Source organism: Eurytemora carolleeae, unplaced genomic scaffold (genome assembly GCF_000591075.1).
Source record: "Eurytemora carolleeae unplaced genomic scaffold, Eaff_2.0 scaffold385, whole genome shotgun sequence".
NCBI lineage: Eukaryota > Metazoa > Arthropoda > Copepoda > Calanoida > Temoridae > Eurytemora > Eurytemora carolleeae.
Genome location: NW_019396304.1, coordinates 37,374 through 108,011, shown reverse-complemented (window position 1 = coordinate 108,011; position 70,638 = coordinate 37,374). Strand labels below are relative to the sequence as shown.

General features: G+C 34.2%; 7 protein-coding genes across 11 annotated transcripts; 4 read left to right on the top strand and 3 right to left on the bottom strand.

Annotated features, from left to right (window-relative positions):
* Positions 1-22,214: 22,214 nt before the first annotated feature.
* On the top strand, positions 22,215-28,102 carry LOC111700575 (reticulon-1-A). 2 transcript variants are annotated; one of them, XM_023471540.1, is made up of 7 exons: positions 22,215-22,312; positions 23,727-23,909; positions 24,999-25,056; positions 25,199-25,269; positions 25,630-25,696; positions 27,163-27,333; positions 27,908-28,102. In XM_023471540.1, the coding sequence occupies exons 2-7, from the start codon at positions 23,737-23,739 to the stop codon at positions 27,959-27,961; spliced, it is 594 nt and encodes a 197-aa protein (XP_023327308.1). In that variant the 5' UTR covers positions 22,215-22,312; positions 23,727-23,736; the 3' UTR covers positions 27,962-28,102. The 2 variants fall into 2 exon arrangements, with proteins under 2 accessions (XP_023327308.1, XP_023327309.1); XM_023471541.1 differs by having other exon boundaries at positions 22,278-22,301.
* Positions 28,103-28,817: 715 nt separating this feature from the next.
* LOC111700561 (uncharacterized) lies at positions 28,818-31,834 on the bottom strand. Its single transcript, XM_023471529.1, has 4 exons — positions 31,704-31,834; positions 30,812-30,881; positions 29,965-30,138; positions 28,818-29,023 (listed from the first exon to the last, which is right to left on the bottom strand). The coding sequence occupies exons 1-4, from the start codon at positions 31,802-31,804 to the stop codon at positions 28,850-28,852; spliced, it is 519 nt and encodes a 172-aa protein (XP_023327297.1). The 5' UTR covers positions 31,805-31,834; the 3' UTR covers positions 28,818-28,849.
* A 1,367-nt stretch (positions 31,835-33,201) lies between these two features.
* LOC111700560 (cyclic AMP-responsive element-binding protein 5) lies at positions 33,202-36,707 on the top strand. The gene is made up of 4 exons (XM_023471528.1): positions 33,202-33,943; positions 34,150-34,385; positions 35,937-36,017; positions 36,092-36,707. The coding sequence occupies exons 1-4, from the start codon at positions 33,868-33,870 to the stop codon at positions 36,437-36,439; spliced, it is 741 nt and encodes a 246-aa protein (XP_023327296.1). The 5' UTR covers positions 33,202-33,867; the 3' UTR covers positions 36,440-36,707.
* Positions 36,708-37,564: 857 nt separating this feature from the next.
* On the top strand, positions 37,565-40,712 carry LOC111700573 (transmembrane protein 231). The gene is made up of 4 exons (XM_023471538.1): positions 37,565-37,760; positions 37,810-37,948; positions 39,793-40,021; positions 40,196-40,712. Exons 1-4 carry the CDS (start codon positions 37,698-37,700, stop codon positions 40,659-40,661), a joined length of 897 nt encoding a protein of 298 aa, XP_023327306.1. The 5' UTR covers positions 37,565-37,697; the 3' UTR covers positions 40,662-40,712.
* Positions 40,708-45,752, bottom strand: LOC111700574 (autophagy-related protein 11). The gene is made up of 5 exons (XM_023471539.1): positions 45,563-45,752; positions 44,219-44,331; positions 43,077-43,185; positions 42,013-42,297; positions 40,708-41,690 (listed from the first exon to the last, which is right to left on the bottom strand). The coding sequence occupies exons 1-5, from the start codon at positions 45,674-45,676 to the stop codon at positions 41,604-41,606; spliced, it is 708 nt and encodes a 235-aa protein (XP_023327307.1). The 5' UTR covers positions 45,677-45,752; the 3' UTR covers positions 40,708-41,603.
* Positions 45,753-49,494: 3,742 nt separating this feature from the next.
* On the bottom strand, positions 49,495-60,480 carry LOC111700558 (pyridoxal-dependent decarboxylase domain-containing protein 1). 3 transcript variants are annotated; one of them, XM_023471525.1, is made up of 17 exons: positions 60,274-60,480; positions 59,644-59,905; positions 59,068-59,193; positions 57,348-57,605; positions 56,712-56,859; positions 55,620-55,698; positions 55,170-55,286; positions 54,706-54,815; positions 54,374-54,561; positions 53,541-53,647; positions 52,769-52,848; positions 52,362-52,451; positions 51,949-52,163; positions 51,406-51,597; positions 50,925-51,060; positions 50,079-50,143; positions 49,495-49,618 (listed from the first exon to the last, which is right to left on the bottom strand). In XM_023471525.1, the coding sequence occupies exons 1-16, from the start codon at positions 60,410-60,412 to the stop codon at positions 50,114-50,116; spliced, it is 2,277 nt and encodes a 758-aa protein (XP_023327293.1). In that variant the 5' UTR covers positions 60,413-60,480; the 3' UTR covers positions 49,495-49,618; positions 50,079-50,113. The 3 variants fall into 3 exon arrangements, with proteins under 3 accessions (XP_023327293.1, XP_023327294.1, XP_023327292.1); XM_023471526.1 differs by lacking the exon at positions 49,495-49,618 and adding an exon at positions 49,651-49,851; XM_023471524.1 differs by lacking the exon at positions 49,495-49,618 and having other exon boundaries at positions 49,965-50,143.
* A 3,110-nt stretch (positions 60,481-63,590) lies between these two features.
* LOC111700555 (zinc finger and SCAN domain-containing protein 10) lies at positions 63,591-69,177 on the top strand. 2 transcript variants are annotated; one of them, XR_002765006.1, is made up of 7 exons: positions 63,591-63,692; positions 64,060-64,729; positions 64,800-64,955; positions 65,054-65,533; positions 65,609-65,750; positions 66,283-68,328; positions 68,747-69,177. XR_002765006.1 is itself a non-coding variant. In XM_023471515.1 (6 exons), the coding sequence occupies exons 2-6, from the start codon at positions 64,154-64,156 to the stop codon at positions 66,441-66,443; spliced, it is 1,515 nt and encodes a 504-aa protein (XP_023327283.1). In that variant the 5' UTR covers positions 63,792-63,810; positions 64,060-64,153; the 3' UTR covers positions 66,444-68,160. The 2 variants fall into 2 exon arrangements, 1 of the variants encoding a protein (XP_023327283.1); XM_023471515.1 differs by lacking the exons at positions 63,591-63,692; positions 68,747-69,177 and adding an exon at positions 63,792-63,810 and having other exon boundaries at positions 66,283-68,160.
* Positions 69,178-70,638: the final 1,461 nt, after the last annotated feature.

Sequence of the window (70,638 nt, the reverse complement as noted above, 5' to 3'; positions counted from 1 at the left end):
AAGTACCTGGTTTAATTACAGATTAGATTGCAAGAAATAATCATTTATAGATTCTGGAAAAAAAACATAAAAATACATAGGTAAATAATAATTTCAATCATATACATTGAAAAAGGACAGATAATGTTACCTTTTCTCTTGAAGTTATTGAATTAATGATTGATCTAACCAACATTCATAATCTAAATTCATTTTCGATTTTACAGAACTGCTGTCAAAGAAGATAAATCTTGTTAGTTATCAAATATGATAATCAGTTAGAAATTTGCCAGGTTCAGAATTTTCTCTAGATTTGGAACTGAATTTTTGCCACAAACTCAAATATTCTAATCCCTAAATCTTTGCACCGAGTGGTGTAAACATTTGATATTTCAAACTTGGAATATTTTACCATAAGAATTCAAAGTTTGATATCTACGAGTACTCTATAAACTCAACACAAATAAAATACAGTTCAGAAATTTTTTTTACATTAAATGTTTACAATAGCCTTTAGCCTTGAGAATTGAGAAAGATAAAAATATTCTTTTTAAAACTAACTATAGTATAATAAAATTTCTACAATAACTCTCTTGGTTTTCTTATTCCTGTGATACTGATTTTCGCCATTCTTTCTTTCTTTTCATTCTGCAGGGGGGGGGGGGGGCCCCCTCCTCTCAGGTGCTAGGGGAGGGCGCGCGCCCGGCCGCCCCCCCCTAGTTGCGTCTCTGCTACAGAATAAAGCCTGTATGAGCTATGTTGGGCATTTTTTCTTTCTGGATCAATTTGGACCCGCAAAGCCCTTACGGTCGAAAATAATAATTAGAGCTTTAAATCGAACAAACAGAATTTTTCAATCGATGCAGGTTTATCCTGCTCCTAATCAGATCCATGGTAACCAGGATACACAATATCCTACTCCTAATCAGATCCCAACTGCATGGTATCCAGGATACACAATATTCTATCCTAATCATAACCTAACTCCATCATATCCAGGGTACACAATATGCTGTTCCTAATCGGAACCTAACTCTATCGTATCCAGGATTCACAATATCCTGCTCCTAATCAGATCCTAACAGATATACTGAAATGGTTTTTTTTAGAAAAATATATCCCATGACGCTGAATCCCAGGCTCGGTACTATAGATACTACCATAAAGGGTATTCTACCTAATTATCGACAAGAGCGTATACAGAAATAAATCTAGGGGAGAGGGGCGAAATTTGCGTGAAGAGCAAAAAACTTTGCCCCCACCCTAGGAGCTCCTGGTTGGTATCAATTAGTATTTAAACTAGATATAGCAAAATATTATTTTTGAGAATGAAAAACTCGACTTAAACTTGAAAAATATGAAAAATATGAAAAAAGGACAAAGGACCAGAAAATAATTATGACTTGTAAAAGTTTTTGTTTTGAAAAATAGTAGGAGTACAATTGTAATCTAAACAATAAAGCTCTTCATTCATTCATGTTTGCTATGGCTGGTTGCCAAACGGCTAAATCAAATGGGCTGAATTAAAGGTAACTGCCAAAAAAGTCCTTGGTATATTGGAATCCAAAACACGGGACTTTATTTCCAGTGCCATTTTTTCCGAGGACTTGAGAAAATTCGGATTTTTTTTCCAAAGTTTTTATTTCCAGAAACTTTTTTCCCGGGACTTTCTTACATTCTAATTTAAGTGAGTGACCTCACGGATACCCTTGGGGATGACATAAGCTAAAAAAATTATAAGTTTTTTCGTTTTAATCCGTTTTAATCTTATCCGTTTTAGAGTGATATTTGCTTGCATGTATTCCTATATGTGACTCCCCATAACAGTACCATTTTAACTTATGTTTGATTCATATTATAGGAGATAACGTCGTTATTTAATAATTCCTTCAATGTTTCAGTTGAAATGCGAAAGTATTTTTTTGTAACACTACAATTGAAAATACCTGTTTTCAAAATAAAAAACATTAATATCAAATTCATTCTTGATCTTGGGCAAAGCTTTTAAGGCTATACTGTTGTTAATCGGATATAGGTTTTTTACAAGGAGAATTCTCCTTGGGTTTTTAATATTGGTCACTTGAAATTACACTTGAAGATTTAGTAAAAATTATTAATAGACCTACCTACATTTTGCAACTATTGCAGATATATAATAAGTACTAAAAATAAGAAACTTGATAATGTTGCAGAAGAATGAAATCCTAAAGTTTCCGTGTTTAAGAACGAAAGGCCTATAGCTAAGGTAGAAGTTGATAATATTATCTAAACATAGAAGGTTTTCTTGCATTTAATTGTATAACCCTCTGTATAAAGAGTTACAAGTTCGATTCACAACGTTACAAGGGCGTATCCAGGAGGCGGACTGGGCCTTACTCCAGACTTCGTAGGGGGGGGGGGCGAAGCATTCTGGGGTGCTTCTAAGGGGACTAAAAAATGTTTGTCTCCCCCTAGATTTAAGCGTGTGAACTTAATGTTGTTCATGACAATTCGTTAAAATTGATCGGTTCAAACTTAATAGAGAAGATTTTGGAATAGAAGAGTTACTCCCTTGGCAACAATGAGAGATATGGTCGTTTCCTATGTCTCAAAAAGTGTTGAATTCTGTGAACCACGTTCATTGTCTCTATTGCAATAAATCACTTTTATTGAGAAACAACAAATTAGAAATTATGTAAGTAAAACAAAGGGCAAGTTCCTGTTTGAGCACTCAGTCAACTTCACATATCTCTTGCTTCTCCTTCAATAAGCTTATTGAAATTCACAAATTATTCAAGAATTATTTTGCGAATTTTCCATGAACAAAAAAATATTTAAGAAAGAAAAGTTAAGTGTTTTTACCACATGGCAAAACCGTCGGTGTTATGAACATTATGTCAAATTTTCAATGGGGTTGTGACAGGGTAGGTTTATTGTGCAGTACTTCTTTTGGCAAAGGTTTTTCTGAAATTAAGTGTTTTGAAAATTATGTGTTGTGTACCTACTCTCCGAAGCCACTGGATTTTAAAAAGAACCCCCAGAAATCAATACCTCTCATGTCAACATTTTAAATTCGCACCCTTCAGGGAATGTTCGCGAAAAATGAAAGGGGTATCGGCTTACGGCGAAAAATAAGCCCTTTTGATCGCTACTAATCTTACTTCTATCTGTTGTGTCTGTAAGGAGAAAATTGTTAAACACGACTCATACCGAAGAACGTGGCGTCCATACAAATTCAGAAAGTTGCAACATTGAACTCGGATCGTAAAATAATTGATTTAATTACAAACAAATCATTCAGATATTACAACCAATAATCATCGATAATTTCCGACGCATTCGTATATCGTTGATATTTCATAATATTTTTTATTTTTATGATCTGCTAATTACTTTTTAAAACATTCAGCGCCAGCGAAATATTATTTTGAAAAAAAATCAAATTTTATGAAATATTCACTATATACGAATGCGTCGAAAAATAATGTCTGAAAGATTTGTTTGGAATTAAGTTGAATATTGCAACTTTCTGAATTTGTATGGACTCTACGTTCTTCAGTATAAGCCGTGTTTAACAATTTTCTCCTTATAGACGTTTATTGCAAAGATGCCAATGCCAAATTCACAACGGTAACCTTAAAACCACTAGTTATTCATTAATTTGGAAGATGTGGTGGTTTTTACAGATTTAAGTGTTTTCTGCTGTAGAAGTGCGCATGTGACTCGTGTAGAGAAACCACTATAATAAGTTTACATAATTATAAACATTATACTTAATATCTACTTGATCCTTGATCAGACAATGCGTGTAAGGGTACCGTTGTGAATTTGTGCATGTTGGGTCACTTAAAACTACGCTGACAGACTCTTTAAGATCTTAAAATGCATCTAGTAGTAAATGGTGAGTTTGATCAACTGAAAAGACTAGCTCATCAAGTAGCTGTCTGTTTTTTAAAATTTAATTTCTTTAATTAAGTTATCGTTTGTAAAAGATCTAGACGAAGTGCAAAAATAACTTTGAATACAAGGTGTCTAAAAGCATTAGATTACATGGTCCATAAATAGAAAAATTTAAGTTAGAACCCCCTCTCCCCTCCAGATTTACTTTAATTATTCCCCTTTGAAAAGTATCAGTCCGTTTTTTGTTGTTTACAAATTGATAATTAACAGGCTTTTTTCTTTCTGGGATCTTCCACCTTTTCCACCCTAACCTTAGCTCTTAGTGCGTACTGCAGTACTCTGACCGAGGAAATAGATGGTTTTAGTGGAGAGTGCTTCCGTTACTTGCCCAGCCTTAGTATAATGTGCACTAAATTTTTAATTATCTTAAAATTCTACACTGTTTAAGAAAATAGTGACTTACCCTTAACCCTATTCCTGCTGTGGGGGGGGGGGTATCTAGGTCAGAAATAAAGCAGCTGGCTGAGGCAGGGGACTGTAAAGCTGCTCTGGTCCTGGGTTTAACCTATGAGTTCAGGTTTGTCTGTGAAAAGGCAGAATGTGAGCTAGCAATCCGTCCTCCCTTTGAGTACAGCCGACCTTTCAGTAACAGAAAAGCTGTTAAATATTATACAATTGCCGCTGAACACAACTCTGTTGAAGCATTTGCTGCTCTTGCAAGAATGCACTCTTACCAAGTAGGCCATGACCAGGAAAGAGCAGTTAAAGATTATCTCATGAAGAGCAAAGACCCGTTTAAATCCTGTGGGACTCTACTCTACTCTATGTGCTATAATGAAGAGCTGTACCATATGAAAGAACAGCTCGAGGAAGAGGATGCTGATGAACCTTTGATTCACATACCTGGTATTACAGGTTTGATGTTGTTCCGATTAAACTATGTAACAACCATCAAATATCTAATTCAAGCTTTAAGAATTCCCAAACTGTTCAGGGCCCACTGTCATTTCAAAAAATCAAAATCAGTTTCTGTGATAGTGTGTTCTCCGAACAAGGTGTACAAGATTTACCTCGATCCACCCAGGTCCGTTGAGAATGAAATCTTTATCCAGAAAGCAGATGATCTTGAAGACGAAGACAGAACTGTGGCAAAGATAGATCATGATTATGATGGATGCTAAATTATCATGTGATGCGAAATATTTCAGCCGACTTGACCGGGTTCAGCCAATTTACTTATGTGACCACATGGTTGAGAGTGAAGGAAACACCTGTGTTAAGTGGCTATTAGATGGATCCAGAGTGTTCAGCGGAACAGTTTTCAGTTCAGCAGAGATGAATCATTAACTAGTGTCTACTACAGTGTTATCTTCAGCATGGAGGGGGGAGAAGATTACTGAGATTACTTCCAGAACTAAGGGAAGTTTGAGGTCAAAGCTGCAATCCGTGTTATTTCTCTTCAGCCCATGGATCCATGGATTTACATCCTCTACAGCTTGCCAAGGATCCCAACATATATTGGCCGATAATTAACTACTTTGGGTCTGTGTACTCTGCATTGAAGGAACTCTTAGATGAAGAGATTGTTGACTGCATCTATAAGAACATATCTGAGTTTATAGATATACCTGACATAAGAAATGTAGATAAACTGTTAAAGATAGATAATGTTGTTCCAGAGGAGAAGTTTGTAATCAAGTGCGGGTACTGTCCTTGTGTTCGTCTTGATTGGAAGTATAAATTCAAGCAGTGCTCCAGGTGTATGGTGAGACGGTACTGCAGCTCCAGGTGCCAAAAACAGGACTTGAGTCGACACAAGAAGGAATGTTTTCTCCGACCTGGAGCAAGGAGTACAGACGAGGAGAAGGAGAAGACTGGGAAGATTGCTGGTTGGGTAAAGCCAAAGAAGAAGAAGAAGAAGAAGAAGAGCAAGGGGAAGATGTAGAGAAACCAAAATTCCTCGTTCATCCTAGATCAGAAATTTTATTTGAGTTTGTTTTTGTCTCGGAAACTAATTTTACATTAATCTTTTTTCCGTGTTGGATTTATGTTGCCTTGCCAATGATTGTTCTTGCAGTATAGATAATGCAAATTCTTAATTATACTAAACCTAATAATTTTGGAATCAATTTTATTGTTTATTGTCCAGTGTTCCGATGTCTAGTTATGATTAAAGTCAATAATCATTAATTTCATGTATTTTATTTGTTGCTTTCTTCAGATAAAAAGATAGGATTCTGAACTCTTTGCATCAGACACGGAAAGTGAATATTAGGGTAAATGTTAACAATTACTTTGATCTAAATTTCCTCCCCATTATTAACTCCATGTACTCCTATAAATAACCTGAGCCCTTGTATTAAACTAAGGTTAACTACTAACAAGGTTACCTGAACCTCTTTCTGAACTCGGATAAACTCCAAGCACTCCTGTAAGTAACCTTAACCTTTCTCTGAACTCTAGTTGACTCCTAGTACTCCTTTAGGTAACCTTAACCTTCTTCTGAACTCTAGTTGACTCCTAGTACTCTGATAAACTCCAAGTACTCCTTTAGGTAACCTCAACCTTCTTCTGAACTCAGTTGACTCCTAGCACTCCTTTAGGTAACCTTAACCTTATACTAAACTCTAGTCGACTCCTAGTACTCTTTTAGATAACCTTAACTTTCAACTAAACTCTGATAAACTCCAAGTACTCTGATAAACTCCAAGTACTCCTTTAGACTGAACTCTGGTTATCTCTAAGTACTGCAAATGGTAACCTGAAACCTCCTACACTAATCAAATATCAAGTTTATAGGATTTACCAAATTGTAAAATCTGATAATTTTCTATTTTTCCTTGACCAAATATTGGTTAATTCGCATTGAGCACTAAATCTACCGTGTACATCCAAGAAAAATAAATGCAAGTGTAAAAATTAGCTTGATTTTTAGGTTAAATAGCTTTATGAAATATATGCAAAAAGCACAGTTTTTCCCATGGTCAGATTTAGTGCTAGAACTTTCATAACGTTTGTAAATTATATTGAAATCATGTCATTTCGATCAGCATATATATTTTCATGGGCTTTTGTAAGAAAAGTAGAAACCCATTCAAAGAACAAATTACCAAATATGTTTAATGTTTATCATGATTGTAAGCTAATAAGCTCTAAAGCTCTATCTCAAAATCTAACCATGGGAAAAACTGAAATGTTTTTGCATATATTACTCTATGCGCATTTTTTTTCTTGGATGTTCACATTAGATTTAGTTCTCAATTTGCATTACCTAATATTTGGTCAAGGAAAAACATAAATTGATCAGATTTTTTGTACAATTTGATAAAACTTAAAGACCTAATATTTGCGAAGTGTACTGAACACTTGTTAACTCCCGCCCGTCATANCTATTTTACTAGGATTAGCGTCCATCATCTATTTTACTAGGATTAGCGTCCATCATCTATTTTACTAGGATTAGCGTCCATCATCTATTTTACTAGGATTAGCGTCCATCATCTATTTTACTAGGATTAGCGTCCATCATCTATTTTACTAGGATTAGCGTCCATCATCTATTTTACTAGGATTAGCGTCCATCATCTATTTTACTAGGATTAGCGTCCATCATCTATTTTACTAGGATTAGCGTCCATCATCTATTTTACTAGGATTAGCGTCCATCATCTATTTTACTAGGATTAGCGTCCATCATCTATTTTACTAGGATTAGCGTCCATCATCTATTTTACTAGGATTAGCGTCCATCATCTATTTTACTAGGATTAGCGTCCATCATCTATTTTACTAGGATTAGCGTCCATCATCTATTTTACTAGGATTAGCGTCCATCATCTATTTTACTAGGATTAGCGTCCATCATCTATTTCATTTGGAAACATAGTCGCTTTGAAAATATTGTAAAAGAAAACTTTAAATAAAATTCGCGGATTTTATAAAAAAAAAATTTTAACATCAAATTTTGTTTGAAGCAAGTTTTTAGAACTTTGATCATCCATAAAACATCCCTGGGGTCACGCAAGGTCCCACAAAAAAAATTATTCATAAACCATCCCAAAGGTCACGCGAGGTCCGACATAAAAAAGTGTGACCGTTCTGATATTTGATACAAACAAACAGACAGACAAGCAAAGCATATAATTTAAGGAAATTCTAACTAAAATTAGCCTGCAGCCATAAAACTGAAATATTAAGGCCGGGGCCTCTATCGTTTTAAAAACCCGAAAATTATCGTATAAAAACGATTGTTTTTGCATCTTATTTTTTTCTAGTGTAACTAATTTTCATGTTTGATAAAAGCATGTTTCTGTGAGTTATTTTAGTCTGTACGATGAGGGACGGGATGCAAGGCCACTATGAGCCCCTCATGGCATCCACTCCCTCGTTATGTTATTTTAGCGGAGTTTTAAACGTTGCTTAACTAGTTTATCAAACGTCCTTAGCTCAGTCGTACTAAAAGATATCAAACATTTGTTTTTTATTGTGAAATCTAACTCATCTAACGTATGTTATGAAAGCTCTACATCAGGAAACAAAGCTAAATTAAAAGGAATTGGAGAATACAGAAGAAAGATTGGAAGGAGAAGTGCAAAAAATATTTTTGTCCCCAGGACATGATCAGGTTGTTACGATCGAATGTTGTAGGGGTTTTTGTAGGAGATGTAATCTGGCAGCACATTCATCCGTCCTCGCTTCATTTATTCAGAGAAAAGAGCTGACAAGATTCCAGTTGCCTAAGGGCTTCATAGGCTTGAGAATAGTACAGGAATTCAATAGTAGAATGGATAGGTTAGGTGGGAGTGAAATGGAGTTGAAGATCTAGGTTTAGTTTTGGAAGAACATGAACCAGTGAGAATAATATACAATCCCACTGCTACTTGTTCCTCCAGAACTATTAAGTAGATTATGACAGCCAAAGATTTCAAGATCAACATGCAAGGTTCCAGAATTTATCCGAAGGTTGAATCTACCAAAATTTATACTGATATTGAAAATCTAGGAAGTTACTGGAACCAGTCAAAATATTCCATCTGTACAGGAAATGTAACCACACAATATTTAGACATTTCTGTATAATAAGATTCAGATATCCGAGATGAAGACAAGGTTTTAGTTTTGAAAGAACATGAACCAGTGAGAATTAATACAATCTCACTGCTACTTGTTCCTCCAGAACAATATATTATATAAAGAAAATTTCAGGTTGAATATAATCCATCATGTTTAGCAGTGTCTGCTCTAGTCATGGTATAAAACAGGACTATGGAAGACACCACTGACAGGATAGATATATTTTGTGATAATGTTCAATCTATAAAGATTATGTAACTTTTTTGTCCCCAGGACATGATCAGGTTGTTACGATCGAATGTTGTAGGGGTTTTTGTATTGATCTGCTAGGAGATGTAATCTGGCAGCACATTCATCCGTCCACGCTTCATTTATTCTGAGAAAAGAGCTGACAAGATTTCAGTTGCCTAAGGGCTTCATAGGCTTGAGAATAGTACAGGAATTCAATAGTAGAATGGATAGGTTAGGTGGGAGTGAAATGGAGTTAAAGATCTAGGTTTAGTTTGGGAAGAACATGAACCAGTGAGAATACTATACAATCCCACTGCTACTTGTTCCTCCAGAACTATTAAGTAGATTATGACAGCCAAAGATTTCAGGATCAACATGCAAAGTTCCAGAATTTATCCGAAGGTCGAATTTACCAAAATTTATACTGATATTGAAAATCTAGGAAGTTACTGGAACCAGTCATAATATTCCATCTGTACAGGAAATGTAACCACACAATATTTAGACATTTCTGTATAATAAGATTCAGATATCCAAGATGAAGACAAGGTTCTAGTTTGGGAAGAACATGAACCAGTGAGAGTTAATACAATCACATTGCTACTTGTTTCTCCAGAACTATTCATGTTAATGAATGTTGTAGATCTTGTGATAATGTTCCATCTGTAAAGGATATGTAACTGTGATATTCGTGTACACAATATTTACAGTACATAACCCAGACAGACAAAACTATTAAAAACATGTTGATTCAGATGACCGGAACTTGTTTATCAGGGTTTTTATGCAAACACTGTAGATAATGGTTTAGTTTGGGAAGAACATGAACCAGTGAGAATATAATACAATCCCACTGCTACTTGTTCCTCCAGAACTGCGGTATCAAATTTAGCAGTGTCTGCTCTAGTTATGATTACGGAGGCATATGTATATAGGTTTATGTGATGTTATGTAACTGGGATATTCATTTACACAATATCTACAGTACATAAGTACAAAGATTTAGTTTGGGAAGAACATGAACCAGTGAGAATACAATACAATCCCACTGCTACTTGTTCCTCCAGAACTATGAAGAGGATTCCAGGATTGATGCTGAGGTTGAATCCATCATAATTAGCAGGGTCTGCTCTAGCCATGATATAATACAAGACTATAGTAGACGCCACTAGATAGGATAGACATATTGAGACATTTGTATTTAGAGGTTTATTTGTTAATGTTACATCTGTGAAGGTTATGTAACTGTGATATTTATGTAAACAACATTTACAGTACATAACCCTGCAGACAAAACTATATTCAGAAAGTAGGACTCAGATTTGTAAATTTAGAAAATCAGGACTTACTGATCAGATCCAGTATGATGTAACAGCATTAGTTTGGGAAGAACATGAAACAGTGAGAATATAATATAATCCAACTGCTACTTGTTCCTCCAAAACTATATTAAATGAAGGAAGTTCCAGGATTGATACTAAGATTGAATCCAGCATATTTAGCAGTGTCTGCTCTAGTCATGATATAATACAGAACTATAGTAGACACCACTAGACAGGATAGATATATTGTTAAGACACATGTACAAGGTTTATGTGATAATGTTCCATCCGTGAAGATTATGTAACTGTGATATTCGTGTACACAATATCTACAGTACATAACCCAGACAGATAGAACTATATTTAGAGAGTAGGTATCAGATTTGCGAATCCAATATGATTAGTTGTAGTTAGTTGTATTGTATTAGTTGTAAGATTAGTTTAATCTTTGTTGAGAACTCTTGAATCTTAAAATTTGAGTTGGTTGGTATTATTCCTACAGATTAATGATGAGGTTGAATCCATCATATTTAGCAGTGTCTGCTCTAGTCATGATATAATACAGAACTATGGAAGACACCACTAGACAGGATAAATATATTGTTAAGACGCATGTACACAGGTAGGTTTATTTGATAATTTTCCATCTGTACAGTAACTGTGATATTTATGTACACAATATGTACATAAACCAGAATAAAAACTTAAATTTATATGACCAGAACTAGTGTATCAGGGTTAATGTAAGAGCTGAAGATTAAGGTTTAGTTTGGGAAGAACATGAACCAGTGAGAATACGATACAATCCAACTGCTACTTGTTCCTCCAGAACTATTAAGCAGATTATGACAGCCAAAGATTTCAGGATCAACATGCAAGGTTCCAGAATTTATCCGAAGGTTGAATCTACCATATTTAGCAGTGTCTGCTCTAGTCATGGTAAGATACATAACTATGGTAGACACCACTAGACAGGATAGATATGTATTACAGACATGTTAATAGATTTATTTGACAGTGTCCCACCTGTGATGACGGATGAAGGTTATATTACTGTGATATTCATGTACACAATATCTAGAGTACATAGACCAGAACTATAGTGTATCACGATATGCAAGAGCTGAAGATTAAGGTTTAGTTTTGAAAGTACATGAACCAGTGAGAATATGATACAATCCCACTGCTACTTGTTCCTCCAGAACTATGAAAACTAGTAAATATCATAATTGATGCTGCTAATGAAAAATCTTGATGAATTAAGTTCAAATATATATGATTCCATATAATGTAAGATTTAAATTATACTGATATTACTAATGTTGAGGTTGTTTTAAATCCATCATATTTAGCAGTGTCTGCTCTAGTCATGATAAGATACATGACTATGGTAAACACCACTAGACAGGATAGATGTATGTGTTACAGAATATTTAAGGTGTTGTAATAAAGTTTCATCTGTGAAGGTTATGTAACTGTGATATTCATGTACACAATATCTACAGTACATAACCCAGACAGACAAAACTACTTACTTAGATCTGATAGACAGGATGAACAGTGCTTGTTATCAGGTATCCAAGCTGAAGATATTGGTTTAGTTTGGGAAGATATGATACAATCCCATTGATACTTGTTCCTCCAGAACTATAAAAAATAGATTAAGACACGGGCAACGCCGGGTAATGCTGGTATAGGATAAAGATTATGAGAGTTCCAGGATTGATGAAGTGGTTTAGTCTATGATGCAAGAAACCTATAGACATGGTTTCATCTGTGAAGGTTATGTAACTGTGATATTTGTGTACTCAATATTCACAGTACATAACCCAGACAGACAAAACTAAGAATGTTAAGATTTTCTATCCAACACTATGATTAAGATCAGAAATTGTTGATATCGAAGATGAGAAGTGTTTAGTTTGGGAAGAACATGAACCAGTGAGAATACGATACAATCCCACTGCTGCTTGTTTCTCCAGAACTATGCTTAATAGATTATTATGACACGGGCAACGCCGAGTACTGTTAGTAAAGAATATATGAGATGAGAGTTCAAGGCTTGATAAAGCGGTTAAATCTATGGTACATAGACGTGGTTCCATCTGTGAAGGATATGTAACTGTGATATTTATGTACACAATATTCACAGTACATAACCCAGACAGACAAAACTAAGAATGTTAAGATTTTCTATCCAACACTATGAATAAGATCAGAAATTGTTGATATCAAAGATGAGGATTAAGGTTTAGTTTTGAAAGAACATGAACCAGTGAGAATATAATACAATCCCACTGCGTCTTGTTCCTCCAGAACTAGGAAAATTAAAAGACATTATGATCAGCTCCTAATGAGTTAACAATATAATTACAATATAAAATTAAAAGAGATTATGATCAGCTTCTAATGAGTTAACAATATAATTTAAAAGAGATTTTGATCAGCTTCTAATGAGTTAACAATATACTCACAATATAAAATTAAAAGAGATTATGATCAGCTTCTAATGAGTTAACAATATAATTACAATATAAAATTAAAAGAGATTATGATCAGCTTCTAATGAGTTAACAATATAATCACAATATAAAATTATAAGAGATTATGATCAGCTTCTAATGAGTTAACAATATAATCACAATATAAAATTAAAAGAGACTATGATCAGCTTCTAATGAGTTAACAATATAATCAAAATATAAAATTAAGCATAGAGAATTGAATATTGTACGAATTGTACGAATAAGTGTACAAAGTGAGAAATCAGTTTGAGGAGAACAAAACCCAGTGATAATAAATCTGTTAAATTATCACTGAGATATGTTAATCCTAAACTAATATCTAGTTAAGCAAGTGATATCTCCAAGTTACTGATGGCTCTGACTGATCTTGGAGAACTGAAGATGATCAGGATTTGTTGAAGTTATATACTGGTCCTGCTGGTAAACCAGCTTATAATGCTGCCGGTCAACCGATACATATCAACACTACCCTCCCCCTCTTATTACGGTGGATTCTCGACTCCCCCACCCCCGGGAAAGGGAACAGCAACCAACCCTGGCTGAGAGAACGGTCATTGTTAACTGTAGATCCGGAGCGTAACGGGAAGATGAGGGGAGGGGGGTTGGACGAAGAAAATTCATGATTTACAAAATATTCACGACCTAAAAACCTCACGTAACAGAAAATCTAATTTATAAAAAGTAAATATTTTTTCATCTTTGGTAATGTTTGTTGTCCATTATTTCCCGCACAAAACTCTGGTTCAGCCGTTTCAGTGAGGAATAAACTAAAATATAAACAAACACAAAAACATGATTATTATATAAATTTTTATTGGGTCTATGAATACAATGAGTAGTAAAACAGAAGTAAAATTACAGGGTTTAGCATAGAGTTGAATATTTAATTTTGAGAAAAAGTATATGTGTTAGTATAAGTAGACACATTTTTAAGTGTTTTAATTTTGAGTGAAGTCGGCAGTAGGAGATGTTAAAATAAAAATGTAGAAAATGTACATATATTGCGTATATTAAAACAAAAAAAACATAATTATTGTCACTTTACGTAACACATATATTGGTGAGCAGGCGCGCAACTATACAGTTTGTTAGAGGGGGGCAAGATGGAAAAAAATTTGGCCCCCCCCCCCTAATTTTTTTTGGGGGGGGGGGGAGAAAAATATTTTTTATACTCAAACAAATTAGTACAACTATTCGTATCGAAAAATGTAAAACTAAATGCCTTATTTTTTCTAAAGAAAGGGTTAATTATAATGAAATAACCCCATTTTTATTGAATGAATTAGCTTTGACATTTGTCAATGACTTAAAACATTTAGGAAATGTTCTGCAAAGTGACAATTCAATGACCATAGATTGCAATAAAAAATTCATAAAAATTTAAAAAATTCATTCCCTTAACCAAGAATTTTATTTTAACAGTCCTGATGTTATTTTGAAACTGTGTAATATTTATTGTTGTAGTTTTTATGGATCTAGTATTTGGGACTTGAGTTCCCAATGTGTTTCAAAATTGTATACAGCATGGAACACTGCTGTTAGAATTCTTTTAATGTACCTAGAGATACGCATAGGTACTTGATTGAAAGTATTTCACAATGTTTACATGTAAAAACTATGTTAGCTAGCAGATGTGTGTCTTTCTATGAGACTATTGAAGCAAGTTCTAAGCTTTGCATTAGATTTCTTTCTAATTTATGTAAAAATGACCTTAACACAGTTCTTGGCAGAAATTTATTTTCTATTGCAAATGATTGCTCTGTAAATCCTTCGGATCTTAGTAAAATGTTAGTTAAGAAACAAATGAAATATTTTGATGTCTTATTGACCATGCATGGAAAGTTCCGGTTTTACAAGAACTTTTAAATACAAGAACGAATAATTTATATGTTGAAGGATTTGATGATTACGTAATAACTGAAATGATAAATATGTTATGTAATGAGTAATGATCAATGTCGTCTATTTGTGCATAATTTTGCATATTTTTAACAAATTTAAACTACACCATTTATATATGTATTTATATCTTTGTGTGTGAATAAATCTTTATAATATGATAATACAAAAAACTAACGTTACCAAGCGGATATTCAGTAAGTCAACACATCTGATATGAAATGAAAAAAAAATCTATTCTGGTTAGTTTAAATCACAATATTAATTAATTTACAATTTACACACATATATATATATTCATTATTCATCCATAAATCAAATATGTACATTGTACTCAGACACTGACAACAAATGCCATTCATTAAAAAATTATGATTTTACATGAAAAATATGTTTTTATAATATGAGACATCACACAATATTTGCGGTGAACATGTAGGATTAATTTAATAGTACAGTATTAAAGCTTTATGATAATAAGTGACAGAACTTATAGTGAAAATATCTAAAAATATTTAATAAACCCCCTTTCCTAGGAAGTCATGAATCGCTAAATTGCAAAATAGGGTGGACTTTTTGCCCCCCCCCCCCCTTAATCAGGCTAGGGGGGCCTTGCCCCCCCCCCTAGTTGCGCGCCTGTTGGTGAATTATGTTTTAGTTCAAAAATATCCTATAGTGTGAATATAAAGTATTTTATGTCACAAAGAAACAATTTCCTACTTCCGCTTTATTACTCTCCCCGTATAGTCCGTTTGACATGTTTTCTTCTTTCTTTGCTGGATTTTTTCCAGCCTTCTCTGGGATCATGTGAGGACCTACAAAAAACTCTTTTTTCTTTTAAATTTTATTTATCATAAAGAAATAAATTTTAAGAATTTTTCTTTCCATAACATAAAAAAATTACAAATATTATGGCCCGATTGGTTTATCCTTTCTTATACGTTGGTTTTTATAGATTATCGTACAAGCAAATATCCAGATGTTTAGAAATATATCTGAAATCAGAGCTGGGAACTTTTGAATGGTGGATATCGGGATTAATGCTTGATCTCCTCTTTTTCTTAATCTCCAGATTGAATAATGCTTGTTCACCTCTTATTTTTAGTCTCCAGATTAATCAACTGATCGGGATTAAGGAGATCTCATTCTAAAGTTTCCAGCTCAGATCTTTTTTTTATTTTAAATCCCGGGATTAAGCATCGATCTTCGACCATTTTCTACAGAACTACGGATTAATTTAATGCCTCTGCTGGTGGTAGTTAAAGGGAGTGTTCGCGAAAATTTAGAAGTGCCTCTGCTGGTGGTAGTTAAACCCTGTAGTGATAACTTGAGGGATTAAGTATTTATCCTCAAATTTAGAAGTGCCTTTGCTGGTGGTAGTTAAACCCTGTAGTGATAACTTGAGGGATTAAGTATTTATCCTCAAATTTAGAAGTGCCTCTGCTGGTGGTAGTTAACCCCTGTAGTGATAACTTGAGGGATTAAGTATTTATCCTCAAATTTAGAAGTGCCTCTGCCATTTAAAAACTGTTGAGTGTTACTGTGAAAGTAAAAATATGTTTTGAAAAATATTTTTATTTTAAACTTCGTTATTTATAATTTCAAAAACATAACGCTCAGACCAAAAAGATTCAAAGTTTGTTTTGTCATCTTAACATCTTGGAAAGGAACTGAACAGTAAACACTCGCCATAAATTCTTATTTTAGAATTACATGTTATAATCCCTATATCTTTGCAACCTGATGGCGATACTTTAAATATTTCTAAATTATACTACTTGGTCTAACTGAATTCATAGCTTGAAGTTCTACAACATTAGGTTTTAAAGATATAAGGGTTAGAAAATCTGAGTTTGTATAGCGAGCACGCAGTTTATTATCGTTAAACGAAACTCCCAAGATTCCTTTGCAGCGATTATACAGGGGAGGGAACCCCCGGCCAGCATGAGCCTCCGCTAAGCAGTACGAGCCTCCACTAAGCAGTACGAGCCTCCGCCATGCGGTTAAAGAGCCTCCGTAATACGGACAGCACGGCTTCTGTGAAACTCTTGATTTTTCATGTATGATAAAGAATTTTTTCTTCAACATATTGGCACAATACTAAAGATTAGATTTATTTATAAATTGTCATGAAAAGTAAATTATATGATCTCATAGAGTTGTTTATAAGATTTATGCTTTAAAGTAAAGCTAAAAAGAATTTAAAAAAAGGTATTGCTTAAATTAAATATTATGTAAAAGATCAAATAAAATTTAGAATTTTTTCTCTAAATATTTTCTTTTTGCGTAAAAATGTTTAATCGTCATAATAAGGAACATTCATAATAATTGATAATTTCTTTTAATCTTATGGCAGAAACAAATCCTATTTTATCAATAGTTTCGTTTTTTAAAAATCCCCAAAAAGATTTTAATAAATCTCCAAAGATAAGTTTGAAATATCAAAGATTTACAACCATCAGGTTGGAAAGATATAAGGAATTGGACAGTTAAAGTTCGTGGCAAAGACTCCCTAGTATCCTGAAGAATGCATAGCATAAACCATTATGTCGATACAATAAAAACTAAAATCGTGTGTTGAATACTTATTTTCTTATATAAATATATAATATATTTTGTGGCATATCCAAAAATTTGGAAAACAAATTTTTTATACTTCCTGTATAGGACAGGCTCATTTTGTTATATTGCGGTGGCTTATTCACTGTATAGCTGAGGATCTGTACTGTCTTATGGAAAATCTGGGATGCTCACGTGCTGAAGAATGGGGGCTTTATACATTTGTACTGAATTTCATTGAAAAATAGAGAGAAAAAAATTACTTTAAAACTAACCTAAAAATATCATATTTTTAACAATATTCTCAAAATTACCTTCTCCCATTCATGAAACTCAGTTTCCAATACTGGGTTTCATAACCATACCCTGTGTATATCTTCCTTGGATACAAGATTAGGGGGACTTATAGAATGGGGGGGGGTTTGATGGTCAAATAACGTAAGATATGTATAGACTGACCGCTGGCTGTTATATAAAGGATCTGTGATTATCTCCATCAATCCTCAAGCTCTCTCCGGTGTCAACACTTACAAGGTTTGCTCTCAAGGTAGTATTCTCTTCTCTATAAACCTGAAGAATCAAGATCCAGTCGGAACTCAATCAAGTGTTTATCAACATCATAATTTTTTCAGTACAATGTTGTCTGTCTGGGTTATGTACAGTAGATATTGTGTACATGAATATCACTGTTACATAACTTGTACAGATGATACAAACCCTCAACACTTTCTTGTTCTTTAAATGTCGGCGTTATGATATGTATAATTTGTTATTTGCATAATCTTCATTTTTGTTCATTTTTTGTCATTTGATCTAGTTCTGGAGGAACAAGTAGCAGTGGGATTGTATCGTATTCTCACTGGTTCATGTTCTTCCAAAACTAAACCTTAATCTTCAGTTATTGCATTTATACCCTGATAAACAAGTTCCAGTCATCTGAATCCACAGTATTTACTGAATAGTTCTGTCTGTCTGGGTTATGTACTGTAGATATTGTGTACACGAATATCACAGTTACATAATCTTCACGGATGGAACATACTCACATAAACCTTGTACATGTGTTTTAACAACATATCTATCCTGTCTAGTGGTGTCTACTATAGGTCTGTACATAGACCTAGCTGTGTACATGTGTCTTAACAACATATCTATCCTGTCTAGTGGTGTCTACTATAGTCCTGTATTATATCATGACTAGAGCAGACACTGCTAAATATGCTGGATTCAACCTCAGTATCAATCCTGGAATTTCCTTCATTTAATATAGTTTTGGAGGAACAAGTAGCATTTGGATTATATTATATTCTCACTGGTTCATGTTCTTCCCAAACTAAACCTTCATCTGTGACACCTGAGAGTTTAATATATCCTAATCTTTAAAATCTACATATACATGGTTTTGTCTGTCTGGGTTATGTACTGTAAATATTGTGTACACGAATATCACAATTACATAATCTTTATAGATTGAACATTAATGCACATCATAGATGTTATTCCCAAACTAAAACTTATATTCAGCTTTTTTACTAAACCCTATATTCAGCTTGTATTTACTAAACCCTGTATTCAACTTGTATATGTCTGATGATTTGAGTCTGGGCTATGCACTGGAACTCCCTAGTTCAGGAGGAACAAGTAGCAGTGGGATTGTATTATATTCTCACTGGTTCATGTTCTATCCAAACTAAACCTTAATCTTCAGCTTGGATACCTGATAACAAGNTCATGAGTTTGTCTTTCAGGAGTTTGTCACGGCACCCAGATGGAACAATATCATGTAGCTATCTATTGGTGTCAATCATCATGACTAGAACAGCCACTACTAAATATAATAGATTTAAAATAGCTGAAAAGTATCTTAGTCTTTCTGGGTTATGTACTGTAGATATTGTGTACACGAATATTACAGTTACACAATCTTTACAGATAGAAAATATAAAATATTGCAAAACCTTATAATCTCTTCATATGTATCATATATCTTGCGGTGACTACAGTAGTCTTTATTATATCATTATGGATTCAATCTCGTCATCAATCTTGGAACTTCCTTCATGTAATATAGTTCTGGAGGAACAAGTATCAGTGGGATTGTATTGTATCTCACTGGTTCATGTTCTTCCAAAACTTAACCAATATCTACAGCTATTCCATACTCCCTGATAGATAAAAGGAAAAGGAAAGGAAAGGAATAGAAAAGTTACATATTTATTATTTACTTTATAGCTAATATTTTTCGATGACGAACTAACAACTTTTAGAATTAAAAATTTTAGATTTATTTGTAATGTTAAAAAAAATAAAAAAGGTTGTGGAAAAGATATCGGTTTTTAATTTGCGCCGATTTTTGACATTCTTTAAGTTTGATTATATATTTTACTCTTTTTAATCATTTTAGTCTTTTCTTTGTAAACTCGTCTTTGCTTTCTTCGATTCTTTTGCAAACATAGCATGTGTTAGAATTAAAACATTGGTTCTGCTGATAAAAATTTTAATTGAAATTTTCAATTAAATCGAAAAAAGATTGAACGTTGAAAACTTAGAAAAGTGTCGTTTATTTTCATACAATATTTTAGAGAAATTGTGAGAAGGAAGCAGTAAATTTTAATAGATTTTATTCTAGGAATATAAAAATCATTTCTGTTTCTAATATTTGTGTTTTTGATATTTTTTAATAATGAAATCTTTTTTAAATGTTGGGGTAATTGATCTTTAAGTTGAAATAAAATTTTTATGACATTAAAAAATCCTAATTTTCTGAAGGGGAGTTTGTTTAAAGCCCAAAAAGCTTCCGCTGTGTGACTTATTCTAGGTAACCCCATCAAGAGACGAATAGCTTTCTTTTTCAATGATTCTATCTTATCAATATTTTTGTTTGAAGTAAGCATTAGAAATGTTGAACTAACTTCTAAATGAGAGTGAAAAAAGGAGTAAAAAGCAATTTCATTGTTAAGCTTTTTTTTTATTTTTTTCAAAGCATAAAGTGTAAAAGTTAATCGCCTGTATATCTTTTTAAAATAGTCATTAAAGTTCAATTTAGTTCACTATCCAGCCATATTCCAAAGAATCTACAATATCTACAGTACATAACCCAGACAGACAAAACTATATTCAGAAAGTAGCACACAGATTTGTGAATTTAGAAAATAAGATCCAATAGGATATAACAGCTTTAGTTTGGGAAGAACATGAACCAGTGAGAATACAATACAATCCCACTTCTACTTGTTCCACCAGAACTATATTTTATGTAGAAAATGTCGGGTTAGGAAAAAAAATTAAAATACCATCCATATCCTACCTGTTCCTCCAGAACTATATTAAACTATGGAGATGGAGTTGAATATAACGACGACAAATAATGTAACAAAAATTCTACAGTAAACTAATTAGTTGTTTAGGAACAGGTTGAGAAAATAAAAATTAACTCTTATCATCGAAAAAAAGTAATCTTTTTCAGTTTTTGTAATCTTTCATTGTTCACAAACATTTTCTGTAGATTATCTAAAAATGTTATTGAAAAGACGACATTTGAAAAATTTATAGAAATTGCATTTTTTTTAACTCCCCTAATCCTGCAATTGACCCCCTCCTCCCCTCCCACGCGACGTTACAACTTTAATCATGATACCAGCAGCTTTAAATATCAGATTTTTACCATTAAAACGATTTAAATAATAATTGTTATGACAATTTATTGATATAATTATAGGAAATGCTGGAAATCACGTGGACAAAAAGAAAGGTTGCAAATTTGCATTGATAAATATTTTTCTCATGAATCTATTTTCATGGGTATTCAAAGTATTTTTAAAAAAGGTTCATAAAAAACCTTCATATTACTTTGCATCATAAACGTTTTTTATAATTGCCTCACATATGAAATATTTAAAAGCAAAAGTAATAAAGTAAATTTTGTTAAGATTGTAATTTATGAGAAACATTTTGTATAATTTTTAGTGGGATTAAAATTTGATGAGGTGATCGCTAAATTAAGATATTATTCCGACAAGTTTTTTAATTTTCCAACTGCTTATTTTAAATTTTTTCTTTAAATATTAAATCCTAAGTCCAGGTACACAGAAAATATGATTCCTTCAAATATATCTCGGTATAGTATTTTACTTAAAATATTTACTCAAATATTTGCCAGAAATAATGTAGATTTCATCTCTCAAATGGTTTTACCAAAACATACATAACCATACCAAAACATTGGAAGAAATCATTTAAAGAAAAAATAAACCCCTGTATAGATTTTAGACGTAATTTCAAGTATCTAACCATTAAAACCCTGATGGTATCAGAAAACAATGTGAACATACCCTGCTTTATATTTCTGATAATTGATAATTTCCAATTGTGTCGAGATAGAAATAATATTCTGAATTCTGAATTGAAAAAACGAAAAAATTTGTATTGCTTCAAACAACGTTAAATATTATCGAATATTTGATGGATGAACTTTTATTAAAAATATTCTCTGATCCATGACATGTGAGAGGTAAAGTATGGGAATAAGAATATCCAAGAGGCCGGGAGAGGTAGAGGAAGGGGGAGGGGGATAGGGATATATTCTGCTAGGCACAGGTAGCTGCTCTCTCTCGATACCGCGCCGGTCAGATCGGTCAGTTGACTCCAGGGTTAATTCTACCCTACTCCAGTCTTTACACCATTTAGATATGACAGGAAATAATCTGGTTTATTTATCTGAAATATCCAAGATGAATTTTAATCTTTAAATCTGTTCAGCCCTGTGTCTAGAACAGTTTCCAAGCCAAGCAGCTAGTCGACCCTTAGCCGTTCAGCTTTATATAGTGACCGAAAGGTAGACTCCAGGTAGGGGTTTTTATATGCAGTTTTATCCCTATACAGTTTATATCAGTAGATTTATCTAGGTAGGGTTTATATCAGTAGATTTATCTAAGTAGGGTTTATATCAGTAGATTTATCTAGGTAGGGTTGTATCAGTAGATTTATCTAGGTAGGGTTTATATCAGTAGATTTATCTATGTAGGGTTATATCGGTATATTTATCTAGGTAGGGTTTATATCAGTAGATTTATCCAGGTAGAGTTTATATCAGTAGATTTATCTAGGTAGGGTTTATATCAGTAGATTTATCTAGGTAGGGTTTATATCAGTATATTTATCCAGGTAGAGTTTATATCAGTAGATTTATCTAGGTAGGGTTTATATCAGTAGATTTATCTAGGTAGTTTTTATATCTGGAGATTTATCTAGGTAGGGTTTATATCTGGAGATTTATACAGGTGTAGTTTATTTCTGGAGATTTATCCAGGTATAGTTTATATGTGGAGTTTTATCCAGGTATAGTTTATAACTGGAATTTTATCAAGGTATAGTTTATATCTGGAGTTTAACCCTAGTAAGGTTATATCTGGAGTTTAATCCTGGTAAGGTTTATATCTGGAGTTTAATCCTGGTAGGGTTTATATCTGGAGTTTAATCCTGGTAGGGTTTATATCTGGAGTTTAATCCTGGTAGGGTTTATATCTGGAGTTTAACCCTGGTAGGGTTTATATCTGGAGTTTAAACCTAATAGGGTTTGTATCTGGAGTTTAACCCTGGTAGGGTTTATATCTGGAGTTCAAACCTAATAGGCTTTGTATCTGGAGTTTAACCCTGGTAGGGTTTATATCTGGAGTTTAACCCAAGCAGGTAGGGTTTATACCTGCAAATGAAACTACACATGACTAAAAAATATATAGGTGAAAACATTTAAATCGAAAACGCGATGATGCTGGACTAAAATATATTATTTCAAATATTTATTCAGATATATTTTAAATGAACTGTAGAAAATAAGATCTTATTCAAGGATTTTTTATAGAGATATATGAACTTCATTAATAGCTTTTTAAGAATTTATTGTAATGTATAACTTTTATATACAATTTAATAGACCGAAAATTTGGCAAAAACAATTTGATGCCTAGAGTGTTAAATTTAGAAGAAATGTAAATTTTCATTTACAGGACGTTTCTGCAAATAATGTTAAAATGTTTTAGGAACTGGAAATCTTAAAAAGCTAAACTAGCTTTGCATTCATCAACAAATATTTAAGCATACAGGTTGAAGCAAAGAAAATTTACTTGAATTTGCCCAAGTTTGTATGAGATAAATGCATGAAAAGTGACAGGGGCGTACACAGGAATTTATTGAGAACCAAGTTTTGATTACTCTCATGGAAAAAAAAACTCAAACAAGAGATAAAAAATGTTTTTTTTAGGTAGAGAAGAATGTGGTTGAGCTCCGACATGCTAAACTCTCTGGTTTACTGGGAGAACCCCCGAGACTCCGGGATCGCCTTTGGACCCGTCCTTGTCTGCCTGCTCGCTTGTAGATACATCTCTCTCATCTCCGTCCTGGGAAACCTGGCCCTAGCCCTGGTCACTGCTACTGTCAGCTTCAGGTGGAGATATATCGATGTATTATCTAAGTTCATGAGGGCACTAATAGATATATAACGCATTGCTCCAAGCGTTGGATTATCCGAACCAGTCTCTTGTGATTGTACTCAATATTCATTCGATCACTCGTACCGACCGGTCTAGACTACCCAGTGTAAAGTCGACCTATACATAAAATTTAGGCTGGCGGGTTCTAAACTTAAAGTTACTTTAAGCTAATCGTCAAAAATATAGAATATTGTATATTCACTGATCTTTATGAACAGAGAGACAAGTTAGACAGGTACTAATCATACCATAAAGTTAGACAGGTACTAATCAGTACGGGTTGTTCACAAAGGATGAGACCACAAAGTTAGACAGATACTAATCAGTACGGGTTGCTCACAAAGGATGAGACCATAAAGTTAGACAGGTACTAATCACGTACGGGTTGCTCACAAAGGATGAGACCGTAAAGTTAGACAGGTACTAATCACGTACGGGTTGTTCACAAAGGATGAGACCGTAAAGCTAGACAGGTACTAATCAGTACGGGTTGTTCACAAAGGATGAGACCGTAAAGTTAGACAGGTACTAACCACGTACGGGTTGTTCACAAAGGATGAGTAAAGGATGAGACCGTAAAGACGATTTGAAACTCTTTAAATATGATTATCCCAAGTTTAAACTTGAATGGCTTATTTAATGATTCGGATTACAAAAAAAAAGAAGATTGAATCTGCAAGAAATCATGAATATAAGGAAACAGAATAATTAAATTCCGTAGAGTCCTCTCTGAAGTCTCATCCATTGTGGGTAACCCTGTAATGGACAAAAATCGAATCAAATATTAACATATATGTAAACATCGCAATATTAGGACTTTTCAACAACTCCCTTAATACCTGAGCTAAAACAAGCACGTTTATACAGTTTTATTAATTGTTTATGTCTAAAAAATGAAGTGAGTTAGTAAGATAAACCAAAGGTCCCTTGTCACCCGGTCTTGAAAATCAATGCTTAAATTTCGTGGCTGTCTGGCTTTCTGTTAATGCTTATGCATGTAATGCAGCTGATAACAAGACATTATTTAATTCTATCTATTTTAGGATCTACAAATCCGTCCTGGCCGCCGTTAACAAAACTCAAGAAGGACATCCTTTCAGGGTAAGTGATTGTACAGGAAGAACCATTAAACATACGACATGGAGCAGTTTTATTTATTTTGTTAAACTATTATTTGTTTTATTTTGAATGTTCACATATTTTGTTTATGTAACATTGTTCGTCACGATATTTATGTGTTCAGCAATATTTGGAGTGTGATGTAACCCTTCCTTCTGATAAGATTTCTCAGCTCGTAGATTCTCTCCTTGCCAGGTATAGAGATATATTCAGGATACAGGGGGATACGGGGGGGATACAGGGGGATACAGGGGACACCGAGAGATACAGAGGGATACAGAAGTTTAACAACTCAATACCTAGGTTTAACAACTCAATATCTAGGTTTAACAACTCAATATCTAGGTTTAACAACTCAATATCTAGGTTTAACAACTCAATATCTAGATTTAATAAATCAATATCTAGATTTAACAACTCAATATCTATGTTTAACAACTCAATATCTAGACTTAACAACTCAATATCTAGGTTTAGCAACTCAATATCTAGGTTTAACAACTCAATATCTAGGTTTAACAACTCAATATCTAGGTTTAACAACTCAATATCTAGGTTTAACAACTACATGACCAAGCTGAAGACCATTATCCTTGTTGAAGATATTATTGAGTCCGTTAAGGTAAAAAATTAAACTTTAAAAATTATGTCTGAAAAATGAAATAAAAAATGTCTAAAATTTTATTTTTAATATTTACATCTCTAAGGTTTGAACTTGTCAAGTAAATATAAATTCCTAACTTCACTTGAACCCACACTTAGATAAATATTTCCTTTCCTGTGAACCCAACTCTGACTAATCTATCCCTGGGATAAAATTCATCAAAATATTCTCAGAATTTATGTCTTCTCCATGCTTGTCTGAGGATTCATGATTACTCTTTCATCCAGTCCTGATTCTCTCATGTATACTGTTAATTTATTTGCTGTTGCCATGTATCTCCTGTATTCTAGTTTGCAGTTGCTAAGTATCTCCTGTATTCTTGTTTGCTGTTTCTATGTATCTCCCATATTCTAGTTTGCTGTTTCTATGTATCTCCCATATTCTAGTTTGCTGTTGATATGTATCTCCTATATTCCAGTTTGCCACTGTTGCTATGTATCTCCTGTATTATAGTTTGCTGTTGCTATGTATCTCCTGTATTCTAGTTTACTGTTGCTATGTATCTCTTGTATTATAGTTTGCTGTTGCTATGTATCTCTTGTATTATAGTTTGCTGTTGCTATGTATCTCTTGTATTCTAGTTTACTGTTGCTATGTATCTCCTGTATTATAGTTTGTTGTTGCTATGTATCTCTTGTATTCTATTTTGCTCTTGCTATAAATCTCCTGTATTCTAGTTTGCTGTTGCTATGTATCTCCTGTATTATAGTTTACTGTTGCTATGTATCTATATATAAAAAGTTGTAATCTCTGTTCCTCTGTCTATTTGTTTGTTTGTCCGATCATAACTTGGGAATCCCTGGACCGATTTTGATTGGGGAACTCGGGAGACCCACGAGAATGTTCTTAGCGTGGTTTTGAGATTCTAAGTTGTGTAGGTCGACTTAAATAGCGAAAATTCAGTTTCAAGTGCGGGTAAATGGCGGGAGTAACTTTTAGTAACCTGGGCAGCGCTGAGTTCCCAAGCTAGTCTAATTCTAGTTAGCTGTTGCTATGTATCTCCTGTATAATAGTTTGCTGTTGCTTTTTATCCTGTATTATAGTTTGCTGTTGCAATGTATCTCCTATGTTCCAGTTTGCTTTGCTATGTATCTTCTGTATTGTAGGTTGCTGTTGCCATATATCTCCTGTATTCTAGTTTGCAGTTGCCGTGTATCTCCTGTATTCTAGTTTACTTTTGCTATGTATCTCCTGTATTATAGTTTGCAGTTGCTATGTATCTCCTGCATCCTAGTTTGCTGTTGCTATGTATCTCCTGTATAATAGTTTGCTGTTGCTTTTTATCCTGTATTATAATTTACTGTTGCTATGCATCTCCTGTATTCTAGTTTGCTGTTGCTATGTATCTCCTGTATTCTAGTTTGCTGTTGCTATGTATCTCCTGTATTCTAGTTTGCTGTTGCTATGTATCTCCTATATTCTAGTTTGCTGTTGCTATGTATCTGTTGACCTATGTTGGAGGTATGTTGAACGGATTAACCGTACTGATCCTGGGCTGGGTTGGACTATTCTCCCTCCCCCGTCTCTACAGGGATAACCAGAAGCAGATTGATGATGCAATCCTACCATTGAAATCTAAACTTGAAGAACTCCAGGTTTATATTTTTATCGTTAAACTACTGATAATCTTTTTCTTAATCTTTTGAATGATTTAGTTCAGAGAAATTGAGTCTTTGCAACAAACTCAAATTGCTAAGCCCTATATCTTTGAAACATGATGGCGTAAATTTTTGATATTTCAAACTTAGATTATTTTTTCTGACAGTTAAGTCTCCTTCCTACTACAATAATAATAGTTTGAAATGACAATGACTTTGGGTTTCCGAGATGTCAGAGTTTGGGCACAGCCTCAATTCCTTTAGATTAGAAGACTCGATAGAACCACAAGAATGTTCTAAGTTTGGTTTTAAAAAAATCTGAGTTGAGTGGGTTGACTTTTATAATTGTTCGCTGATTTTTCTGTCTCAATTGAGGGATTTTCAAAAATCGTAAAAATCTGTAAATTTTGACCGTCCATAAACCTTGCCGCGGTTCATGTGAGTTGCCAAAAAAATTGATCCAATCGGTTTTCAATCGTTTTGCCGCTTATTGGATGCAAATAAAAGAACCAGTCAAACATTTACATATATATATATTAATCTATAATTTGAAGATATGATTGTATTCTAGGTTAAGGTAATGTCCTCCCTCCCTGCCTCTGTAACTGGAAAGAAGGAAGAATAAACAAAGAAGATAAAGGAAGAAGAGAAGAAAGATGAAGAAGAGTTAAAATAGAATAAATACCATCCCTAAATATTCATTTATAGAGCTCGCGTCTAGCTTAGCTCGGGCGCATATATATCAATAAAAGTTTAAAAATTATAATTGATAATTTTTTTTTTAATTATCTAGTTTTGGCTCATCGGCCATCTTGAGATCAGAACTGTTGTTTGTATATTTCTGATCTTGAACACTTGAACTCAAAATCCAATTCATGGACAATTTTAAATCTAAGGATCGATGCTTTATCCCAAATTAAAAGTTGGTCCCTGTGTAATGAAAATGCTTTCATGTTTTAACCCTCAGATTGCCTGATAGGACACAGGAGGCAGATTTTGCCGTTTCTAAAATAACACTGGCAGAGAGTTGAAAATATGCTTTCTGGATTACAAGAATTTTTGTTTGATATATATTCTAGTAACTTGAGCCCGGAATTTCATAAGCTTCGACTCGAGTCTGAATTCCTTAGACCCAGGAATAAGACTAAATCTTAGACCCAACTTATAAGTCAGCTGACGAAAGCTTGTGTCATGTAATCAACAGCTTTCAGCTCTTAGGATCAACTTAAGGAAATGCCAAATGAAAATAAAAACGACCTTGGTTGGTTTTAGTGGAGAATTAGTCTCAATGTTGAGTCTTTCTAATAAAATCTCTCGAATCCGCCAATTCCAATCATGAAAATCTGCGATATACAATATTAAACCTGTTTAACAAACTCAACTCTGTGGAAAATTAGTTACAACTTAAATCCGAAAGCTCGAGTTTTAGATAAGTCTCAATGACAGCTTAGACCTGAGTCTTAGGTCGATAAAAGCAAGTATTTAAATCGCGACAAATTCCTTTATTAAAAGTTTATTTCTTGTAAATATCACAATCAGCTGAAGATCTCTGGGTACAGATATCATCATTAGTATCCTCGGAGAACTCAGGGTCTAGGACGAGTCCTGATCCGTCCATCAGGTTGAACAGGTTACAGTAGTTGGTTCCGTAGTCCAGGATGGAGAAGGTTTGGGAGCGGGAGTAAGCCTAAATAGTCATACATATTTTTTTTCAGAAAAATACGGGAACAAAAAGTAATATAAAACTAAAGTAAATAATAATAATAATAAAACTGTGCATAGTGAGAACCAGAAAACTCTGGAATAGTAAGACGTCTTTTTGACTGAATTTATGACTCTAAATAGTCCAACGAATATGATACAAAGATGTTAGGCAATTTGCCATGAAACAACTTGCCAGGTGGCTCTTTGCCAGTTGACAAAGTTGCCAGGAAACCATTTTGCCACATAAACTTTGCCATATGACTACTTTGCCAGTTGACAAATTTGCCAATTGACAATTTTGCCAGTTGTGCAGAGTAAGCAAACCCATTGAACTTAAAAAGTGATTTTAATGGGTTTTCTAGTAAAACTATTTGTTTTGTATCAACATCAAATATTTGCTATAATGCCGTCTTCCTATTTTACTCTCAACTCGGGCATCTTTGTCTTTTTATTATTGATAAAAAAGTATTAGGTATAAAGTTAAGATGGTGGTATAAACAGTAGAAAACTTTATAAAGCCAGGAAGACTACAGAATACAAATACTTGAGATTATTGCAATAAATAAAAAAAGGTCGAAAAGACCGCTAAAAGCAAAGAAATGTTTCACTTTACAATAATTGCATAGACATCCTGCACAAGGCTATGTATCTTAGAAAAATAAAATAAAAATCAAATAAATATGAATTATGAGTTGGACATTTTTAATTGGTATTGCCACAGAGTGTTAATTCTCTGAAAATATGACCTAACATTTTTAACACTTCAGAATATTCTTTTGATAAAAAGAAAAAAACAAAGAAGACAATGACTAACTTTGTAAATTTTCTTTAAAATAAAGGAAAGTCCAAACTTTTAAATTTTAAATACACCCTAAAGATCGTTAAACTAGAAAGAAAATGTTTGAGAAAAGAAAAGATGCTTACATCAACCAGACAGGTAGGAGCAGATCCAGAGATAAATGTGAACTTGAGATCGTCCACGTATCTATGGATTGGAGTGGTGTGGGTTCCCTCGGTTACTTCACCGTTGGATCCTGTGTGCTTATACAAACATTTCTGTCCGTTGGGTTTATCATCTCCAGGCTTAGTTCCACAGTCCTTAATTGTACATGGAGTATATTATTTTGTTCTTAATTGTACAATGTACATGGAGTAAATTATCTAGTTCTTAATTGTACATGGAGTAAATTATCGAGTTCTTAATTGTACATGGAGTAAATTATCTAGTTCTTAATTGTACATGGAGTAAATTATCGAGTTCTTAATTTTACATGGAGTAAATTATCGAGTTCTTAATTGTACATGGAGTAAATTATCTAGTTCTTAATTGTACATGGAGTAAATTATCTAGTTCTTAATTGTACATGGAGTAAATTATCTAGTTCTTAATTGTACGTGGAGTAAATTACCTAGTTCCTAATTGTACATGGAGTAAATTATCTAGTTCTTAATTGTACATGGAGTAAATTATCTAGTTCTTAATTGAACATGGAGTAATTATCTAGTTCTTAATTGTAGATGAAGTAAATTAACCAGTCCTTAATTGTACATGAAGTAAATTATCCCGTTTTTAATTGTACATGGAGTCTGATCAATGATCTATTTACCTCATTATCCCAGGCGATCATCTGATCAATGATCTATTTACCTCATTATCCCAGGCGATCATCTGATCAATGATCCATTTACCTCATTATCCCAGGCGATCATCTGATCAATGATCCATTTACCTCATTATCCCAGGCGATCATCTGATCAATGATCTATTTACCTCATTATCCCAGGCGATCATCTGATCAATGATCTTCTGTTGAACAGTATCACAACTCTCGGACAGAGTCCTCAAATAATGGAATTAAATCTCCCTGTTTAGAAAATAAGTAAAGGGATACGGTGTGGGTAGAAAACGTCGATTATCCAAACGTCTATTATCAGAACGTCGAATAAAAAAACGTCGAAATTACAGGATACAGGATGAACCAAAACTAAACTAGGAATCGACTGCACATTTTTTTGAACAAATTATTCACGCTCCGCGGAAACGAAAATTGTTTGTGTCTTCTGCAATTTGGACATTGGAAGTTAAGTGACAACATGGAAATCATTTTCAATATTTGATAACTAAATAATTACAGGTTCTATGTTTTCAAACATATATAGATAATTTTGGATACAGGGTGTCCCACTAGACATTACAGTTTGAGTGACGACTAAATTGTCGTCTTTGATATTATCTAAAAAGTTTAGCGACTTACAAGCTTTATCTAGAACTTAAAAGATGTGTTTACTTTTTCGTTACACAATTTTTATCTAGGATATATATCAAATGAATTAAAACGACATTTTAGTCGTGTCTAAACTTTTATGTTTAACGGGCTGCCATGTATCTATGTATTTAAAGTAGTAATCTCTGTTTGTCTGTTTGGACTTTGGATGTCCGATTGTAACTCAGGAAACCCTGGACTGATCGGCTTCAAAGTTTGATTGGGAACACATTAGAACCCGTAAATGTTTTAAATAATTCTAAGTTGAGCGGGTTGACTTTTATAGGGTAAACTATCAGTGAAGCTGGATTCCTGATAATATGAAACTTGCAAAAAAATATGAATATCTCAATCATTTCTAAATCAAACTGATGTACAACTGCAGTACACTATATGTACCATTTTACGGAGCAATCAGCGTGGAATGGGTCCTTGGGAGCTTGTGGAGCTGACAGGACGGAGCTGACAAGAACAGCGCTGACAACTGCGGAGAAGAGCATTATGATAAAGATGATGAAGTATCACTGAATAATTTCCTGCATAAAAACGTTTATATTGACTTTTTCTTATCTTTTGTTTGTATAATAAACATCAGTCCATTTATTAAGTAATTCTCTTTTCTTACAAAATATGAACATTTTGACTTTATCATGATGGAAAATTATTTTTCAGAAATTGTGGAGAGCGAGTTCATCATGTAGCAAACGGTATAAACCCATTGAAAACTGTATAAAATTAAAAATACATAAAATGCATACACAGCATGCTCGAAATAAACAAGTGTCAAAAAACATAAGAATACAAGGACTATATCTATATAATAAAACAAGATATGTTGCCTATAGCCGGCCAAACGGCTGGACCGAATGGGCTGAAACTTTTTGTGGACACTCAGAGGTGATGGGGGGGATGTTTTAGGCAAAAAATAGACATTTTTTCGTCATTTAAAAAACAAATTTCAATATTTTCCACGGGCAACGCCGGGCCCTTCAGCTAGTATTTAATATTTACGATAGTTTTTAACCATCAGGAGCGTAAACAGGTATTAGTCAAGGGAGGGCTGAATGCGGGGGGAGGGGTGGCTAAGACAGTTATAATACACACTCGAACTTTATCTTGTACGTAACTGTAGATTTTTCTTATATTCTATCTGTGTTAAAACATTGAAGGTTAATTACGCGTAAAACTTAAAAATAGATTGCTATAAAATAGATTGCTATAAAATAGATTGCTATAAAATAGATTGCTATAAAATAGATTGCTATAAAATAGATTGCTATAAAATAGATTGCTATAAAATAGATTGCTATAAAATAGATTGCTATAAAATAGATTGCTATAAAATAGATTGCTATAAAATAGATTGCTATAAAATAGATTGCTATAAAATAGATTGCTATAAAATAGATTGCTATAAAATAGATTGCTATAAAATAGATTGCTATAAAAGCCAAGAAATGTTACAGACTTAAACCATTGTGCTTATTTATTTAATTTGTAAGCGTCAGAAAGATTAATTGCATTTATTGACGCTATATTGTATTTGTATATTGTATAGCGTATATGTATATTGACGCTATATATTGTATTTGTGTATTGTATAATAGGAATACAGAAGGATTAAAATGTATATGTATATTGACGCTATATATTGTATTTGTGTATTGTATAATAGGAATACAGAAGGATTAAAATGTATATGTATATTGACGCTATATATTGTATTTGTATATTGTATAATAGGAATACAGAAGGATTAAAATGTATATGTATATTGACGCTATATATTGTATTTGTATATTGTATAATAGGAATACAGAAGGATTAAAATGTATATGTATATTGACGCTATATATTGTATTTGTATATTGTATAATAAAAAGACAGAAGGATTAAAATGTATAAAGTGTAGCTATATTGTATTTGTATATTGTATAATAGGAATACAGAAGGATTAAAATGTATATGTATATTGACGCTATGTATTGTATAATAGGAATACATCTAATATAAAAGAAGTATAATTAGTGGGTGTTGTAGACGGATCAATTTTATCATGTTTAATTCAAGGGAAATAATTTACGCAGGGTTTCATTTGACAATATTACGAGTTCTACAGGGTCTCATTTTATAGTATTACGTATTCTGCAGGGTTGCATTGATAAAGTACATATATTATCTAAATATATCTTAAACTTATGTTTCGGAATAAAAAAACATGAAGGATGGGATGTATTGTACATATGTGAATGAGTAAGTATAATAAAAAAACATGAAGGATGGGATGTATTGTACATATATGAATCAGTAAGTATAATAAAATTAAGTTGTGGAGAATATAATCTCCCCTGACACCGGGCATTTAAAGAGCAGAGGTATAGGTTGGGGGAAATCCTTGGTCCGTAACGTTTGTCGGAAACCCGGGGGAATGGGACGGATATCGATCCTTCTCCGGGTCTCCGCAGAACCAGGGAGAAATGGATCGATATAGAACTAGTAGCGTTAGCTCCAGTCTAGTAGGTTTAGTGCTGAGGGAATGGTTGGAGAAGAGAAGGTTTAAACTATGGAAGGAACAACAACACTGCCTATTGTAGAAGATGAGCAGAACCTGTATGACTGGGGTATAGAGAACAGGCTGGGTGAGTGGTGAACCATAATTTCTGACTAGGGTTGGATATCGTTCTTGAGATCTTTTTAAGTTCTTTGTTACGCAAATTCTGCGTTATATAGTTTCTTCGTTAATTGAGTACAAAGAGTAATTTCTTTGTTAGATCTCTGTATAGTTTCATCCTTGGGTTGTTTCTCATATTTCAAAATTAACATTTTACGATTTTCTTATATTTAGATCAATACTATAACGATGATCAGAGCACAGGAGATTCCTACCCGGAGCCAGAGTATCCAACTCAAACCAATCCTACCCAACCCATCCAGCTCAAGGAGTATAATAAAGAGTATCCAGGGACGTATAGAGAGTATAGAGCTCCTCCTCCGGCCCACCAGGAGAGAACCCTAGCCCCGACTCTGTACAGGGATAGGGTTAAGGAGGAACCAGGACTTGATATGTCAGGATGGAACCAGGTAAGAATTAGGACAAAATTATTTGGATGACAGGGAGGATATATTTGATATGTGTCAGTATTTAACCTGGAGAAATGTTAGGATAGAACCTCTGGAGATATATTAGTGTACAACCTACATATATATATATATATACTAGGATATAGCCTGGAGATATATTAGTGAACAACCTACATATACATATATATACTAGGATATAGCCTGGAGATATGGTGGATAAAACATGGAGTTTTATCAGGATGGAACCTGGAGATATGTTAGGATAGAACCTGGAGATAATTAGGATAGAACCTGGATATGTGTCTGGATAGAACCAGGAGATATTTTAGTATACAACCTGGATATATGTCAGGATAGAATCTGGAGATATTTTGAAATATAGAATTAGGAGATATATTAGCATAGAACTTGGAGACATGTGAGGTTAGAATCTGGAGATATATCAGAATAGAACCTGGATATATATCAGAATAGAACCTGGAGATATATCAGGATAGAACTTAGAGATATATTAGAAAATAATTTGGAGATATGTGAGGTTAGAATCTGGAGATATATCAGAATAGAACCTGGAGATAAGTCAGGATAGAACCTGGAGATATATCAGGATAGAACTTAGAGATATATTAGGATATAACCTGGAGATATGTGAGGTTAGAACCTGGAGATATATCAGGATAGAGCCTGGAGATATATCAGGATAGAACTTGGAGATATATCAGGATAGAGCCTGGAGATATATCAGGATAAACCTAGAGATATATCAGGATAGAACATGGAGATATATCAGGATAGAACCTCCAGAAAAGTAAGGATAGAACCTGGAGATAAGTGAGGATAGAAGCTGAAGATATTTCAGGATAGAACCTGGAGATAAGTCAGGATAGAACCTGGAGATATATCAGGATAAAACCTAGAGATATATCAGGATGGAACCTGCAGATAAGTCAGGATAGAACCTGGAGATAAATCAGGATAGAACCTAGAGATAAGTCAGGATAGAACCTGGAGATATTTCAGGATAGAACCTCAAGCTAAAATGCGTAATAAGAAATTGAGTTGAAGTCAAAAAAAATTGTTAAGATACAATTTCGGAGATGTAAAATATTTTTAGATTATCCTACCAATATAATGAAGACGACTTTTATATTAAAGTTTATATTGTTTACAATCTTTTTAGAATTATAAGCTTACAAGTAATTTAAGAGAAGGTTTTTTAATTGACAATTTCTCTTTGTTTCCATTTTTTTGTGTATCTATGCTGTGTGAAAGCTTGATATAAATAAAAATTTATGTTGAAAGTCGTCTTAATTGTATTGATATAATCGCCTACCACCGTATTTAAAAAAGTTTCAAGTATTCTTAAATTCCAGGAAAAATATTTTGCTATATTTAACCTGAGCTGATCACTTTTGAAAGATTAGAACTTATTAAAATCAATTCCAACGAGCTGAACTAATTGTCTCCTGTCCTGTGTTTGGAGATAGATAGGTTGGGTTGAAGACAAATATTCTACTTGAAATGATTTTAACCTAAATTTTTTTACATTAGGCTCAGTTTAGAGCATATCGTCAATCTGGTCTCCCTAGGCAACAACCGGCTTTCAGTATTGATGCTAACGAAGCTCTTAAGGTAGATCTTGAAAATAAAAATATTTTTTTAATCTGAATCTTGTTCTTTTTCATCTAAACCTTTTATTTCTCCAGGTTGAGCGGAAAAGAGCTCGGAACCGTGTAGCAGCCAGTAAGTGTAGGATGAGGAAGATGGAGAAGATTGCAACCTTGGATCAGCAGGCTAATGTGCTGAGGCAGGAGAACGAGGAGCTGGCCAACCTAACCTTGAAGCTCAAGGAGCAGGTTTACAAGCTGCAGCAGGAGCTCCAATGGCATATTAACAATGGTTGCGAGTTGGGAGGGAGAGCAAGCACCGTCCTGTCGGAGAGTGAGACGGAGCTGGGTCCCAAACTCAGCCCGGAGTTGGCTAGTCCTGACTCTACAACCCTACCCGGGGTAATGAGTCCTATCCAGGATAAGGATGAGGTGATTTTATCCTGAACCTGAACCCAGTGCTGCAAACTTCCAGTCAGCACAATAAAATTTTTAAATATTTATAATAATCAGCTAATTTTTATAACTGATCGATTTTTCTATGAAGGATGAAAAATATTTTTAATACAACTATTTACAAATGATAGAACCGTGAATATCTTTCACAAAATGATATGCAAACCAATTAAATGTACAAACTGTGAATATACTTTTCTATGAACTAGTCCAGTGTGCCTGCTGTAAAATATATTTATATACATTTATAAAATAGTTTTTTTTTCTAATGTAGATAGATAGATTGTAGAAGTACGGAATAGGATACAGACTAACACTGATACCGTTCTATAGTAAACAAAGCAGATTACAGAAATTAGGGGGATAAAAGATAGATAGATAGATAGATAGATAGATAGATAAATAGATAGATATTTAGATAACAGAGAGAAAGAGGGAAATGTAGAAGAACGGGCGAACCAAGAAAGAAAGACACAGGAGGGAAAGGAAGAAAGGTAAGATTGAGAGAGGAAAGTGAATGAAGAAAGGAGGACAAGAGAAGATTGGGAAAGGAGAAAAGTGAAAAGGAGACAGAGAGAGCGAAAAAGAGAGGAGGAGGAAAAGTAAAAAGATAGATAGAGGAGAGGGGGGAGAAAATTTGGGAGGGAGGGACAGAGAGGGAGGGAAAGGGAGAGAAACGAAAGAGAAGGGAAGGAAGAATGTTGATGAGATAAGTAGTAGGGGCCAGGGGGGCTTAAAAAGAGATAAAGAAATATAGCGTTAAAATGTTATACGGATAGTATAAACTAATCTCACATTAATAAGAAATAATATTTGATTATTTTGGACGAAACATATGAAATAAATTTGTATGTATATTTGTGTCGAATGCAGATACATAAAATAAATCTATAAATCCTAAGGCAGAGAACATTAAAAGACGTATTGGAAAGAATAAATATTCTTTTGAAAAGAATATTTAATGATTGTGTATCTATTATTATTCGTTTGTTGTACATAGGGGATACATTATATTAATACAATTGATGAGAGTTTATGCTGGTTGGACCTTTCTCAGCCGTCCTTCCAGGTTCAGGTTCTCTTCTCTCTACCTGCTTTTTGTAAACATTCCTTAAACCTTTCCCTACCTTAGAGGCTACGCGGAGTAGGAGATTTCCGCCCTATCTAATTATGGTTTAGGATTTTAGATCCTAAATTACAGGAAAGGAAAACTTTAAATCAGTTCCAACCGAAATTTAAAGAATAAAAAATGAGATTCAAAGTTTGGAGTCATCCTATCGAGATATCATATTCTACAACTTTGCTGTCAAAGGTAAATAGTTTTTTTTTTCAAAACTTAAAATTTTATTTTCTTTATTTAGGCGACATTGTTCTACGTTGTGTCTAGTTTACTAACTGTTGTTCCTCCGCTTATTATTGCTTATCGAAGTCAAGGATTCTGGATCAAATCTGCAACATACTCGGAGCAACCTGATATACACTTCAAACATACTCTCATAGGTATATTGGATTATATGATAGTGCACTGATGGCCTGACTTATTGGACATCTTTAGAAGTTTTCACTACCCTATGTCCTGTCCCAGTTAACAATATTAACAATATTCGAGACCGAATTTAAAGAATTTGAGCAGCGGCTTAAATTGAAACCGCGGCTCAAATATGGTTGCTTCCACTTAAAATTGTATTAAATTCAAGATTTAAGCCAGCGCTCAATTGAAACCGGTTTTTGGGGGATTTGAGACGCGGCATAAATTCATTAAATTCGGACATCGTTCTCCTAATTCTCCAAGTCCTAAGAATGGTCCTCAAGATTTTTTTTGAGAACCTACCTACCTACGTACCTTCCTACCTAACTATCTACCTACCTACCTACCTACCTACATACCTACCTACATACCAACCTACCAACCATAGAGTAATAAAACGAAGAGGTGAAGCTTAGCTCAGATGTACACAACCGACCTGTCTATTAATTAATTAATAGACAGGTCGGTTGTGTACATCACGATATGTTTACACTGTACACTTGTATATAGAGTATTTCTTGGTGGGTTTCATAAAATTGACAAATTTTTAGATTTTCTTTCTTTATTCAAAGAGAATTCGAGGATGTTGACTGCAAACGTTTGACAATTTTTAAATACCCAGGTTTTCAATTACAACTTGAGAGATATACTCTGGAGTCTCCCATCCTTAAATGGTCTAGCCATGCACAATTTTTTGGTATTTTGAAAAAAAAACATTTTTACAAGAAAAAATGTTTGTGAAATGCAAAATTTGGTAATACTTTTATTAACATAAACAAACAACTGAACTGGATTGTACTGCAGTATACAATCCTGTGTTTACAATCCAAATTAAGTGTCTATCTAATTATCAATACTAATATTCAAATATCTACATAAAACCACCCCTTATGAAATACGATCACTCTATATACAAGTGTACAGCGTAAGATACGTAAACATATCGTGATGTATACAACCGACCGCTCTATTAATTAATTAATAGGGAGGTTGGTGGTGTACATCTGAGCTAAGCTTCACCTCTTCGTTTTATTACTCTATGCTACAAACCTACTTACCTACCTACCTACCTACCTACCTACCTACCTACCTACTAACGCTGTGAATATGAGCCCCTTTTTTAATGGAGGACCGAACCCCTTGAAATTACAACAGACAGTTCCTTAAAGAGACTGTAAAGGAAAAATGAAAGGGGGTATAGTATACTGGTCACGTGTCTCCGCCTGTATCACGTGACCACTTTACTGCACTGCCATTGGTGGAATTTCTGGTCAAGTAATACGGACATATAAATAATATTATGAATTAAATCTATTAAAAATAGAAATAACAAATATAAAATTAGAATTGGAGAAAACGTAGGTTACAATTAGCTTTCTCTGGGATATCATCGTTTTCAGATTGGTTGCTTATTTGCTGAATTTGATCTATCTAAACCCACTACTTTTATACAAAATTGTATATACATTAATTTTCGTATAAATTTGACAAAGTTGTATATCAATTTCTCGAGATATGAACATCAGATATAACTTTCATGGGTCGCGATCTAGAGCTAAAGTGATTAGCTTTCAGCCTATACCCCCTTTCATTTTTCCTTTACAGTCCCTTTAACCATCAACCTGGAACTCCTTTAGACCATGTTCTGTGGATTGAATTCAGGTTTCTGTATTACAGTTTCAACATTAGGGTTACAGTAAAACAGAAATTTTGTATCCTACCCTCTTCTTGGGTTTCCCTGAATTATAAACTAATACGTTGTATCATAAAATGCTATTAGTAAAAATAAAATTCAGGGTAAGAAATGTGTTTTTAGTAATTCTGGAGAAAAGTGACGGGACGGATTTAATCTGGAGCAGTCGAGAATCCGACCTGGAGCTAGAGGGAGATAGGGTTCGTATCCCCGTGATCAGATCAAGGGAGGAGGATGGGAACAGAGACGGGGTTCTGGACTCTCTCTGGTTGAACCTAGAGATGCCAATGGATGGTTCGGAGGAGATAACCGGGGTTCAGGCTCTTCTCCTCTTCGATTACAAGCTAAAAAGGTATTTTATATTTTCAATGTCTTTAATTTATATCTTTGACTGCAATTCCAGAGCAGGATAGGAATCAGGTTGCAAAATTATTTGTAGATACAGTGACAGTAGAAAGTTCTAACCTCTATTCTTCTTCCTTTAGTTCTATATCTTCTCGATGGATTGACACACAATCATTTTCAGATTCAGCTACTTCGAGATGACCGGCCTTGTATATCTCACTGGTCAAGGAAGCGCAGGTAGAAGTTTTCAATGCTCCGGAGATATTCAGCTGATTCAGAGACAACCTTTGTCCCATAGAGGCCGGGATTCAAGATATATAGAGTCTCCTCTAGCAGGAGAACCACCGCTACATCTAGCGGAGATATTAAGAAACTACGGAGCCCGAAATATCTCGCTCCGGGTGGAGAACAGCTATAGTGTATGGAGGCGAGGTACTGGAGTAGAGAACTTTGTTCTGGAACTAAACCTCAACTATCCGTCTCAGACAGTAGAATATATACCAGGGTTCTGGCAGACTATTAAGGGGGGATGGATTCAGTATTTATCCGTTCTTGTCGTATTTATTTATTTATTTAACTCAATCAAAACATTTGTTTTCTCTCAGCAGATTCTACCAACAATCATAGAAACCCCCTGGAAACAATAAAATCAATATTCTTTACAAATAGAATGAAAAAATAAAATAACCTACAACATTTTTCTGATATTTATTGATTAAATTGACAACATTTTAGTCAACAAAAATGGGTAAAAATGAGTTTGCTAGATGGCATGGAAAGACAAATGTACAAATATTGTTTCCTAAAGTGTTTATTACATTTTTTCAGAATTATAACTGTTTAAGGAACTGCCTGTTGTAATTGTGTATGTACAGGGTGTCTCAACCCAGAAGCTGATGGCCAGCTTTATTTCTAAATCAGTTGCTTTTTTTGGACATTAAAATTAGATTTGAAAAAAGTAATCTTTTATCATGTTTGTAGCATATTATTTCACGTTTAAAGTACAGGAAATCAAAAGACTTTAGTTTGAAAAAAAATATTTCTTTATCTTGTTTGCAAAATTAGATTGAACATGTCAGCTGTGTTGATGACTCCAAAAAAAAAAAAATGGTTGAAATCTGTAAAAAAAAAATTAAAATGCATCAGAGGAGTTCTCAAACCTAAAACTTGAAAATATTTTTTACAAACTTGATACCATTTTTGTTGCCTCATTAATTTGCAAATAAATCATATAAAATCTTATTTTTTATCAATCTTATTTATGTCCAAACAACGAAAATCCGTTCAGAATTGAGGCTTGGCATCAACTACTATACTGTGTCTAAGAATATCAAATATTGTTTTGTATTTTCACAAATTGTTTACAAAAATTAAAAAATTGTGATATCTTCATTTATAAGTATAAAAAGCAAAGAACGAATAAAAATATTTCAAACTTGGTAAAGTACGTAAATTTTACAAACAAAAATAGTCTTCTTTAATGACTTTTTGTAATATCAACAAAAACAAGGTATCAAAGTCGAATAGCTAAAAGTAGTTTTTGTTAAAAATTTTCAACAGAAAACTGGTTTAAAGATTACTTGTTTAATTTAGTTCAGGTATTTATGTGCAGAAATCTGTGCAGATTGTTGCAAATTGCTCCGTTCTGCGAACCCAGCCAGAGTTCTCTTGTGATCCTAGGATAAGGAGATTCAATAAACATACGCCTAAGACATCTTCCTTTGCGCTATATCCCATTCACAATGGTACCATTCAAAACTTGATTTATTGATTTCTGAAAGAGACACAATGGTAGAAAAATGAATGAATTTACATCTGAACAAAATGAGGATATTCTCCTAGATCAATGTTAATTGTTAAACAAAGAAAACATATTGTGTGAATTTTACACAGTGCTCCAATTGCCGATTGGATCAGCTTCAAATATACAAAAACCAAAACTGATTGCAGATTAGTCTTAAAGACTATTCAAATGGCGGCCTCTCAGGCCTTACTTACCTGGCAAAATGTAATTTTCTGATCATTTTGTGGAACTATTCTGACGAGAGCAAGCTTGATTATATGTTGTTGCTCTGAGAGCAAGATCTCTAGTTTTCTATTCTCCTCCTGCTGCTCTGAGAGCTCAAGCTTCAAGGTTCCAATTTTCTTCTCCAGGTTTAGATTCAGCTGTCTCAGCTGGGTTTGGTTTAGTTTATGAGTTTTTAGCTCCGAACTCGTAGTTAAACATTTCTCACATTCCTCCACTTTCAAGGATTTTTCTTCCTTCAGAGATGCCAGATCACGCTGAAATTATTCTTTTATTTGATAACAAATTTTCTTTTATGAAATTTTTAAATATTCTGTTATTTTTATTCTTGTCATCAAATTTTCCTTCTTTATTCTTTATTTTCTTCAGTTATTGGCTAAATTCTTTTATTGCATAATCTCGATAGTTTTTAGAAAATTTTGAAAATTATTTTAACTAAATGCATTTTAGTTTAGGTTAAGTTTTTCAGTTTTGTAAGATGTTTTAATTTTTGTCAAAATTTAGGATTTTAAACTAAAAACTGTTTTAAAAGTTTTTAATATTTCTTGCTCTTCAAACAAATGGAGATTTGACAAGGATGAATATTTTTAGAAAGAATATTTGGAATATAAGAACTGAAAGAATATTGGAATATAAGAACTGAAAGAATATTGTAAGATAAGAACTGAAAGAATATTGGAAGATAAGAACTAAAAGAATATTGGAATATAAGAACTGAAAGGAATTAGATCATTTTATTTTAAGTTTATTAATGGAGTTGTTTTCACATAATCAAATCATTTATTACAATGTTTAACTTGAAATCTAAAAGATCCACAGAGCATTAGGAATTCACGCATATTTTTTTGTAGCCCTAGACTTTTACATTTTGATACTAAAGCACGCTTGCTCTTAGTTTTGGTTTAAGAGAAATAATTTGTAAAACGCTTAGAGAAGTTTGTATGAGAGTTTGCACTCTTTGGATTACAGTGATTAAGGTATTTAATTTAAACCACAGTTTCTTGTCTTATTCTTATTCTTAAATTAAGACTTTTACCTTATGAAGTTTCAAGGATGTCTCCAGTTCTTTAATCTTATCTTTTAGAACCTTATTCTCATCAGTCCTATCCGTCCCGTCCTCATTCATTTCATCTTCTATCGATAAGCTGGAAATAAAAATATTATGCAGTGATGAACCAGAAAACTGTTAATTAGGAACAAGACTTTTATGACTTTGAATAGTCCAATGAACATGAGATATAGGAATGTTTGTGCAGTGCACACAGACCGATTTTTCTTAATGAGTGATTAAATAAGATGCAGTGCACACATCAAAGCCACTTATTAGAAAGGAAATATTTACAGATTTATGAAATGTATTTTTTAGTTTACAGAATATTATTGAGAATTGATAAATGACAATAAATGTATAATTTTATTACTTTTACTTCGCTTACACCTACTTCTGCTGACTTCTCTACTTTCTCTTTCTTCTATCTTCCCTTTTCTCTTTACTTCTTTTCCCCACATCATATATTCGATTTATTTCCGTTCTCCTCCTTTTCCAGATTCTTATCTTCTTATTATCTCCTCTTTCTCATTTTTCCTCCATCTAGTTTTCTCCTTCTCTTCTTTTCTCTTCTTTCTCTTTTTTCATCTTTCTCCTTTTTCTCCTCTTCCTCCTTTTTCCTGCAGCTAGTCTTCTCCTTCTCTTCATTTTCTCCTCTTTCTCTTTTTTCTTCTTTTTCTCCTTTATCTTCTTTTGCTCCTCTTTCTCCATTTTCTCCTTCTTCTCCTTCTTCTCCTCTTTCTTCTTTTTGTTCTCTTTCTTCTTTCTCATCTTTCAACTCTTTCTCCTCTATCTCCTCTTTCTTCTCTTTCTCCTTTCTCATCTTTTAACTCTTTTTCCTCTACCTCCTTTTTCTCCTCTATCTCCCCTTTCTTCTCTTTCTCTTCTTTCTCTCTCTCCTCCTTCTCCCCATTTCCCCCAACCGCTTCCCCCCCCCCCCCATTAAGTTTAGTTCCTTCAGTCTTGTCTTTGTAAGTTTTATAACCAGGAATGTAAAATGTCAACTTTAACAGCATGGATTCAATTCACTTCTCAGGGTACATTTTACATACAAACTGGGTGTACACTGCAGATACTCGTAGAACTAAAGAAAAGTATGATTAAAACTATGACTAAGACGTGTTTCTAACCTGGAAGAGCTGGAACTTCCTTTAACTTTGCTCCCAATCTGTGTATCCATCCTATGTATCTTGGTTGGGTTGGTTTGTATCCCCTGTATCTTTGTGTTGTTATTCATTAAATCCTGAAAAGTGTGTATCTATACTTATCGGTATGTTTAAATAAAATCTTCAACTTTGAAACTTTACGAAACGATTTTTGAAGTCGAACACTTTATTATAATTATCAACTAAATAATATGCAAAAATGGAATCGAGTCTTTGTTACAAACTCTGATTTTATAATACCTTTCTCTTTGCAACCCAACGTCGTAAACCTTGGCTTTATATAACTATTAGTTGTGTGGGTCAAATAATCTTAGTTTGAAATATCAAAGGTTTACACTGTCATGCAGGTTGCAATGATATAGGGATCATAAAATTTTAGTTTGTGGCAAAGACTCAATTCCTATTGTTAAATTATTGATTATTTTATCACATGGTTATATTTATTATATTATTAGTTACTTTATAGATTACATTCAATAACAAATGTCTAACATGTTTTTATATTTGACTAACAAGGATGAAGGGGGGGGGGTGATTCTGCATTTATAAATCTATCGTTTTGCCTCAATCGACAAGAATAAGGGATGGGGGATGGGGATCGTACAATTGTGTTTGTCAGTACTGTGCAATACATTTCTGCAGTCCAGAGTAGCATAGTATCGCCTGCGTGTGCGCCTATATGTATTCAACTTCCATGAAATGCATCTGACATCGGATTTTAGGATGTTTTTTAAATTGACAAGAGATCAAATTTCAAATAGGGGTATCAATTATTCATGACCTTCAGAAGTAAAAGTTCACAATCCACAAGCGATTCACAACGGTAGACTTTAAACCTGTACACCAGGGGCGTATTTAGGAATTTGTCTGGGGGGGGGGCTTAAATTTTTTTCTCTTTCCAGGGGGGGGGGCTCAGCACCCGTTGGGGCCAGAAAATCCCCTGAAATCAATAGATTTCACTGGTCCAGGGGGGCTTAGCCCCTATAGCCCCCCCCCCTGAATACGCCTCTGACCTGTACCTATAATCATGAGATGAAATGAAATCCGTCCTTTTCTCGGTAAATATCAAGAGTCGGAAAACCGGAAAACTCGTGATTAGGAATTATAGAAAATTACGATTTTGGCGAGTTAGTTTCTTTCAGATCCATCGAACATTTTGTGTGTGTGAAAATCTCTCTCCTTTTCATAACGATTCCCCCCTATATTTGCATTTAGACTTTCTTGCCTTGTTAGTCAGGGTCTTCCAACCCAATACATTAATTCTCAAATATAAAAGTCACTCTGAGAGCTTGTTGGTATACAACCCACCTTGATATTTTGATCCGCCTCCCTCCTTCCAACCCGTGGAAAGTTGAGTAAGTAGAGGAGGGAGAGAAACCCAGCTCCAACTGCAAACCAAACCATCTCAAGAAAACTTAACATTTTTATCTAGAACTCCTTCCTAAACAAAATGGAGATCAAACTTAAAATTGGAGATAAAAATTAATCTTGTATTCAAAGAAGGAAGTATAAGACCACTTGAATTTGAAAGAAGTTTGTTTGGTATGAAATCGTTGAGAAAGAATCTAGAACAGAGCGTCCCATATCATATTAGATTATCTCCAAGCTTTAACAACAAAATGAACACATAATACTCAAAAACCTAGCATTTTCTGCAAGATAATTTTTATATTAGCCTGATTTATTATTTCAAAATGATTCATTCTCCTAAAATTTTCTGATTAGTCATTATAATCGTAGTTTAGACCCCATTATGATGTGGGACACCCTGTATCTGTAAAATAAATCTTTAATACAGACGAAGAAGGTAAAATGTCAGTTGGGAGCAAAAAGTAATTTTAAATCAAGATTTTTAGTATATGAAGGTTTAGAATATTTAGACACAGAAACATGCAGGTTTCACTCCCTTCTCCTTAGATGTTTTAAATATTAAGGCCGGGATAGAACCTCACTCCCTAGCTACAGTTAACTTTACTGCTTGAGTAGATAGAACCTCACACCCTGGATACAAAGAAATTTACTACTTGAGTAGATATAACTTTACTCCCTGGCTACATAGAACTTTACTACCTGAGCAGATAGAACCTCACTCCCTGGATACAAAGAAATTTACTACTTGAGTAGATATAACTTTACTCCCTGGCTACATAGAACTTTACTACTTGATTCACTCCCTGGGTACAGAGAACTTTACTACTTGAGTAGATATAACTTCACTCCCTGGTTACAAGAACTTTACTCCATGAGTAGATAGAACTTTACTCCCTGGGTACAGAGAACTTTACTACTTGAGTAGATAGAACCTTACTCCCTGGATACATAGAGTAGATAGAACCTCACTCCCTGGGTACATAGAACTTTACTACTTGAGTATATAGAACCTCACTCCCTGGGTACAGAGAACTTTACTACTTGAGTATATAGAACCTCACTCCCTGGGTACATATAACTTTACTACTTGAGTAGATATAACTTCACTCCCTGGGTACAGAGAACTTTATTACTTGAGTAGATATAACTTCACTCCCTGGGTACATAGAACTTTACTACTTGAGTAGATAGAACCTCACTTCCTGGGTACATTGAACTTTACTACTTGAGTAGATATAACTTCACTCCCTGGATACATAGAACTTTATTACTTGAGTAGATAGAACCTCACTCCCTGGGTACATTGAACTTTACTACTTGAGTAGATAGAACTTCACTCCCTGGTTACAGAGAACTTTACTACTTGAGTAGATAGAACCTCACTCCCTGGGTACAGAGAACTTTACTACTTGAGTAGGTAGAACTTCACTCCCTGGGTACAGAGAACTTTACTACCTGAGTAGATAGAACTTCACTCCCTGGTTACAAGTACTTTACTCCATGAGTAGATAGAACTTTACTCCCTGGGTACAGAGAACTTTACTACTTGAGTAGATAGAACCTCACTCCCTGGGTACAGAGAACTTTACTACTTGAGTAGATATAACTTCACTCCCTGGGTACATAGAACTTTACTACTTGAGTAGATAGAACCTCACTCCCTGGATACAAGTACTTTACTCCATGAGTAGATAGAACTTTACTCCTTGGGTACAGAGAACTTTACTACTTGAGTAGATAGAACCTCACTCCCTGGGTACGAGAGAACTTTACTACTTGAGTAGATATAACTTCACTCCCTGGGTACATAGAACTTTACTACTTGAGTAGATAGAACCTCACTCCATGGATACAGTGAACTTTACTACCTGAGTAGACAGAACTTCACTCCCTGGGTACAGAGAACTTTACTACTTGAGTAGATAGAACTTCACTCCCTGGTTACAAGAACTTTACTCCATGAGTAGATAGAACTTTACTCCCTGGATACAGTGAACTTTACTGCTTGAGTATATAGAACCTCACTCCCTGGATACATAGAACTTTACTTCTTGAGTAGATAGAACTTTACTCCCTGGGTACAGAGAACTTTACTACTAGAGTAGATAGAACTTCAATCCCTGGGTACAGAGAACTTCACTACTTGAGTATATAGAACTTCACTCCCTGGGTACAGAGAACTTTACTATTTGAGTAGATAGAACCTCACTCCCTGGGTACAAAGAACTTTACTATTTGTGTAAATAGAACCTTACTCCCTGGGTACATTGAACTTTACTACTTGAGTATATAGAACCTCACTCCCTGGATACATAGAACTTTACTACTTGAGTAGATAGAACTTTACTCCCTGGGTACCTAGAACTTTACTACTAGAGTAGATAGAACCTCACTCCCTGGGTACAGAGAACTTTGCTACTTGAATAGATAGAACCTCACTACACTGTTTAAATTTAAATAGATGTGATTCCACTCCCTGATTCAGTAAACTTTTTACTCTCCTTAAAACAAACAAAACCTATTTTGAACGGATTAAAGCAGAAAGAACTGCGACGTGCACCCTGCGAGCCTGAAACTGACACTGTGCACAGATCGAAGCTCATCTTGAGATATGTGCGCACAGGGATCTATATGAATCCTTTAAAACATGCAGCAGATGTGCATTCTTCAGCGCTATTATAGAAATATGTCGGAAATTCAGAAAATTTATTAAAATTTTACATAAATATCTATCTTGATGTTTTGATAATTTATTCATATAACGGAGTTCACAAAAGAAGGTTTTAACGCACACCGAATTTCCTTTTTGTCTCTTGAGTTAACACTAGATATAAAATTGAGAGGAAGATGGAGGTGGTTGTGGGGGGGGGGGCGGTTACACCCTTCATTCCATGGATGAAAATGGTATGGGTGAGTTATCTAGTTTTATGCTTGAGATATTATTAGATTCTATGTACAGTATGTACATTATGTCACAAAAACCACGCGGTCTTTCAAAGTCAAATTCGTTCGCTTTCAAACTTTCCGAACATTTTTGGATTCAATAGTTATTCTCTTGATCAAACAAAAAATTTAGCATAAATCCTAATATTTTGACAAATGTATACTATGTTTATTGTTTATGTATACTACATAAACATTAGTAAACCCCATATTTGGAAGAACATGCAGTCTGCATATACCAGGCCTATGTGCTGCCTAGGGTATACAATACACATGGAGAACCATGGTAATATATAATCAACAAACATTTAAACAAGGAAGCACGCTGCGCTCTTCACCTTTAAGATATATACAGAAACAAACACTTAGTGCAAATATAAGACAAGTAACTGTTTAATGAGTATTAATGAGCAATTCTTTAATAAAAATGCGAAAACTCAACAGCTGACCCGATCGGCCAAAAACTTTTGTGACAGGTCAAAACTAGATTTTTTTCTCCCCAAAAAATCCGCGAAATTTTACATTATTTTTTATGCTTGAGTAAAAAGATGGTTGCAATTAAAGTAAAATGCATAAGAGCTAAAATTGGAGGAGAAATAAACCTAGCGCTGATATTTTTTCATGGTTTATGTATACGACTCTATTATTTCACGTACACGGTACAATCCCTTTAAAGGTACTGTAGGCGTAATCTCAAGTGAACCTCTATTTTAGAGTCGCATTTCCGATTCACACCGGTACCCTTTCATGATCAAGAATCATATCCATAACTTCTCTTTAAAAAGATGGTTATTATCAATTGTGGTTTCTCTTCATAGGTGATTTGCGGATTTGTTTGCTACAGAAACAATGAAATTATGAAAATTATCGATAATGGTACTTTAGTGAATTGAATTCTCTTTTTTTGAAATTGAAATAAAATAAAATTGAAGAAAACAAAATCAAATATATTTAACTAAAATATTTTTGCAAAAAATTACACAGTGACAACTGGAAGAAACAATAACATCACATTGGGTCAAGTGCTGACATCAACCGGAGAAATGCAAACTTTAAAAAAATGGTAAATTTTTGGCTTCAAAGGAGGTGAAAATTTCTAATTTCTAATAAACAATATAATGCAATGTAATACTAGGTTAAAACAAATCATGAAAACTATATAAACAAATCTAACAAATAAAAATACTAAAATTCTATAAATATTTTAAGTGTGCACAGTTGGTACAAATTTATATCATATTTTTGTTGCGCAGTCAATTTCGCAAATACAAAACATATTTTAGCTGTTTACATTTTTTTGGAAAATATGTAACGAGTTTAAATTTTGTCAGAAAAGGGTTTCAGATTGAGCATCGACACTTATAGAAATATAAAAAATTAAATAACTTTACGTTACTCTGACTAATTTTAAATATTTTATAAAATGCTATCCCCTAAAGGTTAAATAATAGATTTTGGATCAAAATATTTGGTTCTTCTACAAAATTTAATAGCAAAAATTGCATTTTTCCTTTAACAATTGATTTATCACTCATCGTCATTAATTTACAATTCTTGTCCGTCCTCAATATGGATCTGAAATACGGAGAAAATTAGTTTTGGTAATATTTTTATACCGCGATACACAGTGAGAACCAGGAAACTTGGTAATAGAAAGACGACTTTAAGACTCCAAATTAACATGAGACGCAGCAATTGTGCAGTGTAAACAGACCCAGTTCACTTAATTAGTGATTTAAAAATATTGTAGCAAAACTATTTGCTATGAACCAATGTCAATTAAACTTAATTCTTACTTAAATTTCCCCTCCTGTAGGTTCAAATATCTGATTAAATACCTGCATCTGATGTTTATAAATATTGTAGTTTCTAGTTTCCCCTCCTGTAGGTTCAAATATCTGATTAAATACCTGCATCTGATGTTTATAAATATTGTTCTAGTTTCTAGTTTCACCTCCTGTAGGTTCAAATATCTGATAAAATACCTACATTTGATGTTTATAAATATTGTCTGTAGTTTCTAGTTTTCCCTCCTGTAGGTTCAAATATCTGATTAAATACCTGCATCTGATGTTTATAAATATTGTCTGTAGTTTCTAGTTTCTCCTCCTGTAGGTTCAAATATCTGATTAAATACCTGGATCTGATGTTTATAAATATTGTTGTGGTTTCTAGTTTCCCCTCCTGTAGGTTCAAATATCTGATTAAATACCTACATCTGATGTTTATAAATATTGTAGTTTCTAGTTTCCCCTCCTGTAGGTTCAAATATCTGATTAAATACCTGCATCTGATGTTTATAAATATTGTAGTTTCTAGTTTCCCCTCCTGTAGGTTAAAATATCTGATTAGATACCTGCATCTGATGTTTATATATATTGTCTGTGGTTTCTAGTTTCCCCTCCTGTAGGTTCAAATATCTCCCCTTCACTTTAGCATCCTCTGGTACAGGGGACAGCCAGTTGTAAAAACTGCCAACTATTGGGACATGTCTGGAAAAAAGAAAATTTTAATAAAAATTAGGTTCTCTTCGCGCTCTTATGCATTGAAAATGGGGTGGATTAAGATTTAAAAACATTTTTGTGATACGGGAATTATTTTTAAGGTCGAAGGTAGATGTTGTGAATATTATCACTTTTTTAAACAGTAATGTATTTTATGCGGAATTTCTTTCACACCTTGTAACTCCTTAAGTTGGGTTTTACTTTACACCAAAGCATATGAGGAATTCAAAGTTTCTTTTGTTATCATTAGCTCTTAAGAAAAAGCAGTAATATATGAAAAAGATTTCAATCTAAAATCAAATTTAAGTTTAATATATCTTATGTATGACTAACCTAAGTATTCCTTCCTGCCAGATTTGATTATCTGATTCTCTCTTTAGTTCGTCCTGAGCTTGCTGAACTCCACGCTTAACAACCTCAGTCATAGTCTGGAGTTGAACCACGGCTTCATCGATATCTCGTCCTGTGTTTAGAACCAGAGCTAGCAGTTCTTCAACATCAGTCTCCATAGTTACCATACCAAACCTAGATATATCCATAGTTACCATACCAAACCTAGATATATCCATAGTTACCATACCAAACCTAGATATATTCATAGTTACCATACCAAACCTAGATATATTCATAGTAACCATATCAAAACTTGATATATCCAGAGTTACATTACCAAACCTAGAAATATCCATATATGTTACCATACCAAACCTAGATATATCCATATTTACCATACTAAACCTAGATATGTGCATAGTAACCATACCAAACCTAGATATATTCATAGTTACCATACCAAACCTAGATATATCCATAGTTACCATACCAAACCTAATCATAAAAAATGGGAATCCGGCTTCGCCTGGAATGGTTATTTACCTAACACACATATAATGATGAGGAGCTGGACCTTCTCCTAGAGAGAAGGCCGAGTCTGTATTTCTCAGGGTTGCAACTAGTTCTACGTTTCTCTGGTTTACTACGCGTAGATCTTCCTCTCCCATCTCCAGAACCTTCCCAGTCTCCTTGTCCACATAGTCCTGGGGGATAAACCTTACTCCGCCCAGTCCAGCCCAGTGGGAGATATCAACGTGCTGAAATATTCAACAAATAGAAACTTTATATTTATATCTATATTGCTTACTTTTAAGATTACTTGTATTTCTCTCCTAGTTTTACTGCCCCCCCCCCCCCCGGTCAATTTTATCTGGAGGGGTCCACTGCACAATCGTTGATAAATCCTCGAAATTTCCAATTATTAGATTAATTGAATGAGCAAAGACGATTGCTACCTGAGCTGATGACTCTTGTTCTATTATTTGAATGAATTTAGATCTTTGAGCAACCGTAGCATTTAGTATATCACATTTCTCATCCAAGCACTAGAAGTAAAAACATGGCAGTAAACTAAATAATGACAGGAAATTAACAACTTTATTTTTCTAGACAAAGACTTCATAATAATCAATATTTAATTGTCTCACTCTTGGCTATAAAAAATGTTATATCAACAGTATATGGTATTCATTTTTCCTTTCTCTTTTATAATCCAGGTAAAAAATAAAACAATGGAATCTTTCATAAAAAGACAAAAAGATGGTTTTGTGTTTGTGCCTCCAAGAAATCCTGCATATTGTTAGCATGGTCCAATTTTGCCAGTCTTATCTTAATAAGATTTTAAAAAATTTATCTTTAAAACCTGTAAAAATGCTGTAATATCTTCCTGTAGCAATCCAATCATTGATACATCTTCGAATGGACAAAGTCTCAGAACATAACCTGAACATAAGAACTATCTCTATATTGTACTCTGTACCAGTTTCTAGACTAACTATCTCTTTATCGTATTCTGTACCTGTAGTTTCTACACCAACTATCTCTATATTTTACTCTATACCTGTAGTTTCTACACCAACTATCTCTATATTTTACTCTATACCTGTAGTTTCTACACCAACTATCTCTATATTTTACTCTGTACCAGTAGTTTCTACGTCAACTATCTCTATCTTTTACTCTGTACCTGTAGTTTCTACAACAACTATCTCTATATTTTACTCTGTACCAGTAGTTTTTACGTCAACTATCTCTATATTTTACTCTGTACCTGTAGTTTCTACGTCAGCTTTCTCTATATGTAGGTTCTATGTGAACTATCTCTATATTGTACTCTGTACCTGTAGTTTCTACGTAAACTATCTCTATATTGTACTCTGTACCTGTAGTTTCTACGTAAACCATCTCTATATTGTACTCTGTAACTGTAGTTTCTACGTTAACTATCTCTATATTGTACTCTGTACCTGTAGTTTCTACGTCAACTATCTCTATACTGTACTCTGTACCTATAGTTTCTACGTAAACTATCTCTATATTTTACTCTGTACCTGTAGTTTCTACGTAAACTATCTCTATATTGTACTCTATACCTGTAGTTTGTACACCAGCTATCCCTATATTGTACTCTGTACCTGTAGTTTCTACGTCAACTATTTCTACAGCAAGTTGACCAGCATCTCGTTGTATAATCTGTCCAAGCCAGGAGTTCAAGTTGTCAGTGTATGGAGATACTCGGGAACTAGATTTTATTTGAACAAATCATTCATATATTCATGTACATATCAGTCATATATTCATGTACATATCATTCGTATATTAATGTACATATCATTCATATATTCATTTACATATCATTCATATATTCATGTACATATCAGTCATATATTCATATACATATCATTCGTATATTCATGTACATTATTATTCATATATTCATGTACATATGTTTGTGTACTGTACAGTAGTGCTATAGATTCCAAACCCAAGTATTGACTATGATTCAAGTATATATGTAGAGAAAGGAAATTTCAAACCATTTAGAGGGATTGTATACGTAATTTTAATTCATTATTTGTAGAATAGCATGACCAATTCACAACGGTACCCTCAGAAGATTTGAATGAGATATTCATTAAAAATGATTATTTTTAGTTGTTGTTATCTTTATATGAGTGCCCGGCGTATTTATGCTACAGTAACAGTTTAGGAAACTGTCCGAATTAAAAATTTGTCAAGCTGGAACAAAGACGGGTTTTCTCACATTATTGATCAAATAAAGGTTTTAAGGAAACCATTGTGCATCAGGCATGATCATCTTTAAATGGAGGATCCTTTGAAATCACAATTCAAAAGTTCCTTTAATATTTTTAAAGAATAGAATGAGACATTTTCGGTATAATGGGATTCAAAATTCTACGCTCTGTTGAAAGGCGGATTTTTGGAATGGTCCTAAATAATATTTAACCTTGTGTCAAGGGTTGTATCTGACATATACTGGAAGGCTATGGCTGGGCTGACCGTCTGAAATATGTTTGCTGGATCTACAGAACCGGTTTGAAGCTCGGAGATTCCAACAAAGTGTGCGCCGGTCGCCTGGCTTAGGATCCGGATACACGACATGCTGCTCAACTTGTTCGTAATCTCTTCAAGCATCTGAAAAAAAAATACTTTGAATACCTGGCATCAGATATATTTAAAATTTGGTGTTATCATTTTATTTAAAACCTTGTTTGGCTTGACATTGTTCTGAGAATTAGTGATAATCCTTGAAATGTTTGTTCAAGTTCAAGGTTGTACCTGGAAAACTCCGCGTATCCGTTCTCTGATCTGTTTCAACCCCAGAGATCTGAGAACACACCACAAGGGAAGACAGCTCAACCGAACTGAAGGAGTAACTACTCCCAATCCTAAAGCAAGAAAAAATTGAAAATAAAGCTTTTAAAAAGTGTCTAGGGACTTATTTTTCGAATCGGATAAAGTAGAAAAGCCACACAAACCAAATAGTTTAGACGCAATAGGGTCCAAATTGAATAAATAGCAAGAAGTAGTGGAACTACGAAGAAACAATAGAAGAACCTCGCTCTACTTGAACTGGCGTACAATTCAAACAATTTAGCCTGTTAGGGTATAGGAACTGATATCAACATTATAAATTGGGCTTCAACTCCTTAAATCGGGGAATGTTGTCCATTGCGGTAGCTTGCCTCTAAGGTCGTTAACGGATTTAAAACACAAAAGTTCCCCCCTGCGCTGAAGTTCACCTGCTAACTGCGCTGCTTCAACGTCTGCTCTGAAAACTGTAACAAATGGAACTGCTGGTATCCCGATCCAACTCCCCAGGGTTAATGTCATACTGTCACACCTCTTCTCATCGTATCCTAAACAACAGACGGATGATAAATTGGCAATAAATCTAAAAATATATAAAAGTGACTGTATATTTATAGAGTGGTTTGTCGGATATTCACGATATATCAATCTTCTTCTCTTCCACATTTTTTATCAGAAAACGGTTTAAAAGCCACAGTTGTGAATTGGGAATGCTCCTTTGTGAATGTAAGGTTACTTGAAATTACGTGAACCGTTCCTTTAAATTAATAATTATGTTGACATGAACAATGCCAGGTAGAAAGATTACCATCAGGGTCATTATTAGATTGTAAATTTTAAGAAAAGTTGCTGTACATGAATCTGTGTGCGTGAAGCTGTACCTTGAGCAGGAAGAAGAGTAAGGGCACTCAGTGCATGTCCCTCCAGGTGTAACCATACATTCCGACTCGAACATATCTCCTGCAAATCAAATCAAATCAAATCAAATCAAATCAAATCAAATCAAATCAAATAGAATTTATCTAAAAAGAAAATAAGCTTTGGCTAGAATATAAACTAAAATATTTACTTTGTTAGTAGAAAATTTTAAAGAATTTTATTTAAAGCTAGGGTAACTAATAGATTGGAGTTTAGTCTAGCTGATACTTCGCTATGGAAGCTAGAAACCTGAACCTAGGTCTTAATATTTGGTTATTTAATGTGAATTAATCTCTAGTTAATTAAAAAAAAACTAGGTCTAGATGACAATATTTAGAACCTGGAGGTTTAAACCAATACATATAGCTTTGTCATGTATAGCCCCTAACTTGGAGAAAAATATAAACCATATCCGCAGTAAAATATAAACCGTACCTGGAGAAAAGTATAACCCTACCCGGAGTAAAGAATAAACCCTATTTGGAGAAAAATATAAACCATAATAGGAGAAAAGTATAAACCCAACTCTGAGTAAAGTATAAACCCTATCTGGAGTGAAGTATAAACCCCATGAGGAGTAAAGTATAGACCTCACCCGAAGTAAAGTATAAAACCTACCAGGAGTAAAATATAAACCCTACCCGGAGTGAAATATAAACCTTACCCGGAGTAAAGTATAAACCTCACCTGGAGTAAATTATAAACCCTACCCGGAGTAAAATATAAACCCTACCCTGAGTAGAGTATAAACCCTACCCAGAGTAAAGTATAAACCGCACACGGAGAAAAGTATAAACCCCATCAGGAGTAAAGTATAAACCCTACTCGAAGTAAAGTGTAAACCCTTCCCGGAGTAAAATATAAACCCCACCCGAAGTGAAGTATAAAACCTACCAAGAGTAAAACATTAACCCTACCCTGAGTAGGGTATAAACCCTACCCGGAGTGAAGTATAAACCTTACGCGGAGTAAAGTATAAACCCCACCTGGAATAAAGTATAAACCCTACCAGGAGTAAAATATAAACCGCACCCGGAATGAAGTATAAACCTCACCTGGAGTTTAGTAACACTCTGGTTGTGGAAGAGTGAAGAATGAACGTTAGCTATACAGACGAGTGGGGTCAATCCTTTCTCTATATCTGATTCAAGGACATCATTTAGCCAGGAGAAATCCTTCTCATTCTCTCCAGGTACAACCAACCTGGGGAAAATAAAAATATTTTATTAATAAGGATATTGACTTTAAAAAGAATTGGCATTTTTTTCGAATTTATGACAAAAATTGCTAAAAAAATTGAAGATTTAAAAGAGGAATAAAATTATTGATAATAGAGGAACATATCGAATATGTGAAATAATTACTAATTAAATGCTTAAACAATGATGAATGACGAATGACGAATGACGAATGATGAATGATAAATGATGAATGATGAATGATGAATGATGAATGATGAATGATGAATGATGAATGAATGAATAAACAAACTAACGACAAGAAGGTAGATGAAAAAACGAATACAAAAATTAATAAAGGGATGAAAAGAAGAATGAAGGAATATTGGGATGAATAAATGTGTTACAGGGTTTTTAGATGTAATGTTGAAACCGTGTTTTAGAAAGAATGCATATGAGAATGAATTAAAAAGTAAAGATTGAATGAGAGGATAAAAGAAAGAATGAATGAACCTGACAGTGGATCTGGGAAGTCCTAACTGTACACAGATATATTCCGCTGCATCCTGGTAGGTTGAGGTAGTGATGTAGATTACAGGAGGAGAACTCTGGAGAACATTGAACCCGTCCTCACTCAGGGTTGGATAAGTGTTGTGGAGAACCATACGGACGGTTCGAACCAACCCCTCTCTGATATCATCGTGACAATGAGAACTTGAGCCAGGGAAATGCATGAGTTTGCTCAACCAGAGAGAAACCTCACCAGCGATCCTAAATACATTAAATTCTACTTTACCTTGCAGAATGAAGAAAACTTTTGAATTCATCTGTACTTAGAAGTATTTAGACAGATTTCGGTTTTGGTTTTGTTGACGCGTTAAAAGATGAAAACTAGTATGAAACATAATCTACAATCACATTTAAGTATTTCAGAAAGGTTTGAGACATTAAAGAAGACCTAGCTGAAACTCTTTTAATTAAATTTCCTAAATTTCCTTTGTGAGTAACCTTGTTTGATACCAAAATCAAAAAGAAAATTGTGTATAATTCTTGATTTTAGAACACTACTAATAATTTCATTAATGATCTTAGAGTGGATCAAATTTCTTTAAAGCTGACTTAATCTATATATAAATTTGGCTTGTCTGTCTGTTTGTTTGTTTGTCTGTTTGTTTGTATCCAATAAACGTCAAAACGGCTGAACCGATCGGGCCCAAATTTTTTTGGGACATCTAGGGACCCCAGGGAAGGTTTATGAATGATCAACATTTCAAATATTTGTCTCCATCGAAATTCGATCTTCATTAAATTTTTGAAAATTTTGAAAATCCGCGAATTATTTTTGTTTTGTTTTACGATGTACACAAAGAGAACATGTTCACAATTAATTTAGAAGATGGGCGCGAAGCGCCCTCTAAGGCTAGTCTATATATAAATTTTGCTTGTCTGTCTGTTTGTTTGTATCCAATAAACGTCAAAACGGCTGAACCGATCGGGCCAAAATTTTGTGTGGGACCTCACGTGACCCCAGGGAAGGTTTACGAATGATCAAAATTCTAAAAAAATTTGTGATCTAAAGTTTTTTATTTTTGTAAAATTTTGAAAATGCGCGAAAAAATATTATTAAATCCGCAAACTTTTTTTTATACTGTACAAAGGAAAGATGTTCACAGATTAAACCACAATTAAAAGTTGAAATAGAAGATGGGTGCGAAGCGCCTTAAAAGCATAGTCTATATATAAATTTGGCTTGTTGTCTATTTGTTTGTATCCAATAAACGTCAAAATGGCGAACTGATCGGGCCCAATTTTTCTGTGGGATCTCGCGTGACCCCAGGGAAGGTTTATGAATGATAAAAATTAAAAAAATTGTGTTTAAAAGTTTTATTTTTGTAAACATTTTTAATATCCGCAAATTTTTTTAAATAAAATCCACAAAATTTTTTTCCTTTGTGTTTTCAATGTTACAATGAGAACATGTTCACAATTAAAATAGAATATGGGCGCGAAGCGCCCTAAAAGCCCAGTGTCCTTATATTAGAAAAATAGGTTTTACAAAGTAGAAACTTCTCTTCAGAATGCGACTAAAAAAGTTCGACTAAGCAAACCAAGTCCTGATAATACACCTTCAAGATTATTTTCTTAAACATTTTAATTTAAAACGGTTGTAAAAGGGATTTTCTATACATTCAATTTCTAGGCTCGACTAAATATTCAAGAATAAATGAGATACCTGTTGGAAAGGCGTTGGAGTGGCACAGTATCCAGGGTTGTAATATAAGCTGAGAGAGAATGCGAAACTATGGATAGAAGAGCAGATCGGTCACACAGCTTAGAGAAGATCTGACCTTCCCCCTCCCTAATACAAACACATATTTATTTGTTAATATGCGTAAATTTCCTTTGTTCCATCTGTGTAAAACATAAACATATGAAATCTATGTCCTTATGTCCAAATGGTTTATAAGGAAAGAACTTCAAAATACTAAGGAACTCAGTCTTTTGCCACAAACTCAAATTATCTAATCCCTATATCTTTAAAAAATTTGATGTAAACCTTTGTTACTTCAAATATGGACTATTTGATCTGTAAGAATTCATAATTTGAAATATCAAAGGTGTAAGACATCAGGTTGCAAAGATATAGAGATTAGAAAATTAGATCGTTGCAAAAACTTTGTTCATTATTCCTCCCTTCAGATGAACAAAATTTTAGAAATAAAATCCAATTTTAAAAATAGTTTCTTTTTAAAACATTAGAAAAAAGTTAACAAGTAATTACGGGTTTTTAATAAATGCATTATGTTACCTATAGATGGAGTTGCTGATAATTCCAAGAACTTGGTCAATCTCCTTTCCTTCTTCATCCAGATCAGAGGGTTCACACTCCTGTAGGGTTTCCCTCTCTCCTCCTGCTACCAGGGTTTCCTCCAGCTTGTTCAACAGGGTCTCTGTTGTACCCTGGATCACGTGGGAATAATCTTCATCATCGTCCTCCTCCCCCTCCTCCTCTTCCTCCTGATCTTCTTCTTCTCCTCCTTCTCCTTCAATCTTATCTCCACAAACTGAACCTAAAATAAACCTGATTAAGAATCATGGGAAAAACAAATAAAAGAAACTTGAGAATTGTAAATTTTGACGCTCTTAATTCACCAATTTATAAGAAATTTCATAACTATAATTCTTTCAACATCTTTTGTGAAATTAATCCCGAATTAAGGGCAACCGAGCTTAAGCTCTTCTGAGCTAATTATTGACCAGCTTTTAAGTGTACAATTCATGGCCCTAAAACTGCTATAATTTATTGTCATCAGTTTCTTAATTTCTTACAAATACTGGCATCAAAGTTAGTATTTTAAATAAACAATATTTTTTTGTATACTCTTTGATTTTTTCTCCCAAGAAGGTAAAAATATGAATTTATGAGAGTATAACCAACCTGCAGCAGGAACTAGACTTCCGGAAGTTCCCTGCTCACTTCCTACTTCCTCTTCAGTTAATACAGGTTCAGGTTCAGAAGCAGTTTCACAAACTTTCGCCGTTTCAGGAACTGATTCAACTTCACATTTCTCCGACATCTTGTCCGAGTCTAACAACAAACTTCTGAAAAAATTTAACTGGGGTAAGTCTTGAAAATCTTAACTTCTTTGACACGTAGGTCGTGGAGGTACCCTGAGAAATATGAAACACCTGTAATCCGTCCCACCTGGATAAAAACATCTGTTGTAAGACTAAACCCTATTCAACAAACAATCTTTTAATTGTTTAAGGATTCATTTCTCATTACTATAAATTGATAAATTTAAAAATTATGATCAATTTCTCAAAAAATTTGCAACTAATTTAGTGAAACGATATTGAAATAATAAAAATGATTCCCCTTTAAAAATACATTTCTTGTCAACAAGATTTAATATTAAATTACCAGGAACATGCGATAGTAAATTTTATTATTTTGAATTGTGTGAAAAACATATATCTTTATTTAATATATATCATTCGAATTTAATTGTGTTATTGAAGTCAAAATGGATAATTTATCAAAAACAATCAAGATAAAAGAATATTTTTGTTTTAAAAGTTAACTAAATTTAGATATTTTTCCTATTTTCACTTCTAACTTGTTTCATCTTAACACAGTATAATCTTGTGATGTAAAATATTCTGCTATTATTATAAATATTGTATACGTATACAGACAGCCTAGTCCAGTTTTGTGTTCTGACATTTATGCATGGATACTTTAATGATAACCTTCCCTCTTCCTTCCAAATTATGTTTAAGTCTCTAGCTGAACCGAACAGAAGAAAATCATATAAATTAGAACGGGTTTTAGACAAAAATCTAGAAACCTTTCCGTCCGCAATGTTTCTTAAATTGTGGAATGCAATTGAAATTGACCTTAAAGAAACTAAATCTGCAAAAATATTTAAAGAAAGAGTCAGGCGCGCAACTAAGGGGGCCGGGGGGCCAGGCCCCCCCTAGCCTGAAGGGGGGCATGCCCCTCCCTTAAAAAGTCTTGCCCCCCCCATGAATCCTGACCCTGAGGAAATTCAAGAGCTCTTATCGTAAAATAAAAAAAGATAATTGAACTTTAGTTTATTGAGCTTATAGTTCAATCTAAAGCTAAAAAAAACTGAAACTTTATTAGGTTATTTATTAGGTTATTTGTTAGCCAATTCCTTAGACGCTCTACCTTTGGTAGAACCATAGTCACACTATGGTTACGCTTTACCAGAGTAGTGTAGATAGATAGATACGACCTATTGTTGTACCTATGGTTAAATGAATAAGAAATTGGCCATGTGTTTCTGTATCCACCATCCTTAACACCCTGCATTTTAATTTATCTTTAAAGTAATCCCACTGATCTCACCCTGCCACAGATCACGTGACAATCTCCTTCCTTCCAATCAACTCCTTACCTATCCAAAAACATAACTTGATGTGTGTAACCAATTATATTCAGTATCGTTAACTAACTTAGGGCAAACCACTTAAAACAATCTACCGTGGTTAGGCGGGTCCAAACGGCAAAGTAAATTGCATAGGTAAATAAATAAACAGAGATATATCTATGGTAAATTGTGATTGCGCATGCTTTGTAGTTGAATAAAAATATGAAATATGAAACACGTCTTAAACTCTAATATTTTAATCCCCATATTTTTGGAACCTGGTGGCGTAAACATTCAATATTTCCAACCTTGACTTTTAAATTTACTTTAATTTATAGGCTTGAAAATAAAATGTCTACTTCGAATACACATGTAGATTGTTGGCTGCTAAGAGAAGGAAACAAAAACAAAAATTTGAGGCAAGTATTTAGTTCCTTTTCTAGAGTCACACGATTTTATTGAAGACTAATCAATTAGAGAACGGTTTTGATCAAGTTTTCTCTTTTAATGCTCAAATCATATCCCTGCTCGGGTTCATATATTTCGCTCATGCTTCTGATACATTTTCATCAGATCTAGCGGGTTCAAATCCACCACGGCCTGTGGCTATACAGTCTATCTATTCCTTCTATAGGTTCAAATATATAAAGCTCTGCATATTAAAATCTATCCCAGCTCTGGATTCAAATCTATCCCTGCTCCGAGTGTTTCAATCTGTCCCTGCTCCGGGTTCTCATCTAACTATGTTCTGGATTAAAATCTATCCAATTCCCGGGTTCAAAATTATCCATGCTCCGCGTTCAAATTCATTCGAATTCGAAAATTACTCCTTATTTTTCTTTTAAAAGAGTTGTCTCTATTTAATTTAGTCTAAAGTATTTCTTAAAATTTTGTATCAACAGTGAATTTAGACAAATCCTTAGTCTTTGTCATTGTCAGGGGTAACTTTTAAAACGTAGTTTCATTTTAATTTTGTATTTTCCAAGGGGGGGGGGGTTGCAAGAGGAATACTACCCCCCCCCTGTGTACGCGCCTGCTTTAGGGTCAAATCTATCCCTGCTACGGGTTTGAATCTATTCTTGCTCTGTGTTCAAATCTATCCTTGCTCCGGGTTCAAAACTATCCATGCTACTGGTTCAAATCTACCTATACACCAGGTTCAATTCTATCCCTGCTCCGTATTCAAATCTATCCCTGCACCAGCTTCAAATCTTTCCCTCCAGGTTCAAATCTTTCCCTGCTCCAGGCTCAAATCTTTCCCTGCTCCGGGTTCATATCTATCCCTTTGGATTTGAATTTATCCTTACTCCGGGTTCAAATAAATCCCATTCCCTGGTTAAAATATATTTCTTTTCTGAGTTCAAATCTATCCCTGCTCCGAGTTAAGATAAATTAATATTCGATGGGTTCAAACTAATCTAAATTTTCATATCTAAAATATGGATTCAATATATTATCCAATGTTATTAAATCATTGTTTCGGGTTCGAATAATCCTTTCTCCGGCTTCAAATACATCCCTGCTGAGGGAATTCATGTATATTCTTGCTTCGGCTTAAAATCTAGCCTTGCTCCGGGTTCTCAAATCTATTCTAACTCCGGCTGATCAAATCTAGCCTTGCTCCGGGTTCAAATCTATCCTTACTCAGGCTTCAAATAATCCTTTCAGTTTGCTCCATGTGTTCTAATAATCCTTGATCCGGGTTCAAATATATATTTGCTTCTGGTTTAAACCTATATCTGCTCCGTGTTAAAAATTCCTGCTCCAGGTTCAAATAAGTTAATGGTACAATTCTAACTCTATCCTTGCTCCGGGTTTAAAACTATCCCTGCTCCGGGTGGTATATATATATATATCCCTGGTAGGTTTCTACTCCCCAGCCAGGTAGTAAACTCGCTTCCCGGCACACACAAAGCACGGTACAAAAACAGGGCGTCACTCCAAATAGAACTAAACTCAAGTAAGTTTTCTCTATTTAATAAGGAATAAACTCAATCTAAGTGATAAACTACAATTTTAGACCAATCGTAAACTTTTTGATATTAAAAAATGTGTTTCTGTGAAAAAGTAAAAGTGAGGTTTGTAAGAAAGCTTTGGGTTTCTGAACCAGAATAAATTATTGTAACAAAGAGATCTGTTCTAAGGTCTTTCTTTGGTTGACATAAACCTTTGTGCTCAAACCATTCAATCAATCAGTTTAACTAAGAACTTCAGTTCACTATTACGTTAACTTAATTTTTCAAATTCATAAATACTTATTATTTTTTAATATTTTAAGTAAAAAGATACAAAAGCATTGTTTGTTTATAAATATTTCCATATTCTAGGCACCATGTAACCTGCTACGCCCGCAAAGACTGAAGCTTTCGTTGGATCTCTTTTGTACTTTTATACCTTGTATGTTTGTGTTCGTGTAAATGTATGATGTCTGACGAAGTACCAACCCCTGTCCACCTAGTGGTCCCCTCCGCCTCCCTTAAATCCGTTACTCCGGCCCCTACGGAGTCGGACGAGACGGACGATCTCATGCTCCGTTGGGAGGATCATCACAAAAGTTTTTTCGAGCTTGCCGAGGACCTGTGCCATCAAGAACAGTTTATAGATGTAACCATATCATGTGGAGATCAAAATTTTCCCGCACATAAACTTATTCTCTCCGTGTGCAGTCCGTATTTTAAAAACCTGTTCCTACGAAACCCTTGTAAACATCCGATTGTTGTTCTCAAGGATGTACATTTCAAGTACATGAAGCTTCTCCTAATATTTATGTACCGAGGCGAGGTTGCAGTTCCCCAGGAAGATCTCCATGGTTTGCTCAGAGTTGCGCGAAGTCTCCAGGTGCGAGGATTGGCTGAGATGGGATCTCCGAACCCGGCTCAGATCTCGCCAAGGAAACGCTATCTCTCCGAGATGATGGGAGACTCTGATCTCGATTCCAACGGAGAGTTTTGCATCGACGATGTAAAATCCCGACTCCACGGACAGTTGGAGATTCAGGTAAATAAATTGTTACTTAAATCTTGTGAAATTCTCTTATCTCATAAACCTAAAATTTGTATGCATTCAGGCTGTGTCCGGAGCTAGTCCCAGCTCTCTACCCCGTACTCCTCCTCTATCCTGGAGCAAATATTTGCCAGCTCCATCCCACTTTGATGATCTGAACGCTGCTCCACGATCCTCCAGATCGGAGTCAGCTCCGTCCGAGGATGAGCCACATTCTCAGGTAGCTATATCCCATTTCTTTCATGCTACTAAAAACATGTTTAAAGATCAAAATTATTTATTATTAAATATAAATTTTAATTTTACGTATTTTTTTAGTTTCAAAGTTGTAAACGTGAGGTTCCTGATTCCTGGACTATGGCTGACAGCGGCTCCGAGGATCAAAACCATCAGGTTGAGAATAGACGAGAAAGAGCAAGATCTGGCGACGATCTGCTGCAAGACTATCACGCGATGATGAAACGAGACAGGACGGAACAGAAGTCTAAACTGGAATACAACGCAAAGAAGCTGGAGTATGATGGTAAGAAGGTTGAGGTTGAGGAGAGATCTAAACCTGGATTATCAAACTCAACCTTGTTAGACGCTGCTAGAGCAGCAGGCCTCGAACTACCAACTTCAAACACGGATCCGATGTCGTCAATATCCGCCCTACTCGCCGCAGCAAAGGCTACCGGAGGCCTGCCTCCGAGTTCCTCCACCCCTCCGACCTCCAGCACCACCTCCGGAGCTCAATCCAACCCTGCAAATCAGGGTCTTGATCTCAGTAATCCAGCAGCTGCAATGGCAAATGTCAACGTAAGAAAATAGTTTAAAATCTTATTTTTTAAATTAAATTAATATTTTTTTAAGCTAATGATGTGCATTGTCTAGGCCCAGATGCAGCTGTACTACTACATGCAGAAGCTGCAGAGTGCCGGGATGGGGAACCCGAAGGAGAGGAAGGAGTGCCCTATCTGCGGGAAAACTTTGTACGACAGATCAACATGGAACAGGCATATGCGGATTCACACTGGTCAGTTTTATTTTTTTTTACGGTTCTGGTTTTGTACCTTATATCTTCTAGTATGTAGAATATACACTGTACAGGGCTATTCACAAAGAATGAGACTTCAACAAGACTACTTTACGGAAGTTATTCGATCTTTTTTCTTAGATTTCTGGTTCCCTTCAGCTGTGTATTTACTTATTTCATTGCGTAACTAGTTCAAATATATTTTCAAGGCAGGAGAGAAAGTTTAGCATTAAGATCTTCACATCGGAAGAGTTTATGTCGTCATTAAAGTTTTATTCTTATTGGCTAACCCTGTAGTATCCTTTTTTCCGTTTGCTCTCGATGATTTGTTTTAAATTCCGGTATTATTTTTTTCTTCATATTTTAAAAAATCTCATCTAAATTAACATATCTGGTCCCTTCAGTTAGAGTCAACGTATTCGGAATAAATATAGTTTAAATTTAATTAATTAAATTTATTTCTTCAGTCCTAAATCCATATTGTTCGGATTAAATTAGTCCATGTTCTCAATCCTAAATCCTTAATGTTCAGGTGAGAAACCGTATCCGTGTCGGTACTGCGGGCGCAGATTCCGCACAAATTATAACAAACTTGGACACGAGAAGAAGTGCCCTGACCGGCACGCCAGGGCTCTCCTTCAGCCGGCGCAACCCGAAAGTACGACTGCAGTTCCTAATGTTGTCTACAGATAGTACTGCTCAATCCACAACATGAATCTCGTATCTTGAAACTTGCAGGTTTCAGGACTACGTCTCAGAATCTCAGGATGTTCCCCCATATCTCCTCTCTCTCTCATATACCAGTGAATAGTTTAGTCTCAGAACACGGAGAAGTATTTTTATTGTAATCTTGAATCAAAAGCTAGAAACGGCTGCTCGGAATATGATCTCTAACTTTTGGAAAATTCCATTGAAACCAAATCAAATCATCAGAAGATATTGATCTCTGTTCCTATGTATCTTTAGACCAGGAGAAATCCGTTACGACCCTGAAATCCCTGTTCTCCCTTTTCTTTTCGGATATCGTCTTGGTTCGAATATCTCAAAACGGAAGAACCGTCCTGAAACTATTTATCAAAACTGCTCCTTAACTCCAATACAAGACAGTGAAGGTCTTTATTAAATGTTTGCTCAGTCAATGTTCCCTTGCTGCTCATATCAGATTCATGACTCCTCGTGGTCGAATTCTACTGCTGAATGTTGCCCTTTCTCATAAAATTATGCAGTTTAACTGATGAATATTTGATCTCTTGCAAAATTTCAACCCGCGCTCAGATTTGCAATAACTTGTAAAAATCAAATTTAATGTCCCGTATAAAAACAGTGCCAAGCTGATCTTCTAAAGATCGGCCATTCCGAGCTATGCATCTTTTATACATTTTTCAAAACCGTGTTGATCTCAATTTATAAAGTTTCAAGCCAAAACATATCCTATAAACTCAAACTTAGAAGATTTGGTTCTGTGCACATCCAATGCGCACGAAACCTTCTTAGAAAAGTACAAGTTTTCATGTACCGAACTGTACAAGTCTGGATGTATGAATATCTTTAACCGTACTAACTCCGGTATCTGCTGAACTGCAGACGTAGTTGTGCGGTAAAGAACGGAATGATCGATGGAATGTTTATATTTTTATATAGAATGTTTAGTTTTAAGGAAATACTGAAAAGGATTTTTTTCTTCAAAGATAAATGGAATCTTTGGACTTATTGAGCTTTGGGGTTAGGACTATAGAACCAGACTACTGTAAGGCTAGAGCACCGCACTAGGATTAGATCACCGGACTACGGTAGGATTACAGAACTGGACGACTGTAGGATTACAGAACTGGACTACTGTAGGACAAGAGAACCGGACTACTGTAGGAATAGAGAATTAGAGTACGGTAGGACTAGAAAGCTGGACTAATGTATGACTGTAGGACTAGAGATCTGGACGTATGACTGTATGACTAGAAAGCTGGACTAATGTAGGACTGTATGACTAGAGAACTGGACTAATGTATGACTGTATGACTAGAAAGCTGGACTAATGTAGGACTGTAGGACTAGAGAACTGGACTAATGTATGACTGTATGACTAGAAAGCTGGACTAATGTAGGACTGAAGGACTAGAGAACTGGACTACCTTATGACTAGAAAATTGGGATAGTGTATCACTCGATTACGACTTACGGACTACTATTAAGTATTACTGTAGTTGAAAAGTTCTTAAATCCTCAAGTATTAGCAGCTTAAACCTTCCTTATGTCAAATAAGACTCAAAATCTCGCTTTTAGGCAGCTAACCTTAAACCAGATATATTTCAGTATTGTCTATTTTTGTTCAATTCAGACAGAATTTTTAAAACTAATTTATTTATAAAAATTATTTATATAAATTTGAACTAAGCCTGAACTTGCCCCTTAAGTATTTATCACGGGACACATTGTAAAATAACGTTCTTTTGTACTTATTCAAACAGTTTTTCCTTTTGTGTACAGAATTATACCTGGAGAAGGTTTTGTAAACCTTCTCTTTGCTCCGATACTGGTGAAACCTGTGTTCCTTATTATATTTTAAACATGAAATACCAGGGTAACTTCACCCCCTACCAGGGGTTCGGATTATTCAACTTCAACCCATTTTTATTGTGCTTAGATCAGTTGCCTTTTTTGTTTTTTATTATTTTCTAAATAAGGACTTCAGTCTTTGCCACAAACTCTGAATTTCTAATTCCTATATCTTTGCAACCCAATGTCGTAGACCTTAGATATTTCAAACTATGAATTCTCTTGGATCAAATAATTATTTAGAATATCCAAGGTTTGCACAGGTTGCAAAGAAATAGGGATTGGAAATTTGGATTTGTGGCAAAAACTCGGTTCCTCTCCCAAATTTTCAAAAAACCTCGCCCTGTATCTGGGATCCGTAAACTTTATTCTCTCAAATATCAGGGTCCAATGCTAATCATTCTCCGAACCCTTAATCAATTGAAACTATAATATCTAAACAGGCCAAGTTGCATGTGAGAACAGTTGAGTGTGATTTAAAAAAATACATTTAAAAAATCTTTAAAAATCCAATATGCAACTTGGCTATGTAAAATCTCTATTTTTTCATTTTTCTAATCTCCAATGGGGCCAAAAATAACCCTCCGAATCATTTCGGATTAACAATTAAAGAAAAAAGACAATTATTTATATATTCAACTCGAGCTTTTCATGTATTCTCTTGTTTGTGCAGGATGTCTATGCAATTATTGTAAAGTGAAACATTTCTTTGCTTTTAGCGGTCTTTTCGACCTTTTTTTATTTATTGCAATAATCCCAAGTATTTGTATTTTGTAGTCTTCCTGGCTTTATAAAGTTTTCTACTGTTTATACCACCATCTTAACTTTATACCTAATACTTTTTTATCAATAATAAAAAGACAAAGATGCCTGATTTGAGAATATTTTCGGAGATAAGAGTGAAAGATATTATACAGAGACAAGATTACCCGCAAACGATGAGACTTGAAAGATGACTGTACGGAATTTACACTATCATTCATAATTCTGTAACTATAAACTTCTTTCTTTGCTTAAACCGCAATAAGGCAAATATGCATATATATGTATTATATATTCATGACAGAAAACTGGATTTAACCTTAATATCGTGATATATTTGAGTTTGGTAGTCTTTACATCTTGTCTTTTGAAGGTAACCCTGTAAACAAGAGAGACCTTGGTAGAACAAATTTCAATTTGAAATTACTTTTTATGCGAAAGTAGGAAATACAGGTTGGATAAAAGAAATAAAACAAGTTGCATGCAACAGAGATTAAAACAGATGCAGTATAGAGATTAGAACAGTTTAAGAAATAAAATAACTTGCAGAGGTTAAAACAGCTGCTGAGATTAAAGGGAGTGTTCGCGAAAAATGAAAGTGGGTATAGGCTTAATGCGATTAAAAAGCACTTTTGATCGCTACTAATCTTACTTCTATCTGTTGCGTCTATAAGGAGAAAATTGTCAAAGACGTCTCATACCGAATAACTTAGCGTCCATAAAAATTGAGAAAATTGCAACATAAGTCTTAGACCTTAAAAAATCAATTTAATTTCAAACAAATCATTCAGATAAATTACAACCTATAGTCATCGATTATCTTTCGCCACATTCGTATATAGTTTATATTTTATAATATTTTTGATTTCGTTTTTTTAAAGATAATTCTCTGGCGCTGGATTTTCGAACATTCCTGGAAAATATGAAAATGTCGTCTTCACTATCAAAAATCCTCGAAACAGGAATAAAAGTAACTATCAGTTCATAAATAATATAAAATATTATGAAATATCAACTAAATACGAATGCGTCGAAAAATTATCGATGATTATCGGTTGTAATAACTGAATGATTTGTTTGGAATTAAATTGATTTTCTTTACGATCCGAATTATATATGTAGCAACTTTCTGCATTTGTATTGACGTTACGTTCTTCGGTATAAGTTGGTTTTAACAATTTGCTCCTTATAGACGCAACAGATAAAAGTAAGATTAGCAGCGATCAAAAGCGATTATTTTTCGCATTAAGCCTATACCCCCTTTCATTTTTCACGAACACTCCCTTTAAAACTGCTGCAGTAAATAAGATATTTGCCGAGATTATAACAGTTGAAGAATTAAATATTTTCGGAGATTAAAACAGTTGAAGAATTATATATTTGCAGAGATTAAAACAGTTGAAGAATAAAATATTTGCCGAGATTAAAACAGTTGAAGAATCAAAAATTTCGGAGATTAAAACAGTTGAAGAATAATATATTTGCAGACATTAAAACAGTTGAAGAATAAAATATTTGCAGAGATTAAAACAGCTGAAGAATTAAATATTTTCGGAGATTAAAACAATAAAAG

Excerpts from the sequence above, each read along its gene's own strand:
- LOC111700560 (XM_023471528.1), top strand. The coding sequence starts at position 33,868 with ATGGAAGGAACAACAACACTGCCTATTGTAGAAGATGAGCAGAACCTG. Across the intron at positions 34,386-35,936 it reads ATATGTCAGGATGGAACCAG|GCTCAGTTTAGAGCATATCG; the intron begins GTAAGAATTAGG and ends TTTTTACATTAG. Across the intron at positions 36,018-36,091 it reads ATGCTAACGAAGCTCTTAAG|GTTGAGCGGAAAAGAGCTCG; the intron begins GTAGATCTTGAA and ends TTATTTCTCCAG.
- LOC111700561 (XM_023471529.1), bottom strand. The coding sequence starts at position 31,804 with ATGCTCTTCTCCGCAGTTGTCAGCGCTGTTCTTGTCAGCTCCGTCCTG. Across the intron at positions 30,882-31,703 it reads GCTGATTGCTCCGTAAAATG|GACTCTGTCCGAGAGTTGTG; the intron begins GTACATATAGTG and ends CCATTATTTGAG. Across the intron at positions 30,139-30,811 it reads TGATCGCCTGGGATAATGAG|GACTGTGGAACTAAGCCTGG; the intron begins GTAAATAGATCA and ends TGTACAATTAAG.
- LOC111700555 (XM_023471515.1), top strand. The coding sequence starts at position 64,154 with ATGATGTCTGACGAAGTACCAACCCCTGTCCACCTAGTGGTCCCCTCC. Across the intron at positions 64,730-64,799 it reads ACGGACAGTTGGAGATTCAG|GCTGTGTCCGGAGCTAGTCC; the intron begins GTAAATAAATTG and ends GTATGCATTCAG. Across the intron at positions 65,534-65,608 it reads CTGCAATGGCAAATGTCAAC|GCCCAGATGCAGCTGTACTA; the intron begins GTAAGAAAATAG and ends TGCATTGTCTAG.
- LOC111700575 (XM_023471540.1), top strand. The coding sequence starts at position 23,737 with ATGTGGTTGAGCTCCGACATGCTAAACTCTCTGGTTTACTGGGAGAAC. Across the intron at positions 23,910-24,998 it reads ACTGCTACTGTCAGCTTCAG|GATCTACAAATCCGTCCTGG; the intron begins GTGGAGATATAT and ends TATCTATTTTAG. Across the intron at positions 25,697-27,162 it reads ATATTATTGAGTCCGTTAAG|TTTGCTGTTGCTATGTATCT; the intron begins GTAAAAAATTAA and ends CCTATATTCTAG.
- LOC111700574 (XM_023471539.1), bottom strand. The coding sequence starts at position 45,676 with ATGTTAAGTTTTCTTGAGATGGTTTGGTTTGCAGTTGGAGCTGGGTTT. Across the intron at positions 43,186-44,218 it reads GGAAGTTCCAGCTCTTCCAG|CTTATCGATAGAAGATGAAA; the intron begins GTTAGAAACACG and ends TTTTATTTCCAG. Across the intron at positions 41,691-42,012 it reads AGAAAATTACATTTTGCCAG|GATCACAAGAGAACTCTGGC; the intron begins GTAAGTAAGGCC and ends TCCTTATCCTAG.
- LOC111700573 (XM_023471538.1), top strand. The coding sequence starts at position 37,698 with ATGAGATTCAAAGTTTGGAGTCATCCTATCGAGATATCATATTCTACA. Across the intron at positions 37,761-37,809 it reads CTACAACTTTGCTGTCAAAG|GCGACATTGTTCTACGTTGT; the intron begins GTAAATAGTTTT and ends TTCTTTATTTAG. Across the intron at positions 37,949-39,792 it reads CTTCAAACATACTCTCATAG|TAATTCTGGAGAAAAGTGAC; the intron begins GTATATTGGATT and ends ATGTGTTTTTAG.
- LOC111700558 (XM_023471525.1), bottom strand. The coding sequence starts at position 60,412 with ATGTCGGAGAAATGTGAAGTTGAATCAGTTCCTGAAACGGCGAAAGTT. Across the intron at positions 57,606-59,067 it reads CTCCAACGCCTTTCCAACAG|GATCGCTGGTGAGGTTTCTC; the intron begins GTATCTCATTTA and ends TAATGTATTTAG. Across the intron at positions 55,287-55,619 it reads TACTCTTCTTCCTGCTCAAG|GATACGATGAGAAGAGGTGT; the intron begins GTACAGCTTCAC and ends TCTGTTGTTTAG.